Source organism: Chiroxiphia lanceolata, chromosome 1 (assembly GCF_009829145.1).
Source record: "Chiroxiphia lanceolata isolate bChiLan1 chromosome 1, bChiLan1.pri, whole genome shotgun sequence".
Classification (NCBI taxonomy): Eukaryota; Metazoa; Chordata; class Aves; order Passeriformes; family Pipridae; genus Chiroxiphia; species Chiroxiphia lanceolata.
In genome coordinates, this window is record NC_045637.1 from 56,940,954 (window position 1) to 57,013,042 (window position 72,089).

General features: G+C 35.9%; 1 long non-coding RNA gene across 1 annotated transcript; it reads left to right on the forward strand.

Annotated features, from left to right (window-relative positions):
- The first annotated feature begins 11,841 nt into the window (after positions 1-11,841).
- Positions 11,842-31,589, forward strand: LOC116800101. The gene is made up of 3 exons (XR_004361173.1): positions 11,842-11,852; positions 18,179-18,184; positions 31,509-31,589. It is a non-coding gene; the product is annotated as an uncharacterized LOC116800101 (long non-coding RNA).
- The last annotated feature ends 40,500 nt before the right edge of the window (positions 31,590-72,089 follow it).

Genomic DNA, 72,089 nt, shown 5'->3' on the forward strand with positions numbered 1-72,089 from the left:
TATGAAGATGTTAGAAAAAAAATGTGGTAAAGAGATAAAGTATGTGATTACTACTCCTCTGATTGTTTTTATCTTTAAATTGCAACAATAGATTCAAGAAGCATTTGGAAAACAATCTCAGGCACATGACTTGATTCTTAGGGTGTCTTGTAGTGGGCCAGGAGTTGGACTCAAGAATCCCGATGGGTCCCTTACAACTCAGCATGTTCTATGATTCTTTGAAATATATGGAAATCATTAAACACTAAATATTTATCACAAATATAATTAATAAATTATATTATTTATTAACATTGTTCAAAATCTATAACTTAACAAACAGTATTGGTTAATTGTATTATCTGAAAAGTGTGAAAGAAAGTTAAAAATCTTAAATTAAGGAGAGGAAAAAAAAAGAGAGAGAGAGAAAAAAACCAAAATAATTTGTGGTTTGCCCAGCATCAGATCTTAAAGTTTCTTTTTTTTTATGGAGATCAAAAATAAAAAATAAATCTAAACCTTAACAATTGCAGGTCCTATTTGAATAAGTAATACATCAAAAAACATAAATGTTTATTTTATTTTTTAATTTCTCTTTTGAAATTAATGTTGCTTCCCTATGTCTACCTCTTCAGAAAATGAATTCTATGTGTTTTGGAGAAGTGATTTTTAGTTAATCAAAACTTATGTTTACTTTAAGAGTATGATATCGGGATTTGAGGATTTATTTTTGTTAAATTGCTGTAACAATGATAAAAAAGTTGTGTTCAACCTTGATTTTTTTGGCAATGGATAACTCATTATAAAGAAGGCATCAAATCAGTAGAAAGATTGTCATTCCCTGTCACTAAGACTTCTAATTAAAGGTATGATAATTTATTTTTGTCAAAAATATATCTGTATAAGTGAAATGAAGCCATCAGTTTTCAATTAATAGCTAAATGTAGACTTAAATTACTAGTGAACATGAAATGTCAAAAATATGAAAAACCATTCAAAATAATTATTTTTTTCTAATACAAAGACCTACAGAAAAAAAGTATGAATAAGATGATGAATATGATTATAATTATCTTATAGAGTATGATTAGAACAAGAATACAATACAAAATTTTAAGCAGATGACAAAACACTTGTTGGGCTGAAGATAACAATTGAAATGATAAACACTAATGTAAGGTTGAACTGTATTTCTGTGTATCCTTCTAGACTGTGGAGCATAATAACACTTGCTAAAAAATGAGTGCTATATCAAAACACAGACCCTTCTTACCCATCCAACCTGGAACTTACATCATCTCAGCATTAAAAAAAAACAAAATTGAAAGAGATTTTGGTACAGTATCAATCAAAATAGGTGGAGAAATGAACATGTAAATATTTTTATTATTGAAGAAATGCCCTGTAACTGTAGAATGCGCAGCTTGGGTGATTATTCTCTCCTTTTCCAGAGGGACATTATTATTGAAACTTTGGGGTTTTACTACAAATTTAATATTCTTTATGGGTTACCAAGAGACATTTTGCAGTCTGCATTATGTAATACAGATTTTTTTTAGATTTTTTGAAAGTACATGTAAACTGTGTGGTTTCCCCCATTGAAAAGAACTGAACTGTTCATTTTGTCTTCTACATTTCTAAATAAGCAAGTTTGCATACAAGAGTTAGAAATCTCATATCCAATTATGCTAGGACTCTCTTCCATAGAAATATTTCAGCTGTCTCATCTCAATATCCTTCACTTGATTTAATTGCTTATCTAGTCAAAACCTCAAATGATTTTTTTAAAATGTAAATTAAGACTGTATTCTGATTAAAAATACCAGTACAATACATTTTTATTTTGATGCAAACCATGTCAAGAACAAAAAAGGTTTGAAATAATTTTAGCTTCATCATAAAACCCCAACTATATGATCTTTAGAAAGAAATAGTAGTAGTTATTAAAATTTCAACAGTTCCATTCCCTCAGTATCCTACAAAAGACAGAAGCATTATTAGTTTAAAATTTTTGTCCTTCTTTAATGATAAAACCAATATCAGCTTCATATCAAAATCTTAAAAATATAAACTTCACGAAGATCAGAATAAGAAATGCTAACGGGGTAAAATCATCCCAGAAAAATTTCCTATGAAAATACATCTGAAACTAACTCTTAGGATTAATAATTAAAATAAATGAAATTAAAAAAAATAATAATGAAAGCCAGTGTGGTGTGTTTTGTTATGTTAGCTATGTGTTGGAATTCTTGCTTAGACTAAACAAATAATAAATATCAGGAAATCATTGCATTTTGCTTATGAAAGAACCAAAACAATTCAGTCTTGTGTTCAGACTTTTATTTCTTAGTTAGACAAACTAAACATTGTTTAATATGACCATTAGGGAAAAAGAAACAGGAAACAAAAAGCCGGACAACAAGGGATTTCTGTGTCAACAAATATTTGGTATGTCCACCATAGAATAAATCCTGTACACAGGAAATTAGTAGTCCAAAGGACATGTTGCAATTTTAATAGGAGGGAAGAGGACTGAACAAAGAATCAGATTAGTACCCAGAGACATGCCTGTTGGTTTCTAATAAAGTTACATCTTCCCAGGTTGAAGTCAGGGGATAGTAGGTCTGGGGACAAGTTTACAGTATGTGCATGACAATTATCTACTTTCTTTAGTTGTTTTAATTCTGGTGGTAAAATAAATATTTGTGTCTGTTCAGTCATTGTATCTATAGCGTTCACCAGCTTCTTGAGGGAAGTTACATAGGAATTTATCTAATCAATATCTACTGAAAAGCTCTGATTACAGAGCTATTTGAGCCAAAACTCAGCCCAAGAACTTGAAAATACAAATTCTACTTATTGGTAAGTAAATGAGAAGGAGTGACCCTAGAGAGAGCAGTAATAATCCAGAAAGACTAGTGCCTCCTTCTTGGTCAAGTAACCAAGAAGGTTGGTACCTCTGCTTCTGTGGTACTGGGATTACAGGAGTTGATGAAAATCCAAAGTCTTCCCACATTTTACAGGATTTCCCTGATTAAATTAAATAATAATTACACATATTCTAAGATGCTTCAGGTATTGAAATAAGCTTTTACTCAATTATTTTTTGGATCAGAGTTTTGCTAACTAACTAGTTCTTCACTTTCTGCTATCACCAGCAGAACTCATAAGAGCTTCAATGACTTTAGGCTGCAGGCTACGGGGAGTATCATTGGACTTGAAGTAGTTATGGTGGTGAGTCAGCAGAGTGAAAATGCAAATCCAAACAAAACACACTATTCCACCACAAACCAAGGTATTAAAATAGGAAACAAAACTTCCACGTGTCCTAAAGCTCCACAGTTGACCAGTTGCAATTTTACTGTTCATTTGTCTGATGCCGTCATATGGAGAACATAAATAAAGTTTGGCGGAAGTTCAAGTGGCCTTGATGTTAAATTTGTTAAGGCTCTGTAACTTTCTTTGAATACACTACAAAGAGTGATTACACATAATTCAAAATCATAACTGAAGGTATAATAGAATCTCCTCACTTACAGGATGTACTTCAACTGGGCACAGGCTGCATGTATTTTCCAGTGTAGTGAATTATTTTAATTACTTGTGACAAATTAAGATGCAGTCTTTCATTGAGTCAGTTAGCTACAGCAGACTGGTTGAAAATGACAGACAACAAAAAAATGATAACTAAGAAATTAGGCATATGAGAAAGGTTCTTTAAAAAACCCCCTGTAACTACTTTGGGTCACAGCAGCCTTTCTTGTCATTGTAAGCTTTATTAATCAACGTAGACATAGAGAAACATCCTTAATAAATGAAGAGTGTGGAAGCTGCCTGTTCCTCTAGGGCTAATAGTATTGTTGGAAGGTAAAGAAAGAATCAAATCTGTATTTTCTATTTTAAATGAGAGCAGATATAATTTATTTCAACAGTTAAGCACGGTTAGGAGTCACCTTACTGAAATATCAAGTCTGTTTGCTTACTGCTTTTCCCTTGCTCTACCTAAAATTTGTCTGGAAATGCTAATTGAAATCTAGAGGCATTCTGAAATTCTTGTATGTCAAAACATCCTCTATGTTTGTTATGAGGTGACAAGAGGAATTTGGATGCATTGATCCATGAGGTTTTTTCAGACAAGGTGGAGTAAGGTCATAAAAGGAGAGGAGAGGACATGGATCCTGTGCAAGCTGCTTAACATTACCAATCACAACACAAAACAGAAAGAAACAGAGTAGGACTATCTATTTGACCTTCCACTGCTCATTCTCTCCCTATCTCTAGTGATATATACTTAAGTTTTTTTCTATATATGCAATATATCGTCATGGTTTAACCCCAACTGGCAACCAAGTCCCACGCAGCCACCCACTCACTCCCCCACCAGCAGGATTGGGAGAGAATCGGAAGGGTAAAAGCTAGGAAGCTTGTGAGTTAGTGACAGTTTAATAAGGTAAGCAATATCCATGCACACAAGCAAAGCAAAACAAGAGATTAATTCACTGCTTCCTGTGGTCAAGCAAATATCCAGCTACCTCCTGGAAAGCGGGGCCCCATCATGCACAATGGTTGCTTGAGAATACAAATACCATCACTCCAAACATTCTTCCCTTCCTCCTTCTTTCCTTATTCTGTATCCTGGACATGACATCATACAGTATGGAATATCCCTTTGGTCAGTTGAGATCAGTCCTGGTTTTATCTTCTCCCAATTTCCCAATAACCCCAGCCTCTTCACCAGCGTGGCGGTACGAAAAGCTGAAAAAGCCTTGGCTCTGTGTAAGCCCTGCTCAACAATAACACAGACATCTCTATTTCATCCTCACTATTTTCAGCACAAATCCAAAACATAGCCCAACACCGGACACTATGAAGAAAGCCACCTCCATCCCAACCAAAATCATCACATGTATATACAGACACACAATTTCTCTCTAGCATCAGGAAGTTACTAGAAGAAGAATAGTTATCATAGTAACACTTTTAAGAAGCTCAAGTGAATTAGTTTTTTTAAGAGATGTTGAATGAATCAAATGTTCTCTAATGGCATATGTAGAAAATTATAAGTTTAGTTTAACAGACAAAATAATTTTTATGGTTAATACATGAAAACTGATGCTGAAACAATAGTCTCAGTTTTTATTAAAAAGGAACTTAACCACAGAAAGAGCACACCAAAGGCAGTGAACTTCCCTTCATGAGACATGAAGTCTGATCAGCCTGGAGAGAAGACTGTGTGAGAAAGAGGTAAAATATTAAATCCTGCAGCTTGCTTGACTGCAACAAAACCAGAAGGCAGAGCATAATCATTTAGCAGGTCAAATTACAAGCAGGTCTGATTGGTTATGGACCAGACAGAGAAGTCTTGTTTAAATCATTTCAGGGCAATGAGGCAGGTGACACAGTACTCATGGAGCTGCTTAGCCACTACAAAACCTCTTACTGTTAACATTAAATCACTTGCAGTGTGTTTCATGGGAAGGCGGAGAATTGTCCTGCTTCTCAGTGACTTGGAATGCTAATGGATTTTTGGGAACTGATTTCCAGTGCAGGGCTGCTATCAGGTTGCTGAAAAGTTGCTCTGAAATTTAATTTCTTCACAGCTGTAAAAGGGTGAATATGCTGGGCTATATGTACAATATTTATCACATAACAAGCAGATGTGCTGAATCACAGAAGCCTGTTATAAACCACATTATCAGGCCCCTCTGCCCTAACTACCTTTGTCCTCTAATTCTTTTTTACAGAATATGTTCAATCATGGAATACCAGGTTGTAAGGGACCTCCAGGATCATCTGGTCCAACCTTTCTTGGCAAAAGTATGGTCTAGACAAGCTGGCCTTGCACCTTGTCCAGTTGAGTTTTAAAAGTGAAATTTTAAAATATTGAGGAATCTAACACTTTCATGGGGAAATTATTCCAATGGTTGATTGTTCTCATTGTGAAAAAAAATTTTCCTCCTGTGTCCAATTGGAGTCTCCCCAGGAGCAACTTGTACCCATTACATCTTATCTTTTCCCTGTGACTCAATGTAAAAAGGGAGTCTCCATATTCTTTGTCTCCACTCTTCAAATATCGAAACACGGTGATGAGGTCTTCCCTAAGTCTTGTTTGCTCAAGGCTGAACACATTGAGTTGCCTCCGCCTTTCCTCATATATCAGACTTCCCAGTCCTTGCATCATCTTTGTGGCCATTTTCTGGACCCTGTCTAAACTGTTCACATTTTTTTTTTATAGCATGGGCCAAAAATGAACCCGGTATTCCTGGTATGGCCTGAGAAATGCTGAGTAGCGTGCTGTTCTCACATCCTAAATTTCAAAGCAGCAGGAGCAAAATGTACAGGAGACTGTAATCTTGCCGCTGGAAAAGAAGTATACAGAAAGTTCTTCTGTGTTCACCAAATTCCTTATGAACTGTGGAAAACTATCTCAATCCTGTCTACTGGTATTTCAAATATACCCAATTAAAATTTTCTGTTATGATTTCTGTAAAGAAAACTCTCAGACTAACCTTTTCAATGATGCCAAATACACACAAGTCCATCTCTAGATTTTTTTGAATTATAACTATTGATATCTGAATATGGACTGATGCTCCTACTGCTTCTGGTTTAACTAAACGTTAATGATATTAGGGAATAGGATACTAACAACATATTGATGCAGTGCAAGATCTAAAATGTGAAGAGCAGAACTGTCTCAGTGTGGTTGTGTGGTAGGAATTTTTTATACAGTATAGAGACGTGCTAGTCAGGAACAGCATTGTCCCCTGACTTGCAGAAGTAAAGGAACTCTCCAAAGTATTTTTGTCACTGAGTTACCTTTTGCTACACAAATGAATTTAACTCTTATAACTTTCAGCAATTAAATCTTGTACATAAACGTTTTACAAAGAAACAAATTTTCTGAAATTATTGTGGAATGTCGTGAACTATGGTGTAAACAATATGGATGTTTTGATGTATATTTGAATGACTTCAAAAAAAAAAATCTATTACTTGGAAATAATCCAGCATCCTTATCATGTTTTAGAATCTTCATCATATTCTAAAAAATCTGAGGGATAGTTTTTGTTAGCACCTTTATTCAAAACAACCGTTTTGTCACTTGGTATTGCTGTCTTACATTTCAAGCTAAGTAGCAGTCTCCAAACTCAACTGGTCTCAGCTGCCAACTCTGAGAAGATGGCACCGACCATGACTTTCCCAGCAGAGGAAGAGGAGCAAACAGCCAGAAACAATGTATTCAGTCTAGGAATAAATTCAGAATCTTTCTGCTTGGCCAAATGCCCCTAGCTTCTGCCTCAGACCAATGAGGAGATCAAGAGGGTCAAGCATTTTCAGGGATCCAGTTGTGGGAGAGCTAGAAATTTTGCTACTCTGTTTTCTGGCTAAAATCTCGTATCAAGCCTCTTCTTTGATCCTGTGGCTGATTAATACAGAGAGAAAAACAAAACAAAAAAACCCAAACCAAACCAAAAACCCAAAAAATAACCCACCCATACAAACAAGGAGTTATTTTTTTATTTTTATTCTGGATCATTTTATCAAGTCTTTATGAAACACTAATCCAAGACTATTATTTAGAAGGCTGTAGAACCTAGATTACCATTCTGGTGTGCTAGGCATTTTATTAATACTAGAGATAAATAATTAACAGCACAAATATTTCAATCAACAAAAAGAAAACAAGTTCTACATGAAAGATAGAGTTCTCAGTGAGAACTGACTTTCACAAGACCAGATAGTCAGTTTGCTGCTACACCGAATTGTAAACACAGAAATCATAAAGAAAAACCACCGGGAGCAGAAGGTACTTGCCTCAATTTCCAGCCTTTGTATTATGCTAGACTTTTCTCAGCATCAAAGTTCCTTATAATCAGTGACAGTATTTCTCAACTGAAATTTTATCTTGTTTCTTTTAAGTCAGCAGCAAAATTTTCATTCACTTAAGCAAGACAAGTATCAGGCTTGATTGTCCTAATTAAATTAGTTATAAGTACCAGAGTAGCACAATTTGACCTTCACATATAAAGTGAATGCATATGGACTTTCCACAGATAAATTAATTGGAAAAATGATTAAGAGGAAAAATGGAATTACTATACTTACATCACCCCTGCATTATGCTAATACTTAGTATTACAGCAGCGGTAGAAAGCTTACCTATTGTACTTACATCACCCCTGCATTATGCTAATACTTTTTGCTACAGCAACATCAATCTGATGAGGCATTAACATGCTCTATCTCTGAAGTGATGTACAGTAGCACTGATGATATGTTAGTTTAAATCACTGTCAAAGTGATACTGCTGTAATTCTGCTGTGTTGATGATTTGATATAATATATTGCTGGAGAAACACCATGCTGATTACCATGCCAGTGTAATAGATCATTATTTTCCTGTCACTGAGAGGATAGTGTAGAATAATCAGTGGAAAAGGAAGGAAGAAAATCTGACAGAAAGAATCTATAATAAAAGCAAAAATTCTCTAAGTATTCATTAAAATGATATCTGCTTATTTAGACACAGAGGGTTTAAGGAAAACAAGAACATAATTTTGCCATAATCAAGGATAGAAGAATATCAATATAGGTTTCCTAAATTATTATGCAAATAAAATAATAATAAAATAGAGGAAGGGTGTTCAGAAGTAAATGGATCTGAGATAGTCATGCTGGTTTGCATTTTTATTGGTCTACAAAGCAGACTGAAAGGAGAATTAAAAGCACGTAAGCTAGATTAATAGAAAGTAAGGTAGTAAAAGAGTTACCCCCAAAGACACCTGACACATTGGTTCTTTGGGAAATACAGAGAACATGTCTTTTAAATGTCTTCTGTATGCAGGTGGATAGTTAAGGACTGACAAAAGACATTTCTCCTTGACCCATAACCCAGTAAACCTCAAACAATTTCTCTCTCCCTGTGTTCTCAGTAAAGTAAAATAGCAATATGTTGTGATTCTTCAGATGCATATGTAAGCACGTGGGAGGAGGATTAACAAAGGTCTCTGACTGTATTTGGACCAAGGGATTTGGAAACACTTTGAATTCCCCCAGGGGATGTTGACCCAAGAAAACCCTAAAACCTTGGTGTTTCTCCTTCCTACCAGGCATCCAAGGTCTTTATATTCTTTGACAAAGAGAATCTAGAGACCTGAATGACCTTTCTTGAGATGATATACACAGAAGTTTCCAATTCAGGAAAGTAGACCTGCGTGGAGATTCAAACCTTGGGTGTTCTGAAATTCCTGACTTCCCATGTCTATATTTTTGTAAGCAATTATCTGTCATGAATCACTTTCGTAATACCTTTTTGTTATACTTTCACCATCACTATCTGTCTAAAAAGGTTAAGCAAAAGAAGCCCTGTTTTCATATGTTCCTTCCCTGTCTGAACTCTCTATGCATGTTCAATGTGCAAAAATCATTAAAAAATGTATGACATACTGCTGACGCAGTTCTCTAGAGGAAGAGTGTGACTTAAAATTTAATCTGCTTGTTTCTATCCTGTTGTAACGGACAGTATCAAAATAATAAGAATAAAATTAAGAAAGGGAGGTATGATTGCATTTGCTGGTACACCTCATCAGGAACTAGTCATAAGCTCAAGAGCTGCACAAGCTCTAGGAGGCCACAAGGCTGGACTTCAGGGCAAGCTGAATTATGCAAAGGAAATGACTTACAATCCCCATTTGTTATGTTTCTTTTTTAAAATTACATTCAAATATGTCACTCTGCAGAACAAAGTGTTTGAGAGAGAAGAGAGATTTTTCAGTGTTTCCAGGACTATTCCTGATTTAGTGTGTTTGGGTTTCTGCTCCCTGCAACAGTTTTCAATATAGTCTTATGCTTTTACTGAAACCTTTCCTTTACAGCAATATGTCACTATAGAGAATTTAATTTTAAAATATCAGGACAGTCTAAAGCTTTCATTCCTACTGCTACAGTCACTGCCATAGTGACCTGTGACCCCAGTTAAAGATATCTGAGACTTTCTTGTTCCCTTGATAGCCAGAATGGAAGTTGAGAAGAGCATTGTTTGTGATACCTTTTAGCTTCTTAAATATCTGTTTTTCAATCAGAACAAGAAGTATCTCTCTCTTCCATAAGGAAGTTTAGGAAGTTGTATCAGAGTAATTGTGGAACCTAGTGGCACTAGAGATTCAGGATGTGGGGATAGTTCTATTTAGCAAGTAATCATCAATCACCTTCTGCTGTGCTGCTGGAAGTGACATATTCCATGTGAGATGGGAAATTAATGTCTTCATCAGTTTGGTATTACATATCTCCAGGAACTTTCACAGAATTAGCAATGCTAGTTACTGACCAGATTTAGGGTAGTTAATTATGCCTTTCTGATACAAAATTCATTCTCATATTTCATCTATATATTTTTACTTGCTAATCTGCTTAGTGCTGCTGTAGTTGACTGAGTAGTTATTGTGTTCCCATGAAGAAATAACCACCTAAGAGCAGCAGCAAATTGATACTTAATGTAGTTCCACAGAGGTTTTCCTTAAATTCTTTCTACTTCTGAGACTTATCTAAGATAATCTCAAATACAGAGTTCAGCCTAAAGATCATTTTAAAGCCTGAGAGTATTTTGTTTCAAAGACACTTACTGGGTCTTCCATTTCTCCTGCACAGGTCCAATATATTTCCCCATTTATCTAAAAGAACATTGAAATCTATCCATTAGAAAAAAATATGAATAATTGGCACAAGTAACAGGAAAATTTGCCATGTGCTTAGTTTTTTAGGAATGGCTATGAAAAATTGTCTGATAAATATATTATTGTAGAAATCTGCACATATTCCTGAAATATGCCTTCTGCCATTTGAGAAAAAGAATAAGAAAGAAACAGCTGTTTTTTAGTCTCTCCTGCCTAATATGCTGTTGCTGTCACATATCTGACTGCTTGAGTTATTGGTACACATATGTCAGTGGGGATCCCAACCAAAGTCATGGGTTTATTTGATCTCTCCACAATTCCTGCTGCTCACACAGAATGCAGTGACTAGAATAAAGCCTCACAAAAACAGTGTGTTGTGGATTAGCTATAAACATAGCACTGTTGTTACTTGTGTATGACTTTCTTTATAACAAAACTGAGCAGACAGCTTGGCAGTCTAGCAACAGTGCATTAGGTTGCTACACAGAAGATCCATGTGTTGTGTATTCCTTACCCAAACAAAGTTATTAATTCATTCTAAAACTGAAAAGAAATTTATTAGTGGAAAATAATTACTTTATAACTTTTCTCCCCGTGGACACTCTCACACATTCACTGTGGAGTTTTTCCCTAGAGAAATCAATACCTTGGTCTGCTTTTCCACGCAATTCTAATGAAAGAGTGAATGTATTTTCATACCTACTTGAAGTGTAATACCAAGTTTCTGTGTGTACAGTTTGTAGAAGTTCAGTTTACAAAAAAAAATGCTAATAAGAAAATCGTGATACTTATGTCCAAGCGCAAATCTTCCAGATAGATGAGATCTGTGCAAAAAACATGACAAGTGTATAGTGATGCTTCCCAAGTGTGTTCCCCATGATTTGAGGGCCTGTGGGTTACTTTTACACTTTTGTGATTCAGACTCAAAAATATTTCAATGAAATTTTCCTAGTAACTTCCTAGATCTGAAGGGAACAGGGAGAGTGTTTTTAATGAATATTTGTAAGAGATTAAAAAAAAAAAAAAAGAGAAGAAAAAGTCCCACAACATCCCCATCTACCCCCCACAAAACAGCAACCAACCGGCCAACCAAACCAAGCAACACCCAAACCCACACAAAAAACAAACACTCAAAAGTAAATAATGTAAAGGAAAGATGTCAAATCAGAGTAAATCTACATATTCCCCCCCAAAGGAGTGGGGGAAGGGTTATTCTGTAACCAGATGCTTCTGAATCCTTCACAGATTCCATTTTCAGGGAAGACTGTTGTTGTCTACAGCACCATATTTCACAGTAGGGGAAACAGCAAACAGCATTTGATAATTTGCTCCTTCCATAACCCAACAGGCAGAAATAAGGAGTTGCAACAAGTGAATGATCTGAAACAGTGTACCATGAGAAAACTGAGAACTGATTTAGTTCTGTAAAAAAGACATTTCTTTCAGTTATGAACTTAATGAATTTAACTCTTCAGTTATTTTCTTCACGAATGGAATATGAAACAAACTTTAAAGTCTTAGCAAATAGTCTTGACCAGAGCTGATGAGAAGCATTTCCTAGCATTTTACTCCACTGTTTCTATACAAAGAATTGTATGAGTTTCAAAATGCTAATATGCACCTTAATTCATAGCTGAAATTATAGAAAAATGGTTACATTTTCTTTGGACATCACCACTTGGAGGAAATGCATTCGGCACAGGTGATGAGTTTCCTGGTCCAATGTGTTAATTAATGAAATATGTCTGTGAGGCTTCTCTGGCCAAAAGGTCAGCTGAAGACAATGGTTTATCAAGTCTCAAAACTTCTTATGAAGAGTGTTCCCTTTCATGCAAACACCATAGACAAGAAGCTTGCTAAACCACTGCTTTCAGTAGAACAATTTGTCCCTTGTCAAATTAATTTCCAGAACATGCAAATAATTGTAGAGAGGATCAAGTTCCTGGGAACATTTCTCAGCATTGTTTCTATTACTATTATATGTGCACATTGATATATATGCATATTTACCATTCTGGCCTTTGGTCTCTTGAATCTTTATAATGTTTTTTTCATGATGTACGCAAAGAGAAACATTTTCAAAGTCACAGTAGATGTCTATGCATATTTCTGTTTCTGTATTTATTAACTTCTCTAAAGCTAGTTGATCTTAACATCACTGAAAATGACTGCATGAAGAAGTAAACTTTAGAATTATTTAAGCAATTCTTTTTAAACTCAAAAAAATGAGCGAAGAAATTACTTTTACATAGCAAACAACTAATAGCAAACTACTTCTGCTAGATTACTCCAGTCAAGACAGGTTTATGGTACATGCTTTGTGGAATATACCTTGAAAATCATCAAAATTACTTTATGTAATGTTTCTAGTACCTAATGAAAAGCTCTTGACAGAGGGTGAACAAATCTCTTTGGGAAAAAATAAAAAGAGGGAGGAAAAAAGAAAAAGAAAATTAAAAAACTTCAATGAAATAGCAAACCAGCACTGTCAGATTTAAAAATAACTTACACCTAAAGCTTACTTTAATATATTCTGTCTTCCAAATAAAACAGACTCTCATTTTTAGTGAAAGAAGCAGTATTTTTAAATTACCAGTGGATATGACTGGCCTTTTTTTTCCTGAAGCTGGATTTCTGAAGCAGGAATCTATGGGAAGTACGTTATTCAAAGCAATATTCTATTGTTTATGAAAAGAAGGAGCCAAACCTAAATGCTTTCTTCAAGAAAATAAACAAAATTATACCCATGACAAGCAGACATCTAATATGTTTGGGTTTATGCAATAATTTTCTTGCCAAGTTTAATTCCTCCAGGAGACAAAAAAATAATTGCTGCACATCAGCTTTCCAGGGTTGCTCAAACACAAGTATCCCTGCAACACACTACCGTCCAAATTATTTTTCAAATATTTGACAAATTTCTAATAATTAAAAAATCCTAATTAATCAAGGAGAAAGTTTTTTGGATCAGAGTGTGTATAATTTAGAAATGGTAACTTTTAATAAATATGTCCTGTTCCGATTCTTTAAAAACAATTATTTTATTATTTTCAAATCAGTATATGCTAATGTTTGCTTTAATTAAAGTAGCACTATGGCTATTTTTCCAAATATTTGCAACTGCTGCTGCTTTAAATCTGTCTTTCCGTGCAGAGCATTAAGGGCACTTCAAGTTTATTGGATGCACAAGTAGAATAGCCAGGCATTACAGGTTGATTTCAATACATCGTTTTTATCCTTGTGAGAGAAGACATTACTTAAAACAAATGATGCTGACTGTCAATAACATGCCACGGACCTTACATTTGTGTCAATGAATAATAATGTTTGGTGCAGGGTGAATAATCTTCAGTGTTGTTTCTAGTTACTGCAATTACTACGTAAAAAAAAAAAAAAAAGGTCAAGTTACGCTCAATCAAATTTTATGGCTATCCTTTCTTGCTCTGTGGCTGCTGCTCTTCCTCTCCAAGTGTCAGGGTCCTCAGACAGACCTTCCAAAAGTTTGGTCTGCAGGGACATCTAGCGGTGCAAGGATTATAAATCTGACGGCAGGCTGATTTTTCCAGTGCCTGTGACTCCTTCTGGAGGCCCAGAGAGGTGTGACCAAGCAAAGGGATCTGAATTCTTCTCTCTTTCAGGGGCTGTAAGGGAGAACAGGAGACACTTTTACTGTTAGCTGCGATCCTATTTCGCCAAACAACACTTGTTAAGAAGGTAACAGGGCAGAACTTTACTAACTTTTAAACCTGTCATGTTGCTCTAGTTTCTTGTAACAGTGAAAAAGTCAATACATGGCACTGCTGAGACTGCTATCCAGAAGTGGTACTATTTATTCTACTGACAAATTTCTGCTTTTCTTTTCATTATGCTGTATGTCCTTTTCTACACAGGTTCTTATCACAAAAATACCTGAAAATCTTCCCTGAATTGCTTTTAAAAATATGACTTATATTTGTCATGTGTTGTCTGTTCTTTATTTCTTTGGGAGATAAACATTGACTTCGAAATTATCTCCAAGCGAGCGAAGTTTGTTTTTTGAGTCTCTGTTTGAAAGTATGTGTAACTAAACAACTACATTACCTGGAGCATAAAGTAGTGATGCGTTTATCTTTAGTTTGTGAAGGTAGAAGCAGGTGAGGATTTGTTCCTTTGAACTAGGCTTTTAAAATAAAAGGTACTATTTTATTTTATTGTAGTTAATTCTATTATACTGAAAGAACAGTGGACGCCAGTGGCTGCATATTTTCTACATCTGATTGTATCTTACCACAAACAAACTGTACTGACATAAAGTGTCTCTGAGTTAAGTGCTAACCTGTTATTAATGGAATATGGAACATAACCTGGAGGATCTGATTGATTATACTAAACCTTTTCGCTCTAGGGACTAGTAGGAACAAAAAGGAAAAAATAGACATAATATATATTCATGTAAGCATATGAAATATTTGGACTGATTTGAAAAAAATATTCAGTAATAAAATATTTATTATAAGTGTACATACAGAGAGAGTGAGAAAGAGAGAGCATATAACTGTGTTATGACCAGCTCCTTTATGTGTACCAAGGAATTTAGGCTACAGCAAAAGATAAGCAGTTACTGTTAAAGATATGATTTTGAAAGATTATTTATAACATTAACACAGTTTCCTTTTGCCATGCAAACTTTTCTCTAATCATAAAAGCTTTACAATGTTAGAATGTAAAATTACAGGAAACAAAAGAAATGAAAATGGAGATAAACAACTGCACAATCTGCACTGATTTATTATAAATGTACAGAGAATATTTTACTGAATGGAGAAAACCAGAAAAAGAAAATAATATATTTTCAAATTTGATAAACCTTCTTTTTCTTGAAAAAGAAAAATCAAGAGAGAACAAATCATAACTCACTGCTTCTTTTTGCCTTTTTTTTGCCTTTTTTTTTATTTTCCAATTGCAAAAATAAAATCACCATTGTCCATAAAGGTTCTCTTTCCTATTACATAGCAAAAGATTTACAATGAAATTATTTCTGTCACCTCTGATTGTCATATTTTCAAAATGTTGATGTTATCTGAGAAGAGACATCAGAAATTATCTTCAAAATTTTAATCTGAAAAGCAGTCATTATAAATCTACAATTCATAAAATCCATAACCAGCTTCAACTTTCAATAACCCACTTTTTCTGTGACATTCCTACTATTTCCTTCTTGGCTCTGGTTGTGAAAAAAACTGTCACCCTCTAATTTTAATACAGTATTTTATGTTCCAGAGTGCCATCTTTCATATAAACCAGCACTCTTTCTCCTTGACAATTCATGATATACTGGGCATCAAGAGGCAGATGATTTATTCAGATGCAGAAGAAAACTCTGACAGCTGATTATGCTGTCATATTTTCCCCTGTAACTCAACTTATCAAAACATTAGCCAGGACCAAGGCAATATTCACCAGATGCAGTATCTGCAATGAACTAATTCTGGATAATAAACTAGAAAATATTTCAGCAGAATTGAGAAGGATTGTGGAGGCCTGCTCTTTCACACATATCGTGAATAGTCTATATAATCCACATCTACATTTTTAAAACTATCTAAAAAAAGTGGATAACAGCCAAGAGGTCCAAATGAATATGGTATGAATATAAATTATATGATATGAAAATGAAGTCCGAATGAATATGATCAAGAACTTTAACTCAGGTAGTTTAGCAAATTATCCAACTCCACACATTAAGTCATCTACACATATGCAATTGAGCAGAGAGCTCAAACCAGTAACGTCTAAAAAAGATTATCTTCTGATGATTGGAGCTGAGAATCACCACTTACAAACATTTTTGAGAAGAGAGGATAATACAAAACACACTTGATTTTTTTGCTTAAATAACCTTTGTACTTGCACAGTGATCACAGATTTAGCAATCATTTGCAAAACTATGTGATTGAGTAACTGAGATCATATGCAATACTCAGATACTGGTCAGGTGTTAGGTGAAACATAGCTCTGTTTCATGAAAACCAGCAAGTTGCAACCAAGAGTTCGTCCTCCATAGGAGGGGGAAAGCAGTGATTAATTCTAGCTTTTCTATCATATACAAATACTTATGAGATCACTAGGCTCTGAGTGCAACAAGTTCTGCAATGTCCCCCTATCTCATTCTTCTTCCTTCCCTTCCTGGGACTGGCATGCGAGAGGGACGTCAGGGCCACTTCTGTTGCCAGGAAGCAGTGATCTTGGATAAGGTCTGAGATCAACCTCCACGGGTTGTCTCCTACTCCCATGACGGCTGTACTAGAGCCCTTGCCTGAACTATGCTGTGGGGGTGCCCCCTTGGTGACCCTAGCCTTCCCAACTTGCCCTCAGACATCCCTTGGATGGCTCTCCTGGGGCAACTCTGTCTGGAAGTGCTCTGCTCTCTGTGCTAAGGGCTGCAGGACTGTATTCCGTATCAGGACTCTGCAGTATCCCCATGTAAGGTGCATAAATGTGTATGTGCCTGTAGAAGAGAGTAGGAAGGTGACTCAGGAATACTGCTTATAACACTGCTCTCTGTCTGTCTCCTCTGAGCTGTACTGAACAGATCTGACCATTGGGAGGAACTGTGACAGTTTCTATCAGCAGCTGCTGGGGAAAGTGAAAAACTACTCTTTTCTCCTATCTCTGCAGAAGCCCAGGGACAAATGGCTTAAAAGGCATAAATGGAAAAACTGAGAATGGAAATTTTCAATACTTCCACAATTACTGTTTTGAATTTTTTCACAAACTTTTAGCCCTACTAAGGAACAATAATTTTAAATTATTTCCTTCCCATAGAGCAAATCTCTGCACAACTTTACTCTTTACCCGATCTTTCCTGAAAAAACCAAAATGAACCAAATAAACACAAAAAACAGGTAAGCAACAAAGAGTCTCGTCCCAATTTATCTCAATAAGAGTTACCTGGATTTTATCTGGGGGTCAAAAATCAACTTTTAAAAGTAATCCCATTGCTTAGTGAAGTCCATATAACTTACGGATGTCACACAACAGAAAAGTATACCATAATGTATTCATTATACTATTCTGGAATTCAAGCCCAGACCTCTAAACAAGGTTGTCATAGCTCTTTCTGTGCTGCTTGATTAAATGCTTCAGTATGAACTATGAATAATGGGTATTTATTTTTTAAAACTGTCAGTTATGCAAATTAACTTAAGGGTGTGGATAGTGTGGGGGAAGGGTGTCCGAAGACACTCAGCATTAGCCTGATTTTACTCTGACTGAAGTTAGTGAGACTTTTCCAGAGTTTAACAAGAGCATCAGTAAGCTAATATCACTTCCTTTAAAAACTCTTGTCCTTAATACTTGCTTCTAAGCAACTTTGAAAGCCAGAAATGAAAAACCCCTTTAGAAGTGCAAAATCACTGTATTATCATTATATTGAGGCTGATTTATTTTTTTAAAAAAACTGTTTAAAGAAAACCTCTTTTCAAGGAAGTAAAAGAGTTCAGGCTTCCTGAGAAGAATGGTGTAAGTAAAGTCTAATTTAAAAGTCATAGGTTAATATTTCTGGTTTTAGAGAAATGGGCTTATGCACATCATCATTTTGCATGCAGAAAAGAAATTTGTAGTCTGATATGATCTTCTGAACATAAATAGTGCTCTTTTTTTCTTAACCAAGTAATTAATTTACATCAGCAGTAACTATTTTTTCTATGAGAAAATCAACAGTGACACACAAAAAAAAATAGAATAAATGTCATGCTGTAATTTCAGAGGTGATCAAAAAGTTAATATTAATACTTAGTGTTGAAAATACCATTTAGATTTCTGAATATTTTCTGAAGAAAGCACAAGGAAATATTTATCTCATCTGTAATGAGACTTAGAGAAAGAATTTAAAGAAATCTAGAAGGATAGTTGAAGTTCAAAAGAAATTAAACCCAGAGCTTTGAGATACTGCAGGTTAATGTGATTGAGTAATAAAACTCTTCTAAATATAGGAAAAATACTAATTTGAGATGTATTTTCTTGGGTTTTTTCCAAGTCTTAGCTAATGTCCATAACAGTGAGAGTTTTTCCAAGCTAAATTAAAATCTACTGTTAAATTTGTTCTCACTAATATGATAGCCTTAGGGCTGGAGAAAATTGTATCATTCCGGGGGTGTAAAAGGGAACTACTTTAGAATACTAGGGAATGTAATCTTCTCTTAAAACACTTTCATTTGGGCATCTTCAGCTGCATTTGAATCCTGTAAACAGTATTATATACAATTTATGTGAATACATAATTTAATCATGACCTAACAGACCTAATAGATAGCTTAGAGTAGCATGTCACAAACATGAGTATACTCTGCTTTCAATGCAGGCACCCAGTGAGAGTCACTGCAGGCCAAAGAGGTCATGAAGATATAGATGTCTGTAATTCCATAGTATAGGCAGATTGCCTGAGTTGCTGAGTTGTTGTCTTCCAACTCTGATTTCTAGCCAGGATTTAGTAAATGGCAAAATTAGCAATTTTTTCTCTGAAATTCTTGTGTTACTATTACCAATTTAGCAATTCCACTTGTTTCATTATGTAGGGTTTGTTTGGTTGGTTTTTTTCTCTTATCCTGAATGTCTTTAACTTAGGTACTGTCAACATCATCTCTCACTATTTATTCTAGAATTCAGATCATCCACAGTAAGTCACCTACAGATTTCCATAAAGTGGGGAGAATGTCAGAAGAAGGACACGAGCTTTGAAAAACAAGGTCACTTGTTTGAGAATGAGAATCCTAAAAAAGACTGACTGTACAAAAGAGAGACACCACTAGAAGAGGTGGAATAAACAGCTACCATACTTTCTCAGGAAATCTGAGTTCCTTTTCAAGCCAGAATAACGGTCACCATCTGCAGATTATAGGAAGATGTAGAAGTAGATAATGGAAGGGGATTGCATCTTTTTTACAACAGTCATCATTATTACCTGTAAATCTTTGATTAACAGCAGCAGATGAAGTTCTCTGTCATCTCCTGCCTCTCCTTTTCTTCCTTAGTAGCAGGAACCACAGTTGACTTCTTGCCTCCACAGCAATCTTACAAGACACTACAGTTTATTTAAAATATGTTTATCACCTTCCAGCCCTCTTTTGTCACCCACAACTTTTCCAGTTTTTACCATTTACTTTCCATGGTTCCCTCCTAATTATTCTTACCACAAGGGAAATCAGCTGATCTTCCCCCCATCCATAGATGTTTCTTGTGAGTTACATTTTCCCTAATCAGCTTTCGTGAAGCCCAAACACAGAACATAAAAAAGGAGCAATAAGGACTTGTGAATATATTAGCAAATTACAATAACTGATCAGAAGTAAGTAAATAAAATTTTGTTGTGTTGAAAAGTGTTTTTTGCTCACAGTCGCAGGGAAAGTTAGGTTTGATGGAACAAAACCACTCAGCGACACAAAATCTGAGATTTATTTACTAAGTAGGATGGATATAAGAGGTAGATAGCAATTTCTATTCCATCTCATATATGCACCCACATACAGACTGCACAGGATGCCCACATCAGACAAGGCCTCCAGTCCAGCTGTGATCAGCACCATGGTCTCAAGGGAACAGAACCTATGATCTACCTGGGTGAGATGTCCAAGCCCTGGATGGCAAAGTGAGTTCAGCCTTTGGTAGTGATGAACACATCCACGTATATGCTTTGCCTAAGGGGAGCTACTGTTGTCAGTATTTATTGCTTTCTAACCTAAAAATTCTGTTTAAGCCACCAGAGACCTCACCCAAGGCCAATAACTTGACTTTTTCATGTCTTAAGTGTCATGACCCACTGGTAAGGGGCATGATGTTCATTATGAATTCTGGTCAGGTTGAACAAAAGCACTGGACACATGTCAGTGAGCTCCTAAGTTTTATTGTACAGTCGCCTTAACTCTGGCAACCAACCCACTGTTTAGACTCAAAAGGCATTAGCTAAAAAGCACTTAAATTCTTACAATGCGCTTCCAAGAGTGGTGGCCCTTAACAAGCCCTTAATTTTGTACAGTACCCTTCAACAAGTTCTCAGCTCCTACAACAAACTCATCAAAGGTGATGGCTCACAAGCCACAACACACTTCCACAGTTTCCCATTCCCACAACAGACTTCAGTACAGAGCACGGGGTAGAATATGATAGCTGTGTTTGTCCAGGCAAAGCAAGGCGGGAGAGAAATAAAGACAGAAAAGGGAGAGACAGAACCAATATCACCAGTCCTTAGACCCACGTTGGTCCTGCTGCATGGATGGTCTGCAGCTGAGGTTAAGAAACAAAGGAAGTGAAAGAGGAAAAAGAGAAAGGGGGCTGGATCCGCCTACTTTTATAGTTAATCTGGTGCACGCATCTTATGGAAACTAGATTTTTCATGCCAGCCTTTTGAGCCCTCCTCCAGGGATTCAGTTGAGGGCAGAGGAGTCTCAAAGTGGAGCAGGAAGTTGGCTCAGAACAGCATTGCACCATCTTTGCAGGACCCACTCTTCTGACCTCATCTTTTCTGAACTAAGTCAGAATGTTTGAGACAAAACATGCTGATGTCTGGTTCTCTACACTAAGTCAATTACCTGTTGTTAACTAAATCACTAACATCTCCTGGGCCCCTGCCCTAGATATATTATGTGGATGAAAATCTCCTAACCGTTCAGTTGTTCATCTTTTTTTCCTAAACTATTAGAAAAGGGTGGATATAGTCCACCTCTTTAGAGTAAGCCTTCTCCATGATAATCAACTGTGCTCTGTTAGTGATCCCAGTCCAATAATTTTGTGCGATAGAGCTGAGCAGATGTAGCCAAGGTCTTATTTAAATGGTGTTTTCTTATAGGCTTCGCCCTGTGAAATTCTCCCTCTAATTAATGTCATCTCTATTTAGCATGTCTGTAATTCACCTTCTTCCTCTTCACACAATGACATACATCTGGCAACATCATGTCATAGGTGTTGGGTTTTTTTTTTGAGAATAAATTCAAACAATATAGAGTTGAAATATTTTTACGAAAATTTATATTGTTCTGTGAAACACTCTCGCAAAACTTACAGTGAACATGTATCATCACAATTCCAAGTGAAAGACTTTACAAGTGTCTCTGTTTAGTTAGTGTCTATTATAGGAGAAATATGGGAATGAAGGCAGTTTCCAAAGGAAAAAAAAAAAAGTGCAGATAAACACAGTTTCCTCTTTTTCATTTTTTTATTTGTTTTTTTTTGTTTGTTTTCAGAACTTTACTTCAAAAAACAAAAACAAAAATAGCACAACAGATTTTTTTTTCTTTTCAGTATAATTTAACTTCTTTTATGTAGGAATTTTTTTTCTCCTTTTTTAAGCATCAGACCTCTTCCCATGTATTCTTCATTTTGAATTTTTTTCTAGCAGAGATATCCCACATTCCTAAAATTCCTGAAGTGCCTATGCCACATTAATTTTCCAGTTTTGAGATTTAAGAGACCTAGATCTTGTATTGAACTGGTGTGTTTATTTCAGGGAGCCAATACTAACAAATGGAAATTAGTATTTCAAATTGGAAAATCACAGAAATGGCAAGTTGATTTTCAAGGTTATGGCTGTGGTTTTGTTGCAATTTGAATGAATTTCACAAAAACTCCTAAGTACTACTTTCTAATAAGTATAAAAATATAAGTAATTCACACAAGTTTATAAGTTTTCAAGTATTAAAAATTATCTGAGGCATACTGCATTCATACTCCCACAAAGACTATATTTATTTAACTTAGTTCTTCCACTTCCATTCACTCAAGACCACCTGAGAACTCCGACTCTCTCTGCTTTGCAGAGGTTGTACAGATAGAATATTTAAAAATCTCAGTAGTGACTACAAATGGTTTATAGGACTTTGAAATTGATGATCGGAAGCTGAAAATCCTAGATCCAAGCTTGTCAATATTTATTCATACCTTTCATACCATCATTGATGCAATAGAGCACAGTCAAACAGATGCCAAGCTTCTAAGATTCAGCTCATGAAGAAATAGCAAGCAAGTCAGACTTATTCTCATTGGAAATGAAGAAACTTAGTGATGTCCTAATTAAAGAACTGCTGTTTTAAGTATGGTAAATAACACTGATTCAAGTAAGGATTAACAAATGCAAAGAACATAATGACCTAAAAATTGTATTAAAAAACCAATTTTGTAAAAATATTAAAACTTTTCATTTCCTCACATATTGTTGTACTTAGGAAACAAATGAAAGATATATTTTTTTTACATTTATATTCAGAAAAAGTTTAAGAATTAAAATATTTAAAAATGTAGATATGGGTTGGGTTTTTTTTTTTTCACATAAATAATAAAAAGAAAATTGGTAAACTTGGTACTGAAAAGAGTATAAGCTTGTTCTGGTGTTCCTATAACGTTTTGTTGAAGAAAACACTTCAGGATAGGTGCACACCAACCAGATTGACCAGATGACTGTGAAAAGACTCATTGTTCAGAAAGGTATAAAAGGATTTATGACTTAGTAAAGACCTTTCTGTAGAAATGGATTTCAGGTACCTAAAATATGATTAAATTGTTCCTTTCATGTTTTTCCCCATAACTTTGAGAAGCAAATCTTGGGACATCTCTGTCTTGAAAGGTTTAGAATAGTGGCATAAGGAATGAGGGATTTTTCCAGGAGACATTCTGGATATTGTTATGAAATATTTAGATTGAGAAAATATCTCTGTGTGCTTTCAAGAATTCAATGAGATTGCAAATTATTCCAGGTAGTGCTCTTAACATATTAATGAACATACTTATTCAAATTCACTTATTAATCATCAATATTAATGTCCCCAAACTGTAGGGAGGTGACTAGTCTCAGTCACTTCAAAGAGCTGAAAAAAAAATATCAGCGAGGATGTGCAAGTTCAAAATGGTCCTGAAGCAGGAAATTATTTCAAAGTCAACAAAAACTAACCTAGCACACATTCATTTTCTGAGTGAGTTCAACATTAATTTTAGACTGAAATAGCTTTTTCAGCAATAAAAATACTGCAGATTACTTCACCACTGCAACTTGCCATGTACTTCAGTGGCAAACCGAGTGGGTCAATTAAATGTAAGTGCTACACTGAACCTGTCCTTTGAGGGAGCAAAATCTTATTGAAGAGCGATTTCTCCAATACAATGAAAATTTAAAATTGATTTACGGTCTAAACATGTCAGTTCTTATAAATAGAGATGTAACGAGGGTCTATAGAATGTCAGATAAAGGAACAGAGGACCGAATAGGGGAAAGGATAACACTGCAGTATAATGAAGTATAATTGTTCAATCAATAGTTTGCTTTAAAGGTGTAGGTAAGAATTCATTAGACATAGATTAAACAGGTATTGCTTTGTACAGAGAGCAATGAACTGCAAGTTTATGGTGGGAAAACATTTGCTCAGAAAAGAGTTAAAAGGATTAAAAGCTACTAAAATGCACTGAAGCAGATCATGCAAATGAATATCTTTTAACACCAGCTAAATAGTATCCTTTATCTGTTTTCCCTCTGTCTTTCTACCCTAGTTCTGTGTCAGCAAAGGTAGCTGCTAAGGTAGGGTGGTTGCTGCAAGGAGCTTTTAAATTCCAGGTGTTGCTGCAACATGGCAGGTGTCATTCTTTAGGTATGAAGCAGTTGATGATGAGTAAAATCCCTAAAATGAGTAGCATCACATTCAGTCTTAAAGAACTTCACACAAATAGATGTTTGCCTGCAGGATCATTGCCCAGGTATTGATGCAAACGTTTTTAACTGGTTTGAGTAGCCCTCCTCCTGGTTTAAAAGGTTCAGCAATCTAATCAGGGAGCGGCAGCAACGCTGTGTGATTTACAGTACATCTAAAAAAGCAAATACTCAAACAAATAATGGGAAAAGATATGATTACCTCTATAAATACCCCAGGAGTGAGTAGGATAGCAAAATGCCCAGGAGGAGAAAGAAATTTTTCATTTAAAGGACAATGCTGGCACTTGACAATGAGTAAATTTAGACTGGAAATTAGGAGATTTCTAACTATTAGAAAAGTCAGAATATGGAACAAGCTCCCAAAGGGTGTAGCGAAGGAAAAATACCTACTATATTTAAAGACACATCCAAAGAAATTTGTGAAAGTGATTGCAAAATAACAGGAGATTGGGCTAGTTTGCCCAGATCATTTTCAGTCTTATGTCATACTTTAATAAGCATGATGAAGAGAGGAACAACAATTCATATGGTGATACGAATCTCCATTTCTTTCGTTTGGTTGGAAATGGTATTTTAACTATGAAAAATTATACTCACTGAATAAAATTTGTTGCACATAGTTTGAAAATCTGAAGTGAAGAATATTTGATTTCAGGGGCCTATTTCCCAGGCACACCAATCACGTATTTCAGAATAGGATATGTAAATGAATGGAAGCTTATACCTACTCCTCCATCTAGTTAGTATGGTTTAGGGAGGGTATAAAATCACATAGTCCCAAAAGAGCATCCTTTAAGTCCCTTAAGTATATAATATTGCTTAACCTCTTTAGCATCCTGTAAAAAAAATCAGTTGCAAAGCATAATTGGAAATCCTGACACCAATTTAAGTCGCTGCTGGAATAGCCAGAGACTTGAATGGAGTCTTTATTCCACTTGGAGCTTCCCAGGGCAGTTGTTTAGTCGCATATCAAGTTCCTCTACCTGTTGAAGTAAAGATTTGCAAATTGCATTCAACAACTGCATAGTACTGGTCTAAACATACCTGTCTAAAAGTCAAGCCTTCCTTTTTAGTTGATTTATGTTTCAGTAACATGCACCAAACTAAAAAGAACAGAAAGAAAATCATAAGTGCGTATTATTTATAATGTTTGATAAAAATGTAGAACTTGAAGATTGGAAGATAGTGGTAGTCCATCAGTAAATGATGTTACTCCAAAATCAACATCAATAGGAAAGGTACATTCAATGTGATAAATTAAAATCCCACATTAATGAAATTATTATATCGTACTTTGCAGAAAAATGTCAATAAGTGATCTCAAAATAATTTCACTGACAGATAATGCAACAAAAAGCACTGATATTTTAAATGCTCATTGGCATTTCATTTAGAAAGTTTTAAGACATAACAATGAGCCTCATTAGAAGGAGAGTTTATCTGAATCTCTGAGATTACTCCTCAGTGGCAGTAAAACTGTACTTAATTTTCATGTTCTCTGAAATGGATAATGCTGTTATTAATTTTTGTTAGTGAAATCCATACAGGACTGAAAAACATCTGAATCCCATTGTGCTATATACAATACAGACATCTAATTCTGCCTGGACAGTTTGGGACAGAGAAGAAAAAAGAAAAGAGATTTCTTACCTTTCCAATAGACAAGCAGCTAATCACTATCTAAAGACACAAGACTGTTTTCCTATATCTGTATCCATGCAGTCTTTTATGTATTTCACCTTGTTTCTTGAAGTTTGTCTTAAATCCATAAATTCTTATGCTTCCCAAGATAAGAAGGGGATGAAAGGGGATGGAAGGTGGTGGAAGGGGTGATTGTTCTCAAATTACTGCCACATCTCTTTGGTTGAGTATAGCAGTCTAATGGTCTCTTATAACTTTGAAAACCCTTGGATGGTATTTCACATCTGGCAAATAAACTATAATAACTGCACAGAGTTTTTGTGAAAAAAACTCCAAACCAAACCAGGTACGAGAAAGAAGATAGAAATCACCATTCCAGTGGGAAGAGAAACACGATGTTGAGTCACTTAAAGGGAACATTTAGGCTGAGATTTCTTGTTATGAGATGTTATGAAAGAAAAAGTGGTTTTGGAGAAAATAAACATTTCCATTTTTCTGTAAAATAGGATACACATGCTCAACACTCTCAGTCCAGAAACTCTGTTCAGAAACCAAGTATTTCCTCTACTTGACGAATAAGATAACAAGTAAGATATGGAGCTGTACTTTTTTTTTTTCTGTCTGTTCTGATTCTTATGTTTTACTGCATCACAGTTATGTATCAGAAGGAAAAGAGAGCAATATTATCTCAAGCATCCTAGAAAGTGTTGACAAAGATTTCTTCCTGAGGAATGAAAAAACTCTGAATTTTGAGAAGATGGTTAGGATTAAGTCTTTCTCTTTGGTGAATATTTAACCAGCAGATGACTAAGAAAAATTATGTAAAATATAGATCACAATGATAATTTAAACTCACTCAAAGAGTTTTATATTTGTTTCTTGACTGATTTATGTTTGGTTTAACCTAAAATAGTTTAGCTCTTTTTGTGAGAGGTTCTGTCCTGTACCTTACTAGATAAAATTCCTTATAATGTTCAGTTAGAGGAACACTGAGTTTGTCTGTCACCACAGAACTTAAGAGAAGATAAACTTTCTAAGATTCCGAGGATGTGGAATTTGAGATATATTTGAAACTCAGAGTAGGGGAAGTTGAAGTCAGGTAGAAATGGGCTTAACCTAGTTTAAGTAGTGATAAGACAGTGGGAGAGTATGGAAAACTAGGATTTAGACACTTAAATTATTTTATTTTATCACCCATAGCTTTAAACTTGGCATGTGCAAACTCTACTAGATTAGGATTTAGAGTTCTTAAATCTTTTCTACAGTTTTTCTCTTAGGCTAGTCTCTTTTCATGCACTTTCTCAGTGCATAACCAAATAACCTGGGTAGAAGACATGGTCAAACTGAATGTGGTTGGAATATTTTTTTTATCGTAAGGAGTACTAGTTTAAACTCCAGGGAAAGACCAAACCTTTAACTCCCACAGCCTTGGTGACAGCTTCATTTCCAAATTACTGGGTTGTGTTAGATGTCGTCTGTTCTATCGTTACCATTTTACAGTATCTTGACTAGTAGATGTCACTGGAGAAATCTGTTGATCAGATAAAGTAAATATCCAATTCCTCTCATGAGGAACAGGAATGTCCATTTAAAATGTTTGAGACTTTTCCATGGATAAGTAAGCTCTGAGAAGTAGTTACAAGAAATTTTCCTTTGCTCAACAATTGCAACATTATCCTCACTTGTGTTAAAGGATGTCTTAGAATTAATTAAATGGTATCATTGGAAAAATTATACAAGACATGTATTAGTCAATCTGCCAGGTGCTTCTTCCAAACATACGGATGCAATCTCCACCTGTGAAGAATTTCTGAGAACTTATTAATCAAAATAAAGACCAATTGTTTCTCTAATTAGGTTATTTTGTGGATATGTAAAAATAAATTACAACAATTTAACAACTAAAGAAAAGAATCATTTTTGTTTTGACATTCCACGTTACTAGGAGAAACATCTGTGTATCTGATTTGCTGTAATGAGCAATTAATCGCTAAAACATAAATAATCTAATTAAAGAAAAATATGATCATAAGGATAGTATTTGGCTTCCAAATTACGTTAGTCATTCTTTAAAGCTTTTTCTCCTTCAATTCTGATTAAAAGGTGTACTACATTGCTGCTAAGCTATAATCAGTCTAGCATTTTTAGTTTTTAATAACAGTTTGTGTATTCAATTCACTTTGTGGTGATGATCCCAGCATGGTTTTATGATTTGTATCACATTCCAAATGAGAAATGATCTTATTTACATGAGTAATTTCTCAGCAATTCCCCTTAATTTTAAGATGAATGTGTTTTCATTTTTTCCAAGTATGTAAAAACAAACAAATAAATAACACCCCTGGAATCTCTCAGCGCTCCTAAGACCTTTTACAAATGTGTAACCCACAACCCAACACCACCCTGTCAACTACACCATGGCACTAAGTGCCACATCCAGTCTCTTCTTACATATCTCCAAGGACAGTACACCAACACCTCCCTGGGCAGCCCATTCTAATGTCTGATCATATTATCTGTAAAGAATTTCTTTCTAATGTCTAACATAAACCTCCCCTGGCACAGCTTAACATTGTGTCCGCTTGTCCTACTGCTGGTTGCCTGGGAGAAGAGACCAAACCCTACCTTGCTCTAACGTCCTGTCAGGTAGTTGTAGAGAGTGATGAGGTCTCTCCTGAGCCTCCTCCAGGCTAAACAACCCCAGCTCCCTCAGCCTCTCCTCATAGGGCCTGTGCTCCAGTCACTTCACCAGTCTCATTGCCCTTCTTTGAACACTCTCCAGTGCCTCAGTGTCCTTCCTAAACTGAGGGGCCCAGAAATGGACACAGGACTCCAGGTGTGGCCTCACCAGTGCTGAGTACAGGGGAAGAATCATTGCCCTGGTCCTGCCGGTCAAGGATACCACTGACCTTCTTGGCCACTTGGGGACACTACTGGCTCGTGTTCAGCTTCCTGTTGATTAGAACCCCCAGGTCCCTCTCTGCTTGGTCGTTCTCCAGCCACTCTGACCCAACCTGTAGTGCTGCTTGGGGTTGTTGTGGCCAAAATGCAGGACCTGGCACTAGGCCTTGGTAAACATCATACCATTGGATTCAGCCCATTTATCTAGCCTGTCCAGGTCCCTCTGCAGAGCCCTCCTACCCTTCAGCGTATTGACAATCCCCCCCAAATTGGTATTATCTGCAAATTTGCTGATGGTGGACTCAATCCCCTCACTCAGATCATCAATAAAGATACTAAACAGGACTGGGCCCAACACTGATCCCTGCGGGACACCACTAGTAACCGGCCATCAACTGGACAAAACACCCTTCCTCACCACTCTCTGGACCTGGCCATCCAGTCAGTTCTTAACCCAGCACAGAGTGACCCTGTCCAAGCCATGGGCTGCCAGCTTTCCCAGAAGAATGCTGTGGAAGACGGTGTCAAAAGCTTAGCTGAAGTCCTTCCCCTCATCCATCAAGTGGGTCACCTGGTCATAAAAGGAGATCAGATTGGTCGGGCAGGACCTGTCCCTCCTAAACCTGTGCTAGCTGGGTCTCATCCCCTGTCTGTACTGTAGGTGCCATGTGATCGCACTTAGGATGATCTGCTCCATAACCTTGCTGGGCACCAAGGTCACACTGATAGGCCTGTAGTGTTCCAGGTCTTCCTTCTGGTCCTTCTTGTGGATGGGTGTCACATTCGCCAGCTTCCAATCATCTGGGACCTCCCCAGTGAGGCAGGACTGGTGATAAATGATATAGAACGGCTTGGCGAGCTCTTACTTCATCTCCCTCATCACCCTAGGATGGATCCCATCTGGTCCCATAGACTTGTGAGGATCCAAGTGATTCAACAGGTCACTAACTTCTTCCTCCTGGATAATGGGGGGTTATTTGGCTCCTCGTCACTGTCTACAAGCCCAGGAAGCCGGTTGTCCTGAGGACACTTCATGATTTGCCTGCTCTTTTTTCCAGAGGTGATAGACTCTCTTTTTTTTTTTCCTAATCTCCTGCAAAATCTCTCTGTTCAGCCAGACCAGTCATCTTCCCCACCAACTTGCCTTTCGGCACACAAGGACGGCCTGGTCCTGCACCTTTGTATTGGGTCTGGCTGAGCTGGAGTTCTTTTCCCCACAGTAGCCCTCACAGTGCTGTGCTTTGCACTAGCAGCTAGAAGGGTGTTGATAACACACCAGTGTTTTGGATACTGCTGAGCACAGCACCAACAGTGTAACATTCCTTCCTTAGTTGAGGGCAAGATCCTGGGAGGGGAGCCAAGTAGGCCAGATGACCCAAACTGACCAAAGGGATATTCCATATCATGTGATGTCAGCTCAGATATAAAAGTTAAGGTACAGAGTAGGAGGGGGGGCATTCATTGTCTCCAATAGCTGCCTGCTGAGAAACTGTCAGGTGTACTGAAGCCCTGCTTCTCAGGAGTGGACTATCACTGCTGCTCATGGGAAGTAGAGAATAAAACCTGCTATCTTTGCTTCTGTGCACACAAGCTTCACTTTGCTTTTTTGCTTTAAATAAACTGTCTTATCTCAACCCACAAGTTGTCTTCTTTTTGTTTTCTTTCCACCTTGTTCTTTCACCTGTCCCTCTGGAAAGGGGAGTGATAGAGTGGCTGAGTGGGCACCTGGCATCCAGCCAAAGTCAACCCACCACAACCTTCAAGATTTCTTTCTTGAAGTATGTCCATCATTCCTGGACCCCTTTGTTTTTAAGGGCTGTTTCCCAAAGTACTCTCCAAACCAGCCTCCTGAATAGGCCAAAGTCTGCCCTCTGGAAGTCCAGGGTAGAAATTTTGTTGACACCCTTCCTTACTTCACCAACTATTGAAAACTCTATCAATAATTTTGTGGTTTCTGTGCCCCAGACAGCCTCCAACCACCACATCTCCCACCAGCTCTTCTCTGTTTGTAAACAGCAGGTCTAATGGGACCCCAGCCCTGGTAGGTTCATATATCATCTGCAACAGGAAATTATCCTTCATACACTCTCCTAGACTACCTCTTCTCTTCTTTGTTGAGTTCTCAGCAAACATGTAGCAAGTTAAAGTCATCCACAAGAACAAGGGCTGATGATTTTGAAACCTCTGCCATCTACTTGTAGAATAGTTCATCACCTTCTTCACCCTGGTTAGGTGGCCTATAACAGACCCCCACCAGGATGTCAGCCTTGTTGACCTTCCCCCTGATTCTGACTCATAAGCACTCAACCTTATCATCACTGACCTCATGTTCTAGAGAGTGAAGAGACTCTAACATACAGAGCCACCCCTCCACTTCTCCTACCTCTTCTGAAGATCTTGTAGCCGTCCATGGCAGCATTCCAGTCATGCAAGTCATCCCACCACATTTCCATGATGGTGACTATGTCATAGCTTTCCTGTTGCAGGATGGCTTCCAGTTCATCTTGCTTGTTTCTCAAACTGTGTGCATTATTGAACATGTACTTCACCTGGGCTGCTGATATCACTCCTAATCCTGGCTGTTCACCCTTAAGCTCTTTTCTGAAGAGTTTGGTTTCAACCCCTTCCCTGTTCAAACCTAGTTTAAGGGGGGTACTTTTGAATTAGATGATCAATGGAGCATAGAGGTGTGAGAAAGAAATCATACTAGGATGTGAAACCAGTTAGAGTATGTTAACTTCATGGCACAAGCTAATTGTAAGGTCCATTGTGCTTTTTAGCAAATCAGCTTGATATCATGTATTACCAGAGCTGAGTTCTTCCTTGGTTTTGCTACATAATGCAAGATAGATACATCTACCCTTGAAACACAATGGTAGAGGTCATACATAAGGGTGAGAAAGATGATGATGGGAGGAAGATCATGTAGGCGGGGGTCACTCGCCCCTTACCCTACAAGTAGGGCATGCGCAGACTGTTGCCATGAGGTAATGATTAGGCGGCGTTCGGCTGCCATTCAGGCATCACCTTATACTGCGTACTGACCCTACGTAGTGCAATGTGGAGCTGATAAAAATGGGGTGTTGGGACTGCTGAGCTGAGTGATACTCATCCTGCCACTGACACTGTGTTGCTCCTCGGGGACGCCCACTAAGCCTGGGTACTGACCAGTTGCTGCAGATCCTGACAGCCCTGGCCTGTCTGTGTGGGTAAGCAGAGTTTGTTGATAGGAAGTAACCGAGAAAGAAAATCTTTAATATCCTTTAGTGTTCCTTTAATACCCTTTTAGTAGTATCCATAATATTTTCCCTTTAATTTCCCCTGCTACTAACCAATATTGTGTTAATAGTTATCCATAGAATTGTGTTAAGATCCTTTTGGTATCTCATTTAACTCCCTTTTTACTAACTAATATTATACCGTATTGAATGCGGTTCTTAGTATTTGTTTTAATGCCACCCAATAAGGCAGTTATATTGTATCCTTTTTAGTTTTGATTCTCTTTGCTAAGTTTATTATTACTAGTATTCTCATTGTAATAAAGATATTTTGTGTGTTTGAATGTTTGTGGCACTTGTCTTTATTCCGGGCATGTATCCCAAAGAACTGTTACACCTAGTTTAAAGCCCGCTTGATCAGCCCTGCCAACTTATATGCTAGGATTCTTTTTTCAAATTAATTGTCTTTAACTCTGTGGGAGAATTGTTAAGCACTAGCAGGGATTTTCAAAACTTGATTGGACACAGTCGCAGGTAACCTGCTTCTGCTTTGAATCAGATCTATAACAGGATTACTTCAAGACCTCCCACCCAAACTGAATCTTTCCATGAGTTTATGAAAACAGTAATTAATGATATTATTTAGTGGCACCATTGTAAATTGAATTATACAGGGAAGCAATTTTCACAATTTAGTCAAACAGAAACACATTAATAAGCATTTTAAAATACCTATGTTTAAAATTTTTATTGCATATGTCACATTTGTGCATCTGTGTTTTTGTGTATATATATATATGCATGTATACATATTTACATATATTCACACATGTATGCATACGCATCCTATTATGTTAAAACATCCCTTTTTATACATCAGACTTTGAGGTTTGATGTGCTGACATTTTTGAAGGATTTTTTATATTCATATTTTATTTCCAGCTTATTCTATTTAAATTTCAATGTGTTTTAATTAATGTAGATTTCATAATAATAGTAAAAAAAAGGAAAGATTGCTACAGTGAGGATTGAAACTAGAGCTGCTCCGTAAATGAATAGCTCTGAATAAGAACAATAGATAACTTATAAAAAAAAAATAATGTTATTTCCTTTAGATAAACACTTAGTGGACTGAATTTCTTTTTTTATGCTTTTGACTTCTCAGTTATTCAGATATAATTATCAGGAAATTTCTGGTTCTCATAATGCCAGTGTAAATTGAAAATAAATCTATGATATACACTAAGTTACAGCTGTTGGTGTATTTATTCAAAACCAAATATGACTTATTTATATAGCTAATTATGGAGAAAATAATGATAGTTTTGCAATGAATTTCATCTTATCACCATCTGTTACATGTTTCAGAGCAGGTTTTTAATCCAGAAGGTGGTTTTACTTAGAGTGATGATAACTCAATCTATATCTTTACTACAGGACATATTCATTGCATTACAACCTTAACAGAGTAGAATATCATATAATGTCCAATTCTTCATTCTTGCTTGCATGAAATTCATACTGACTTTGGTTCTTTAAAACAAAAATACCTCTGGAAACCACACCCAGCACATATCACATAACAGTCTTGAATGACAATCTGCTACTAAGAATTGTCATATGAAATATTTCCTAAAGGATGATATTGAACTACAGAAATAGGTGTTTTTACATAAATTAAGGTGCTTAATGAGTGTCCCAATTCTCAGCTGCTTTAAGGTCTCAAAAGTTAAAAAAAAAAAAAAAGTATTTTGCATTCTTCCTTGCAGCCTGTGGTACTGTTTCAGATGACTGTCATGTTTACGGATGAAATCATACTTGTCTCTGCCAAACTATCTGGTTCAGCAAGTAATGTTCAATTTAACCCAACTGTTGTCTGCAGGACAACACTTTCATTTTTTTCTCTCTTCTTTCTACCTCTTTTCAGAAGACACTATTCAGGAAACCGCAATGCACACATATGCTTTTAATCTTAGCGTAACACACACATATTTCAGTTTGTACTACCGAAAAGTTTAATGATTTAAGAAAAAATACTGCTTATATGCTTAGTGTTTTACTTCCTTTCCTTCTCATACCAGGAATTAAAAACCCAAACTTATAAAAATGTTAAAATATTGAAGAACTATGTTTAGAAATCTGATCCAAAAAAAGCATAAACTGTAACTTTTTGGATTGGTACATACAAATAAGTTTACAATTTTTATTTGAAACTGTGAAGGTTTCAAATTTGTTGTCTCAGAATTTCTTTAAAAAAATGCTAAAATTTTCATGTAATGATAAAAAGTAAGTATTAGAAAAATTAAATAATAATCAAAACCCATCTTAAAAGATCAGGCTGCTTGGGGCTACATAGCTGGGAAGAGAGACAGAGGAAGAGCCCAAGTTGAAGAGAAGTCAGACTTTTGAGCACCCCTACAGGAGAGACAATTAAGTGACTTACAAAGGTTGTGCTTGCTCTTTGGGATAGCTGCAGAGGGGAAGTATGCAGCACTCTCCTGTGTAATTTTACTATAACTTCTTACATAGCTTTTCCAGGGTCAGATCTGATCTCAGACTGGAACTTTGCCTGCTTCAAGCTGATGAACATACTGCACTTCTCAGAAAGTGAACCTGTGGTGCTCTATTTTGTTCTAGAGGCAATTTCCAGTTCAAGGTCTTTTTGGAGGGCACAGGGGAATCTCTTAGGAATGTAGATTATTTTAGACATTAGAGATAATTATATTTTGCCTGACTTGTGAAACCATTTGCTAGAAAAAGTGCTAAGACACTCTTAATTTAAAAGTAGAAGAGATAATCCTACTTGAGACTGATAAGGCCTGAAGTCTTTATCAGCTATATTGCTGGTAGAGAGCTCTGGGATGGAAAGGATTAGCTCACCTGCTTCATTTCAAGCAACCTAAGCTTGTAAAAGAGCCCTCTAGAGAATCTGCTCACATAACTGTGTGCTGGACTTGTGTCAGTTGTGTCACATCTGTCAGGCACCTGCAGTTTAAGTCCAGGTAGGGTAGCTAGCATCAAATGCATGTTGTGTGGATTATATTTCATCATGTTCTACTCTGAGCATCTGCCCAGTGATTCAGGTACATTGATTCTTCATTCCAGAGATGCTGCTTTTTTTTCTAATTTGAGATAAAATTTAAGAAAATACATTGACTCCTGTGCATATGTTAGTATAAATAAGGAGGACTCGCTTCCTCTCTCTCACATATCTAGATATGCATGCGAATGTAAGATGAATTATTGGATTTAACACTTAAAATATTAATGTTAGATTAAGTTTCAAATGAAATTAGACTATGAGGCCTGAGGACTCTAGGATAATAATAAATAAATCTGTGTCACAAGCCTAAGGTCTGCTCCATCCAATTTCTTATTCCTATCTCTAAACAATACATAGATCTTCTCATAGAACCTTTATATCCATATCTTTTTAATTTTTTGCTGTGTTCATTCCAGCACCTGTAATAAATAATAAATCCTATTGCTGCTATTCACTGAGGCTTTTTTGCACCAAGACCCTCTGTAGGGACCTTGCTCTGTTTCTGATTCTTTCATGAATCTCAAAAAAAAAAAGATAAAATCAAAACTCCATACAAAAGAAAGTATGAAATGGGATCAAACTCGTGCATTATTTGCCTATTGTTACTTGCCTTTCAGTGCCTGAATCACTCAAGCATTGTTACTATAGAGGGCATATCCTCTTCAGGAGTTTTCAAGTGAAAGTATAAGCTATTTGTGAGGGACTTTGTAGGAAGCACATTCCCAATATGCTCTAAAAAATTCTCCTCACTCCCATCATGCTTCACCTCATTGCCATCTGAGCAGGCTTCAGCGTTAGTTAGCTGAGGTGTTTTCTCTGTGCATTCTAGGGAAATAATTTATCCACATGACCCAAAGAAAATATCCAAGCACCATACATACAACTTAAGTGACTATAATTAGTTTTGATTGAGTTTATTCAAAGATTTATTTTGGTTTTTTTATTATTTCTTATAACTATGCAATTTGTTGCGCTTAAGTAGAAAAATAAGGCACTTAATGAGCATCAGGAGTGGAATGCAGTTTGCAATTTTGTAGGCAGTCATGTAATACACACTAAATTAAGTAGGGTTCACTTTCTGTATCCCTGTTGAACTAGAATGTACTACATGAGAAAAGCGAGAATAGTATTAAGGATTTAAGCATATAGACTATCAAGTAGATATAAACAGCTGAATACTCTTAATGAACAGACCAGAGCCTGTGCTTAAGAGGAAGGCAGAAGTTCCCAGAAATTTCTTTTTCTCTGACCAGACAGAGATCCTTTTTCTACCCCAAACCTTAGACCTTTCTGAATTACAAATGTGAGAGAGACAAATCAGGCACCTCGGAGGTTCTCCAGGTTATTAGAGACACCTGAATAACCCCATTGACCATCCCCTGCTTGGACTGTGGGGTTTGAGAGAAAGGCTTTCCCCTAATATTGTATAATTTCTACTTATAGTACTTTATTATCCTGCTACATATAAGCTCAAAAAACCCCAAAACAACAACAACAACAATAACAACCACCCAAAAACCCCCAAAACATCAAATGCCTATTTGAAAAAAAAAACCACAATAACTTATATTCACAAATACTTGGGTTTTTTTAGACACAAAAAGAGAAACTTGTATTTTGGAAATGGGGTGGACCTCAATCTGTTCATAACCTGATGACAAATTGTCAGGTTTTTTCCCATTAATAGAAAATAAATCATTCACTCAGCTACTTGAATAATAAAAAGTACCCCAGAACTCTACACTTGGAGTGGTAAAACCAGTTAAATAATATAAATCAGTTGTTTATATAAATGTAAATAAATTGATATAAGTAAATTGATAGATTAATCTAACACTATTTTTTTCTATGATTCACATATCGTTCTCAGGGTGTTATTTACTATTGAAAGTAATGGACCTTTCTTATAACTGTAAGAGCAACACAGTCAGTGTTGTTTAAAATTGGGAAGGAAAATCTAGGGAAAGAAACAAATTTTTTTTTTTTTAAATACAGAAAATAGGCCTTCCACATGAAGTTCATTACACTTTGTTTTTTCATGTATGGTCAGGCTGCTTCCAATGAAAGCTCTCTATGATTCTGAGTATTTTGATCTTTTTAAGAATTTTGCTCAATTCTTTGTTTCTTCTCTCTTCTCTACCATTCCATTTGATTCAGAAAAATTTGAGAAAAAAAAGTTATCAACCATACAGGTACTGCTTTCCATTATTAGCTCACAAACCTTTTTAGGAGATGTATCTTAATTAAGGTTTTCTGGTCTGCTGATTAGTTCCATAATAAGCTAAATCAATATTACTGTGCTATACCCAATTCCAAGAAATAGATTAATAAATATGAAGGAAAGGAGCATCACACAACCAGAGCTCAACAGTCAAATTCCTGCCTCATCAGGTGAAGACTGTATACACACCTATACAATAACCATGAGTAGTCCAAAATAATTTCATATTTTCCACAGATGATATTCAACTTTCACGATTTCTAAACTTTCCAATATTATATATATATATATAATTTTATGTTCTAAAAGCTCTCTTTCTATCATAAAATGAAAATCAGGAATTACACAAAGGGTTATGTTTTCGCTTTGGAAACTTAATCAGTATGTTATACAGAAGGAGGACTTATGAGAAAAATTCATGCACTGGTCTTCTGTCAAGACACTTAGATAAATAAAAAATTAATTTAGACATTTATCAAACAAATGAAACTCCAAGTATTGTTTTTGCACTGCTCTGAAGAGCATCAACTGAGAAATTGTATAACATAATAAAACTGTCAAAAATAAAAGCATTCCGTTGTAACTCATCTAGAGTACTCTGTTTTTTAAGGATAATTATTCCTAAGAATAAAAAGAAAAATAGAAAAAATAGTCAAAGATATATTATTCATGAGATCTGGAAAAAAGATTGAAGAAAATAGAAAACAATCACAGGACTGCAAAAATTCATGGAATCAAAACTTGTCTAATAAAAGATATATAGAAAAATAAATCAATTTAAACTTGATTATAATTTAGCATACATACATACTTAGTGTTAAACCGCTTGCATATGGAAAAATCTGTTTCTTGTAAACATGAATCCCCTCCTGCTTCATAACACATTTTCTACTTATCTGGTGAGGCAAGTACCAGTTTCTCCTTAAGTTTGATTTACTCCTTAGGCTTCAATCTCTTTGAGACTCTTTTCGATTTTAAAGCACGAACAGAGTATGATGAGGTAATTTAGCAAAAAAAAAAAAGTCATCAGTTGTAACACTTGCACAAGACACTGTTATAAAAGTAAATTGTTCCAAAAATATTGAGAAGAGTTTGCATTTACACAGTAAGACTGAACGATATGATTTTGCATGTGAGCAAATATCATCCCAACCCCACAGCACTAAAGTCCACACTCCCCAGTTAAATATGTGGAACCCATCATCATCTCACAAGTCGTGTTCCTGAAGGGAAACTTTTGTGTAGTACAAATTTTCATTGTTTAATTTAATGGTAATTGTTTTCTGAGTTTCAGTCTTTTTGGTTTTGGTTGGTTTTTGTTAGCTTTTATTATCTTAAGGAGTATACACAAAACAGATTTGTGGACCCTATCACTTTCCCCAGCCTCTAACCGTATCTTCAGTAAAGCTGGCAGTCCTCTGGAAATTGACATCACTACTATCAAAAATTACAAAACTGAGGCCAGTTCTTCACTTAACTCATGTAGGTGAAGAAGAGAGAGAGGAGGAGAAAAGGAGTTGCAGGTTCTTTTCTTAGGATTTTACTTCATTTACTTTGATTATATTTTATCTTATTTTCTTCTCCCACACATAGGGGTGTTACAGCTATGTCCTTTGGCACAGAATCACAGAATTGCAGAGAATGGCAAGAAAATTGATGAAGGGTCTGGAACATAAGGCCTATGAGGAAAGACTGAGGGAGGTGGGGTTGTTCTGTCTGGAGAAAAGGAGATTCAAGAACTAAGATAAGAGTTTTGGGAACATATGTTTCATTGAAATTCCTAGACAAACTCAAAAGAACCACTGAAAATTAAAGTTACAGTTGTAGGGAGAAGTTTTTCAAAAGTTCAGGTGGCATATAGTTTTTAAAGTCAGGCTTGAAAAGGTATTTAGCTAGAAAGAGACACAAATTACTTCCAAGAGAATTATCAAAAGCACTAAGACTCATAAAGAAGTTGTATGCTTGACATTTTTTAGACCTTCACTAAGTGCTTTTGTGCAGCTTTGATGCCTAGATATTAGTGGACTGACTAAAAAAAATTAAAAAATCCCAAACTTTTATCTTGGATTAGCTCAACTAAGAAATTGCAATGTCAGACGATCTCATTTTTATAACTCGAAAATTTACAGTCTAGATTTTCCTGTCATATATGTGTATACATCAGTGATTATATACATAAAAATTCTGCACTTAGCATATAGTATTGAATGCCTTTCAGTGGCTTATTTCTTTTAAAGTCAAAGAGGAACGTTTTCAGTCTTGACAACATGTTTTATGTTTAAGAACATGTGCTATAAACACATAATGACTTTATTTTCTCCCTCAGTTGCCTTTAGTACAACATTCTTCAACAGAAATTTTAATTGAGCAGGTTACCAAAGCTTATGATAGGTCTGTATGCTTGTCTGAAAATGCTTTCATTTATTTTCATAAGGATTGTGTAATACATCTTCTACAGTATAACTGGAAGGTGACATTTCATTTTTTTTCACAGAATGAGAAAAGTGAATTATTAAAGGACCTAAAAGCTTGAGTGCTGAAATCCAATATTTATGTGGATATTTAAAAATATTAACAGTTCAATTAGCAATGCTTTTGTCATCTCCTATATTAACAAAAATATTCACCAAAATGTGCTGTGGTTCCTTCTCCAAACAGTAATATATCTTATTAATGTGATGCATGTTGTAATAAATTTTTTTCCATCTGTTCAAAACTTCAACAAGGAAAACTTTCAACAGGAAAATAATAAAATTGTGCCCTTCAAGGTCATTTCTCTGAAGGGGAAAACGAAATCTGCTGTAAGATTCTCCTTACTCCACAAGATGGAGCTCAATCCCTGTACTACAGTTCTGCAGCACTTTGAGAGACAGCTTTTGTCCTTTTGATATTATCTTGTATGAATAAGCAACAGTCAGGAACAAATAGTTTGATGTCATAGTTTTGTATTTATGGATGACAGAAATATCTGCAGGAAACAATGCTTGGATTCTACCATGATGTATTCACAACCAGTACATATGTTATAAACTTAAAGATCAAATGCTATTTTATAGGAGTAACAAGATGATATTAACTAGATGACATTTAGATCCATAATCCAGCACTTATTCACTAGAACAGCACAATGATTTGCCATACAGGGATTTTTATGCTGGGTTAGCAAAGAGACTGCATCTTTGACACAAAAAGGAACTTGACTGATAACATAAAATGAAGTCCAGAATCTGAATTACATTCTTAAAACATGAATCATCTAGTTTTCCTCTATTTATCATGTTTCATTAAGAGTAAAACCAAGGGTTGCCAGATTATTCTGCAATAATTCTAGGACCGAGCAGTGTAGGTGACTGCAAAAGCTCAGCTTTCCTCTGTGTGGGCAGCACACACAATCAGTGTGCTCTTCACAGCAATACCTGAGAATCACAGAATCACAATTTGGCTGGAAAGGAGCTCTGGAATTCATCTAGTCTATCCACTGCAGTGAATCAGGTCAGGGACAATTTCATAAAGTTCTGGTTGTTTTTAATAATGTGTCCAGCTTTCAAAAAGGTGATGACAATCTGTAATCCTTACTGTTCAGTTAAAAATATGTGCTTTGTACATCCAGTATTTGAATGTAATTTTTAGTGGAAACCTCATTCTTTCAGCTACAGAGTAGAGTGTTGGCACACTGCGAAGTACTCAGCACATGTGCAGTATGTGGAAGTAGATCAAACTGAGATGGAAAGCTTTTAAATTTCATGAAAAAGACTCATCCAAAAGCCTATCCAATGATGTATGCTGCTTTGGTACCTCTTCTATGCAAAGAATAGCACAGGCAAGGAGATTTTTGACCTTGACAATTATGTCAGAACAGCTTTGGAATCCAGAAATCTCATTCAGCTGATATACAACTAAGGTAACCTCATTCAACATTGCAACTCATTTTTCAATAGTTTGATATACCTTAAGAGAACTTTCATGAATTCTCAGTTGTTGGATTACCATTTACCTTTGCTTCTGTGAGCACACTGGGTGAAATCTAGAATAATCTAGTTTCAGAAGCACAAAAAATAATAAACTATGTCCTTTTTGTTTTCCATTAAAGCTTTTGTTGGCTCACAGTTGTTGCAATAATGTCTACCTATTCCACAGCAATTTTTTACGCCTCTCACCCAGCTCTTGTCCACATCCATGTTCAGGATAAATGAAAAAAAGTGAACTTCTCACACTGTATTATTATACCCATGGCCTTTATATTTCTACAGACTCAAGATACTTACCTTTTTTCTAGTTTTCTTTGTTATTCTCCTCCCTTTCAAATACGCACAAATCCAGATTCCCACATTCATGGTTTTACAACCGGCTCTCTGATATTATATACCTTTACTATTGCCATCCTGCATGCCTACTATTCCCATCCCACTTATCTATCCTTCTCAGAACTTTCACCACTTTTGTGCTGTTTTGTAATTTCTATGCCCATTTCTGCTGTTATCCCTTTCCTTTCTCTAAAACATTTCGTCCATCCCTAGAATAAAATATAATAACATGAAACAAAAATACAGCCATTCACAAGGCTTTGTCATGGTTTGAGATAGCCCCAAAATCCAATTCCCTAGCTTCATTCCCCCTCCCACATCTCAACCCAATGTGAGATGGGTTTTTCCAGACAAGACACAACCAGACTCGGAATGAGGGAAAGGGAATATATTACAATGACTGTACAAATAAATATTATAACACATTATACACATGATCACAACTATCTCTACCATGACATATAGTATTTACAATGGATCAGATCTCTTCTCCTCTCCAAATAAAAGTCCAGGAGGGAAAGAAGGACAGATCCCTTCCAGTCTCTCAGGGCAGCAGCTTCTTCAGAGTAGCAGTCTATCTCTCTCTCATGCATGCAGCTGTTGCTGGATCTCTACCAGCACTCATGAGGGAGGTATCCAAGCTCCCTTGGCCCCTTGACGCAGGCAAAGGGGTCTTCCGTGGGCTTCGTTCACCCCAGACAAGGTCGTTCCACCACGGTCATATCACGAGACACAGGGGGTCTTTGTGACGGTCTGGTATCTCCAGGAGACTCAAGCTCCTTGCAGGGGCTCTGTGCCCTGCCATCAGGTTGCGAGCTTCTTTGTAGCCTGCAGCAAGGGAGGGCCCCCAAGGCCAACCTCCCACACCGTCCTGGCTCAGCTCTCAGGACAACTGAGCTTCTCAACTCCTCTCTCTCTCCAGTGCTGCATGTCCAAAACTCTTCTCCTTAATAGGAGTCCATCTCCCTCTTTTTCTCAGAGGGATCAAAGGAGTTTGGGGGGGGGGGTCTGGTATCAGTTCTTACCCCCAGAACTCTGTAACTCTGCTGCTGGCTCTATTTTCCTCGGCTCTTCTTCCAAGAGTCTTCTCTGCGGTGCTGCATGTTGTTCCTGCTGCTCCTCCGGTTCAGGTCTTATCTATCCTGGCTCTCTGCCAGTCTCTGGATGCTGCGTCTCTGCTTTCTGGTCTGTCTCCGCTGCCCAGTTTGGAGAAAACATCTCCTGGTTTAACTACAGACACTTAGTCCAGTCTAACACCGTTCCAAGTCTTTGCAGTCCCCCCCAGCCAGGGGCTGGGAGGCCCCAGAGGCCCCGAGGGGCTCAGAGCCCCTTCCTCATGGCTCTACAACATGGCTACTTCTTCTAACAACCAAAACTACAACTTGTCTCTTCTGGTGCTTGTGATATGTTTACATTTTTTGCAGGAGTGCCCATTGGACAGAACTTCAAAACTTCCAGGGGTTTCCACCCCTTGGGGGTTACCACTTTTCTTAGCCTCTGGGGGGAAAACAAGATCCAAACCACTACATACTAACACTCATTCTTCTAATTTATGTAGACCTGGATCATTTTATCAGATCTTCTTGTATTTGCACCTACCCACTGTAGACCAGATGAGGCTGTTGGTGTTAAGACACTCCTCTCACCATTTCCTGCAAACCTTCTCAATTCTCCTTTCATTTTCAGCACTTGAAGGAAGCCTGCTCTCTTCTTTAGAGCTGCTACCATATCCTATCACTGCCAATCATCTCACTACATTTCAGCTTTTATCTCTAATTCCAGCTTCAATCTCTCTCTGCTTCCTTCGGTATTCTGCACTTTTCCTTGGCTTCTTTGTTAAATGATCCATTTCATCACGTTCGATTCCTTTGCCCTAATACTTTACTTCAGCTCTCTGACTTGCTAAAATGTTCATCCTTTACATTTCATGCTTTCATTAAGCTTCTCTCTCTTTTTCTGTCTGACTTCTCTCTTGCTGCATTTTCCTCATTCTAGCCACCAGCTAGTCTCTCTCATCACTCATCATGGGGCTTCACCATCTTCCCTTGTGACATTGTAAGCAGTTCCTTTTGACAGCACTAATATGTGCCTTATGATTACATCCTGTTGGAGTTTCCTCTTTTTATTTCCTGGGATGGTACTGGTGAGCACTTTTTGAATATACCAGATCATTTATGTTCTTCAAAATAGTCCCCTTCTTTCAGTCTCAAAGTTCAGAAATGAGTGGGTTCACTTGGAATGCATGAAACATTTTTTTCAGTTTCTCCTTTTGATGCGGATTTTTTTGTAGATCATTCTCATCCCATTGTGTTAGCTGGTAGATTCTGGAAAGAGTGATATTTTCAATGCAAATGAGGATTTTTCAGGCAATTGTTTACAGCTTCTGGCCTTGATGTATGCACTATATAATGGTGAAAAGACTACTAGATCAAAGCAATAAAGTTTCCTTCATACTCAGGTGAGTATCCCACTTTCTGGATTACACAGCATTTCCCCCTCCTTTCCTGACTTTCTCACATCCACAGTGGTTTATTTAATTTCCCGATGCTAAGTGAAACAACCTTGAAATGTAGATGGAGACATCATCTTTAATAAAACCAGCACACCGTAGAGAGCCTTTCTCTATGTTACATCATAAAATACCCAATGAGATAATTAGAAATTTCCCATAGAAAGTGGTAAATCTGTGTACACAATAACTCAAGAGAGAAAAGAAACAAATGAAGGAGGACTCTGGATTATGGGATAAAAGGGATTCCTGAGCTGAGTAGTACTGTCCTTAGATTCTTAATTCTCAGTGAATGTTATAGAGTGAACTAAAATCAGTTCAGCTAATTGCACTAGGTGGATGCCATAAAGTGAAGAAGTCAAATGCTTTGGGGGAAATCTGAGGGTTCACTTTTGGGATCATGAACTTTGTCTGAACAGAGAAGTTCTTCAATAGACATAGTTGAGAGTGGTGTCCGATTGAGTCCATGTGCACTCATTGAGAGAAAAAACTGTATTACAAACACTGAAAAATGAGAAAAAGGATCCATCCTCTTATAGAGAGAACTGGAATAGACTCTGAGTCATTGAGTTAGCCAGGGTTCAAAATGCTACTGCTGTTTCATTTCACATGCCTAAATATAATTTGATAGTGTTCGGAAGACACGAATTGTCACATAACTGGCATATTTAGTTGATATGGGAATCCATGCGCAAAAAAGAGGGAGATAGATATTAGTATTTCAAAATAGTTTAAATATCCTTATTATAAATAGATATCTATGTTTGAGAGTGGAAGGAAAATATGTTTATTCAATGGAACAAGTTGGAAGAAAAATTATTCAAAAAAGTAGTGAATTAGCCCCACAGTTGCCCACATAGTATTGTTTAACTTAACTGCCACAAAACTCTGATAATGTACGTGGTATGACTGTACACTGTTATCTGGATTAGTCACTTGTCTTAGAATTACAAGAAAAATAATTTATAGTTTAAAATAACAGCAGTGAAAAATCATTTTAATTTTTTTTTAATTATTTCTTTCTCTTGAGTTCACTGTCTTTTTGTGCTTCTTTCCTTAAAGTCCAGAAGCATCAGAAAATGGAAAAAAGAGGTTTGAAATAGCTGATTTGTAATTCTTTATTAAATACAGATTGAATTTTAACATGACTAGATAGAAACAGAAGGATTCTCAATTCTACAACAAAGTTTTTAGTCACGAGTGGAATTAGTCATCTGTTAGATGGAAGATGTAACCTTTGGCTGGAGGCAACTCAGTAGCAGATAGGTTCACATCTCATGTTCCTGAGAACCTCTGTCAAACTGACTTGTCTTAATTCCATTTCTTATTCACCAAAACAAACTAACTAACCAAACAAAAGATGTTTTTGACAAGGACATATTATCTATTGTTCAAGCTACACAGTGCAGCTTTAAGTTCCCCTAGTGTTGAGCATAGGACAGCGTTAGATGCAGCCTACAGTCTTCTCTCATAGTCAGATTTTGTTGCAAAAAGTATAGATCATATCTGTTACTCCATATATGCAAAACACTAACTTTATGAGAAGTTGCTGAAAAGAGTGGGGGAAGGCACAGGAGATGAAGAGGGGCACAGTCCTTACTGCAGGGACCTCAGCTTTGCTCTGACACAGAGTGATACCCCATTATTCATAGGTTTTAACAGCATGACAGCTCCTCAGTAATTTGCTGCCAAAAAGGCACTGTCTCAGAATTAATTTGATTAACAAGTACGTACTAAGATCCTACTAGAGCTGAACTGATCCAAAACGGTAGAGATAGTTGCTTTACTCATTAGATTCATAATGCCTCAAGATGTGCCCCTCAATACAGTTTTATACTTCTCATCAAGCCTCCAATTGCTTTTGTTATAACTGTATGAATAAAAATGAGCAGAAACTACAATAAATGACCTTTCTTTTGGTCATTGTTTTTAATGACTTTATGTGCTTGAAAAATTTCAAAATCATTCACTGTTGAACTTAAACGACAGAAGAGTAAAGGGTAGGAGGAGGAAAAAAAAGAAAACACTACCTCTTCTTCCCTTTTGATGTAAATGGGACTTTTTGTTCCAAACTTACGAAAGTCATGACAGTCAAGATGATAATTAGAAATTTTAATTGACTATTCTGAAATTAAAATAAGGTGAAAGACCCCTAGTAAAATGTGCCACTGACTTCAAGAACACAGTAGGGAATTAGAAAGGTGTAGAAGCCTTCGGGGGATTTATATATTTATATTCTCAATATGGTAATAACAGACACTTCTGGACATACTGATAATTCTATATTATTTAGCAACTCTTGATGTCATTTTTCCTTTCATGTCTCAGTTACCTGTGTGATGGCTGAAAATTATTAAGCACAAAACAATCTTTTTTTTTCTTTTCCTTCTTGTTCTTTTTTTGTCAGGCAGAACCAAAGAGTCATCAAAATTTCATCCCAGTCCTATTAAATAACACAAAAACGGTGATTGCTGTACTTATTAATAAAGGACAATGGTGTTAGGAATGTAGAACTGGTATTGCCTAGTAATTAAAAAATTTCTGCGGTTTCAAAGATTTCTACTTCAAAGATTTTTTGCACTTTCAACAACTTACCTAAAAATTAAATGAAAGAAGTATAAATCTAGATACTGTCAGGTCAAAGTTAGGCTGTTCAGAAACTCTGACATTAGATTGTACCATAGCTGATGCAGTGCTTAGAATAGTGCTTAGAATAAATAGTGCTTAGAATAAATTCTTGTCTCCACAAGGAAATATGAAAAGGTTTTTCACCCTAGCTTATCTTTTAGTTCTCAGACAGCTAAACAGCTGAAAACACACGGCCTCCTCTACTGTGTGTTTTCAACAGCAAGGTCACTTTTTTCTGCTGTGAATTTCTTCTTCTTGTGTAGGATGTATTCACATTTACATAAGACAAGCACAGAGCAGTATTAATTTCCAAAATAAGTCCTAAGATATCACTCAGTAAGTCTGACTGCTAACACTGACTTAGAGGATTATTGACTATTTTCTCTATTCCTTGCTGCTGTCTTTCCTGTTGTTTATTTTTGTCAGTGAATTTTGCCACAGATGAAACACTCTATGAGTGAGATGAAGAAAGATAAATGGAAATGTGCATACATGAATGAATAAATAAAGAAAAATTTAAATTTGACTGTTTACATAAACATATAACAAATCTTGATGTTCTTGTGAGTGAAACAGGAAATTCCTTCTTGGTTTTATGCTAAGTTTAGAGAACATAGATTGTTTTATTCTCAAGAGTTCATCATATGTGAATGATTTTTGTTTTCTTCCTTTATTTTTAATGTAGGTTTTCTGTGGGACAAGGACAGCAGGTTGGATGGAAGATGGAAGGTAAATTGGAATCTTATAAATAATGAACAAAGAATAGTTTTTGCAAAATGTTATGATATTTAAATTCTATAGATTTAATTATTTTAATAGAAGTCAAATCCACAAACACCTTTGGAAATCTGTCCCAGAAATACTACACAGTATAAGCAAGTATATCTCAGAAAAATTAACTAAGAGATTTTCCTGATTAAATTCTCAGTTAATCTTAAACTTAGTATTTGTACCAGATAATGTTTTAATGAACCTACATTTTATAATAAAAACGGGAAACATAAGGGGGAAGAAAAATGTGTTAAAGAAAAAAAATATTAACTTGCAAACTCACTATTAAGTTTGATTTAAGGCATGACCTGTTTCCCAAGTTTGCTTTCCACCCACTAGCTCCTCAGGCAGCACACAGACATCAGGCAGTCAGGGTGGATACATCAGTCAACCTGTGCAGCTGGCGTGGCAAAAGATGGGATGTGCACCAGTTAGTGCTAGTCCCAGGTTTAGCAAGAAGAAACTCGGAGCTGCATCATACCTTTTTTTTGTTAAATGCCAATATATCTTCAGATCATATTAGAAAAGAAGGGATCTCATCCATAACCACATCCATCTATCTTAAATACTTTTTCATTGGCGATGAGTTCTTTGGTGTATTATTGTTATTCTACTTATAAAATGTATATTTTATTCTTATTAGGACTTCTTTATGTTACTTTTCTTCCCCCTTTTTTGTGTGATTTCCTTCACAGCTCTTTCTCCTTTCTGTAAGCTACTGTAGAAGGTTCTTTTCCTCATCCTTTCCCTTTTCTACCTCTCAGACTCTTTTCACTTTATCTTTTGTTACATTTTCATGTATTTTTACTGTCAGGTTCTTTTTCTATTTTTTTGTCTCCAATTTATTCACGGTTTCTGCTCCTTGGCAGCTGCTTAGAGCCAAGGATGTGTCAAACATCTGTTTTTATTACTTACATATATTGTCCTATACTCTCTCTGCCTCCATATAATTTGAAGTCTCTATTCCCCATCTCCTTTTTCTGTACACTAATTGATTAATTCTGTGATTATTTGATATTTTAGGAACACAGATACTTCCGAGATCCCTTCCCAACAATTTAGGAAGAAAATAAGTGCAACTGGGAAACTGGTGCTCAATGGACATAGATACTACTCTTACTCTAAAGGTTCCTATAAGATAGGGGGTACAGGCAGTTCATGAGGAAGAATATGGAAATCACATAGAATTCTGAAAATATGTAATGGAGTCTGAAAGAAATTGCAAGAACTAGTGGAATTTACCCTCTTTTAGAGTCAGAGAGACAACTTGATCTGACAGCTATGTTAACTCTTGCATCACTTTTTAGTTTCCTTAACTCTTGCATCATTTCTTAGTTTCCTATTATAGAACTTTATTTATAAGTTCCTTACCTGGAGCACTACTTGCTCAGTGAAGAAATATCAATAAAGTATTTAGTTTTTTCTTGATTTTAAAATGAGGAGATGTGCAGCTCCATGTTCTTCCTCCTCACCGTTATTTATGTCTATGTATACATACATTTGTTCTTTATTTGTAATGTAAATGGTTTGCTGCAGTACAAATTCAGACATATAATTGTGCAACACTTCATTAAGAATTCACAGTTTTGGGAATTAATGCATTAATCAACTTTCTTGTCAATTTATCTCAAGTAATTTATCATTTATGATGCAAGACATAAGTAATAATGCCTCACTCAGCACATTTCAATAACTATTAAAAAAAGTATAATACACTTTAGTTGTATTCCTAACACTGAACTATTGTAGGTTAGACAGGAGAGTCCATAAAGATAATGGCATTAGTGTCAGGAAACAAAAGGTTCTGATACAGTTCCAAGTAATTTTAATTTCAGAATGGTTCAGATTAGATTACAGAGTGATGAAAACTACTATTTCAAAAAAAGTAGGCTTATACAGAGAAGGTAACAGTAGCCATCTGACAGAAACTACTTTCCTACATTCCTTCATTTGCCACAAAAGAATAGATTCTTGGCAGCTACTTGCAAGTCATTTAATGCCAAAGGACTATTTAAAAGAATAAATCTACTTCATATTTTAACAAAAAGTTAAAAATTAAAATGATCAATATGCTAATGTTTTACTAGTATTTTCAGTTCATAAGGGCAAAATGTTGCAGATAAAAGATGGAATAATTGCATTGTGATCACTGCTGTACTTCCAATACTTCATTTTTAATATTTTATGCTTAAATAAAACCCCTCACTCTTTCCCCCGTTAAATTTCTTTGAATGCATGTGCTTTGGAAGGAAGAAGAAAAGTATGTTTTTCAACAGCAAACCTCCTTTGGAGCTGCAACTAGATCCATATACCTTTAATTGGGATGATCATTATTAGAGATGTTTGCATTGAGGCATTGAGAAAAGTATTTATGAAAAAGGTAATGAATCTTTGACTTAGGCCTTATCTGCTGGCATGGCTGTGACCTTTAGATGGGTTTTAAAGTCTGTGCATATATTACCAGTACATAGTCTTTGATCTTATTACATGAGTGGCTTTTGAGATAGATCAAAGAGATAGCATCATAAGAAGTAACCAAGGTTGTGCCTTAAGCCCACACCAAATGCATCTAAACTATCTCTGATGTGCTTACTGGATGGATAAAGAGGATTCAAAACTAGAGCAGCATTATTGGTTTGATTTTCAAACTTATGAGGGAATCAGTTACTGGAGGAGACTCTCAGAAGTCTGAACATAGGGCTCAGGGATCTATGCAAGCTTTACAGCAAAATTCTAGGTAAACGAGTGCACAAGTTCAGAAATAGGTCATTATTATTGTTTATTTCCATGGCTGGATTTTATCCAACAAGGCTGCTGCAGGAATCTGCACTTCTGAAGTAAGTAATCATCAACATATCACCACAACATCAGTAATGGAAATACCAGAATGTGTTACTCACTGGTGTAAGCAAATACTGGAAATTACACAACATTTACAGGATGCCAAAATCAGAACAGTTCCCCATCTCAGAAAGACAATAAATAATTTTTTGTCTTCCAATGTCTTTTTGAGCTTCCAGTAAAACTCCTGATTTAACTTTAGCATGTTTGTTTCATCTTACTTCACTTACTTAACATCCTTCTTATGTCTTAGCATCTTTCATTCTTCTGAAAAGTACTCATCATTTTGAATTTTTTTTTTCACTAAGATCAGTTGAGAAACGAATAAGCATATTAACATAAAACAGGGAACACAATGTACTCAAATTTTATTTCAGCCTTCTATTTTCCAGTAATAATTTCCTAAGGAATTGCCCTTTCGTGCAACAATATAACCTAAGTTTTTAACCTCAGAACAAGATTGATACAAATATTTATATATTAAGCACTAAGTTTATCTTGCAACATAGATAAACCATTTAAATCCTTTTTCCTGGGCAAGTGCAATGAGGGCTGGTGTGCAAACCAAAACAAAAGCAGAAAGCAACAGTAAAATGAAATCTTTTTTGATATTAAAGAAGTAATTATTTTTCCCTAGTTTTAAAATGTATCTCACAATTATTTGTTTCTCTGTGTAAACAGTTCAGTCTTTTAAATAAAAACACAATTTCCTCCTTTGAGAATCTTTCTCCCCTTTAATCAGTGTTTTATATGATTTTTAACACTTTAATTTCCACTGTACCATGTTGTCATTATTGCTTTTTGGGAAAACGCTTGATCTTCACAGGAACATGCTGTGGTTTGAAAATAATGACCTTGGATTAAATAAAGAAAGCAGAGCCATATCCAAAAGCATGTAGAACAATGATGCTTTCATCTCCAGGCAATGTCACATTAGTGGCTCTGTGCTCAGCAGGAATTGAAGGCTTATCCAACATATTTGCTTTGAAAATTTCGCAGATAACATTAATTTGGAAAACTGATAATAACTATGCAGTAAGGCCATAGCAGAATTATAACAAATGGCATAAGTAAGTGAATAAACATATTTTTAAAACTAAATAGTCCTGTTTTTCTGTTCTCACTAAGTTATATGTTTGGACTGTATGCATCTGCTTTGGTCAGTAATTTATACTGACTTCTAATTCAGACATTTTTATTTATTCCATGGAGTAAAAGCTTCTGAATTGTTTTGTTCTTCTGAGAAACTGTTGTTATGTATCTTCTCAGTTGGAATCATTGCTAAATCACTGTTCCTTCCTTCAAAAATCATCTTTCCATTAACTCCAATATACATTAAGATATTCAGGATTAGTTTTCTGTAAACATCAGGGATATTTATTATACTGACAAAATGTAACGGAAATTAAATGTCACTGCAACTTCTACATGGATGTGAAAAGTATTGCTTATTTTAATGTAACAAACACAGCTCAGAAGGAAAAATGTAATTCTGGTGACCATAAAGAGAAAAAAAATATATATCTGAGGAAACTGTGATCTTTTAATGCGAGTTACAGGATCAGTCTGAGAGTCTGAACTTGGTTGAGTGGCATATGGGTTGGGAATGTTTATTATAATTACTGTCCAGTGGGAATGAACAGTTCCCTTTCAGATATCTGACAAAGTTATTATGTCACTCCTTGTACCCTTGTTGTTTATTTGGCATTTGACAAGGCATATCACACAATAGGAAGAGTCTTGTACTACATTGTTTAAAGCCTTTTCTAGACCTAGGGATAAAAGAGCTTTTAAATAAATTTTAAAAATATCTTTGGTATAGTTTTCAAGAAACCACTGAATTATTATTTTTTCATCTTCTCTTCCCGGAGGTGTATCCTCTAATATTTCTGTAACAACATTTGTTGATAAGAGCCGTGTATGATGGGAATGAGTCAGAGAAGGGACCTCACTCATAATATCTTCCAGTACTGTATTTCCCTTGCAAATGTTGAAGATCAAAAAATGGAGGATTGGTCTGAGACAGTAAGACACAACTTTTATTGTGATGTACTTCTGCACAGTTGCTGCTTATATTTCCCTCTACTTACCATTCTTTCTATCTTGTCTGAAATTGTTCCAGTAAGTTACAGAATAAATTTCAGAAAAGCTTTTATTCCTTCCATCATAATGTTTCAAAAATGAAGTTTTCTATACTGAGCCAATATAGGATGACACTATGTTTGAGAAGCACAGTAAGTCTTTCTAAATTGGCAGAAATATATGAAGAGTCATTCAAGAAAGAACTAAAAACGCAGAAAGGTATTTGCAATCTAGCCTTACAGCAAAAATCAGGAGCAAACAAATTCTTGTAAATTTAAATACTGTAGACTTAAGGTTTTTGTTGTGTGGAGTGTTTTTTCTGTTGCTTTTTTTTTTTAGTGCAGTTTTTTCCCTGTAAGTAAAAATTTTTACCTCTGGGGGTATGAATCTTCTTTTCCACAAAATTTTAGGCAATTATGACCACACTGTTCAATAGTTCTCTGTGGTTATGTAGTAACTAGATTAATGAATGTGTTTTCACAAAGATCAGATTATATTAAATCCTAACACTGCCTCAGTATTAAACACTGTCTGCACAATTTTTAAAGAAAACAATCAGATTAAGAAAAAAATTAGAAATACAAGTTGCAGTTCAGTAACTGAACAAAATTTATCAGCAAACCTTAAACTTATACACTGAACTACAAAGTTTTAAAAGGAATTTTCCGATAACCTGCAAATAGTTAATTCCCAAATTATTGTCTTGAAATAAGCAGTGAGGGACATTCAGTTCCAGCTTCATACATTAATGAGCACCTTGAAAAGAGTATTCATGTAATCTAAACTTAGATACCTATCTTAGATACTGTAGGGAAATAAGCTTCTTTAAAAATCAGCTTACTTTTTTATTTGTCTGAGGCAGAAAGATTGGAAGAGTTACAGTATTTTGCACTTTAATTTATTTTCTTACAATTAAAACTTCACTTAAGAAGTTTCCGCTAGAAGGGTTTTCACCTGGCAATTAGTGAGAGATTGAGAGAGTGTTCTTATAAATTTTCAAAGGGTCTTTGAAGACATTACTTATATCTATTTTTGTATATGTGTGCGTTGGCCTTGGCAGCATGCCAGGTGCCCACCATGCTACTCTATCGGTCCCCCTCCATGAAAAGGGCAAAAGGAAAAAATATCATTAAAAGCTTGTGCATAAACATAGGCACAGGCAGATGACTTGCCAGTTATCATCAAGGACAAAACAGACTTGACTTAGGGAAACTAATTCATTTTATTGTAAGTAACTGTAACAGAGTAGGATAGTGAGAAATTAAATTAAAACACCTTCTTCCCACCCCTCCCTTCTTTCCAGGTTTAACTTACCTCCTGACTCTTCTAAGCACTGGGGGATAGTGAATGGAGCTTACAGTCAATTCCTAACAGTGTGTCTATGACTCTCCATCCTCCTCATACGCTGGCTGCAGTCCTTCAAGAACTGTTCCAGAATGCCTCCTTTCCACGGGGTACAATCCTTCAGGAACAGACTGGTCCAATGTAGGATCCTGCAGAGACTGCAGGTGGATATCTGCTCCACCTTGGACCTCTATGGACTGCACAGGGACAGCTGCCTCGCCATGGTCTACATCCCATGCTGCAAGGGAATCTCCACACCTCCTCCCTCTCCTTCTTCACTGACCTTGGTGTCTGTAGGGCTACTTCTCTCACATATAATCACTCCTCTCTTCCAGCTGTTTTTGTACAGTGTTTTCTACCTTATCTTAAACATGGTGTCACAGAGATGCTACCAATTTTGCTGAGAGACTCACCTTTGGCTAGCAGTGCATCCTTCTAGGAGCCAGTTGGAACTGACTGTGCTCAACATGGGGGCAACTTCTGACATGTTCTCTCAGAAGTCATACCTGCCACCCCCAGCGTTATCAAACTCTTACCATATAAACCCAATAAAATACTTAAAGAGTATTTTTCTTATGTTTTAAGCTATTTTTTCTAAACTGTTTATAATACAAAGTAATTATTTTTTCTGTTTTTACTTTATATTGACTTGATTAGTAAAAAAAGGCTAAAAATATTTTTATGTTATAATAGTTGCCACTTACATCTGAATGACAAAGATATAATAATTTTTGGGAAAATATTTGTTTTAGGTTTAATTTTGGAAAAAAAAGTGCAAATATAGTTGAAATAGAAAGTGTGGGAAGTAAATGTTCAGTTAAATGTCAAACCTAACTAATCACATACTCAGGAAAACTGAAATAGATACACTGTGAACTTGCTAATTCTTAACTTTGACTACAAATTGTCAGTACTCAGAGGAAAGAGAAATATGAGAGAACAAAAAATTTTGTCTCCAGTCTAGAAGTTAAACAATGAAAGCATAATGGAGAAAGAATGGTAAACTGAACCCGTAGTAAATAAACAGGGAAAAGCAAAAGCAAGACGGTCTATACTAAGATGGGGGAGATGCTAAAAATAGGGAAAAGAATCATACACTTTTCTGTAAAACATTGGCCACTCTTGCAATCACGAATCATCTAACTATAATATACTACAGTGTGAAGATCCCTATAGAATACTTTGAGAAACAAGAAAGGCAAATTTTAGTACGTTGTCTCTCATTTTTTTTGTAAAGGTACATATCAGCTTTCCAATTACATGCATCTGAATTCCAAGTGGAAATTCTTTATTGCTACTGCTTAACAAAAATGTGCTTCTGTAGCAAATCTTTATACTAACAGCCATTAATCCAGTAATATTTCATATTTTGAAAGGATTACAATACATTGGAGGATCAGAATTAAGAGAGGATTTCTCATTTAATGATCTGATTCTGGATAATTCATAAAGGGAAAACTCTTATGCTTCTATTCTGATTTAATGATTTTTTTAACATTCAGACAATACTTTTCCATGGTTTGAAATAAAAACTAGATCAGGTCCTCATATCCCTGCCCTACTTCACTTCCTAATAAAATCTTTGTTCTTGTTGATATAAAGAAAAGCATGTAAAATTTTTTGCTGCCTGATACATGGCAAATAGCTGCAAGGAATATAAAATCAGTGCCTGTTACTTGTAAAACAAAGCCTAAGAAATAAAACAACAGGCAAATATTATACCCACCATAAAAAAAAATATGAGACCACAAAGAAGCCTAGGCTAACTTAATCCATTATGTACCAAGAGCCCTATGAAAAATTATCCACTTTCTTGACAGCTGAAAGCTATTGCTTTTGGAACTAATTATACCAGATCACCATAATAGCAGGCAGTATAACACACAGAGAGACTGTATGAAAAACCCTTATTTTAAATCTACTGTTTCAATGCCAATTTTCTAAGGTTCACATTCTAGTCTTATTCTTTTATTTTTTGTGACTTTTGCAAGAGCAGTTCAAGAGTTGAATTTATGCTCCTTGGGTACATCTGAAATTCCATACAAGCAATGCCAAAACCCTTACACAAACAGCAGAACAGGACGCATTAACCTGTTCTTGCACAAACATGAATAGAATCTGCATCTGAAAAAGTAACTGATGGGATGACTGATGGAAGAGTCCCTCTCAAACTGGTCTTCCAGCAGAGGCTGGTGGTGAAATTTAGAGTCACATAAAGCAGCTAGACCTTTCATGGACCTACGAGTCAGTCGGGTTGCATTCGCACTTATTGTCATTCGTCTCAGCACATTTTTGCTTTCATAAAACGTGAAGCAGCAGTTAAGATTAAACTCTGATGTGATTTAGAGGAAAAAATGTTCCCCTGGAGATTTTTGTTCATTAGCATCTTTTTTTTTTTTTTGCATCCATATTTCTGTCTCCTAGGATGCTCAATATCTTTCAGACATCCCCAGAAACAAATAATTTTGATGTGAAGAACCTACTGTTAATATGATACTGCCAATTATTTTAGCTGTGAAGATGAGAGAATTTCACAGAAATATATAGTGCCATAAATACTAGTGTAGATTGCAAATATCAACAAGTATCAAAAAAATGTGATTTATTACGTTTAAAACCATCTCAGCACTTTTACCCAGGAAATAAGCTAGGAGATGCATGCTAAGAACTTATTTAGGCAGATGATTTTTAAAGCAAGGTACACACTATGCTGCCAAAATGACCGGCATCAGCAATCTTACTCTTTTCTTGGCCTAAGTTGGAATGCTTTTAAAGCCATAATAATTAAACCAGACTATCCTTAGATGTATAAGCATTTACTTTAAATTCACTCTCCGATTTACAGGAAAAAAAACTCCTTCAAGTATGGAAACTTACAGTTCATTAACTACAGTTTCAAGAGGCCCTGTGAGACCATGCCAGACACCAGGCCAAGTGGTCCAGAAGTGTTGTTCTTAAGAAGCACATGAACAACTTTTAGAAGTATAAGGAATCTTTTTACATTAATTTTATAAAAGTTGTTTCTCAGCCTCTAAGTTACCCAGAACACAAAATTAAAAAATGTGTTTCCATTGTACCTTTATATAATCAGAAGATTTAATTTTATTCCTTTGTTTTGAGTTGACCTTGCCTGGCATGCCTCATGATAAAATTGAAACACTTCATCTTCGTTTAGCATATAAGCATCACCCTTTTCTCAGAAAACAAAAAGATCAAGTGCCTTAATACTAGCTATGTTAGCTATATGAGAAACAAAAATCAAATTTAGCTACAAAGAAATAATAGTTGCTGTCTCAAAGAAATGTTTGTTTCTTTCTATTATTCATTTCTTTGCCTCGCCGTCTCATTCTTACCTACAATTTAAAGGAGAAAGTTTAAAAATAGACTAAAAGTTAAGTGACCTCTGATGAGCAAGTCTATTTTTCTTCCAAATTAAGATCTCCCCCTTTTTCGCTTTTAGAGAAGAAATCACTCACAATGGCTAAGGCAGTTTGACTAACAGGTTAATAAATATTTGGATCACACCAGAAGCTTATCTGGATCTTGCAATAAGATTCTAGTTTAAGGAAGATGAAGTCAGGAAATTGAACTTGTAAAATGGAACACTCATGCAGAACAGAAAGATGACACAGCTACTGACAGATCATATGTTCTCTTTTCTTTTTCTTCCTTTCTTTCTTTCTTTCTTCTTTACTTCCTTCCTTCTTCCTTCCCCTTCCCTCCCCTTCCCTCCCCTCCCCTCTCCTCCCCTCCCCTCCCCTCCCCCCTTTTCCTCTTTTTCCTGAAGCCTCCACAGTCTAATGTATTTATAAGTTATTTATGATCAGAGTTTGCAGGTCAAGCATTTTTTAATCTAAAGATCAATAAAAAGAGCCAAAGGATTTCATAATTCTGCAAAATAACGCAAAGCAATATCTGTAGTAAACTCCTAGTAAACGCATAATATTTTAATTTAAAAAAAACCCACAACAGATGGTTTCAACAAATTGATGTAATTTCCTATTAATAAAGATGTAATGGGTGTAGAAGCTATGACTCTAAAAGGTCCTTATATCCTGATTACTAGAATGGTATGAAAAAACATATAGCTTTATTCTATGGTTTTAGTTAAGTGTTTGCTCCTGCTCATTTCAGACAGTATACAGGGCTATAACTAAACTGATCTTTAGTCCAGTTCAGCACAGCCATGACAATATTGTTATGCCACTCATGATCTTCATCATACCCTATATGACTAAATCATAAAAGAAAATAATAACAAAATCTAGAATGCTTTCACTAAGAAGCTTGTCTTGTAGAAGAATGATGCATGACTAAAGCAAAAGCTACCTCAGGAAAAGTACGTGGGACTGGTAAAAGGTTTGTTTGTCTAAGTAGGAAATGGAGACATTTTAACAAAGCTTAGTCCATAGGACAGTGAAACTAGACCTGGGTAACTGACAGCACCACTATCAGTGATGGATCCACAAGGACCTCGTGGAGTAAGAACATTATTACAAAGATTTATAAACCTACACTCCCTAAGGAAATATAGTATCTTCACAGGCAGATCATTTATACTTTGAAGATATAGAAAGCAACAGGATTTGGCGTCTTCCTGACTTTTGACTGCGTTCTTGTGTTTGGGCAGCATATCACCTGGCCAAGGTGAAGATTTCAAACATAGGTCGCAAATGTGCTATGTGTGACATGTACAATTCTATTCGCAAATATAAAACCTTTTGTGCATGAATAAACTGTTTGGCCATGTGATTTCTATTGAAGATTTTCCAAGTAACCTTAGATGTATTCTTAGATGCACAACTGCAGAGTGACAGGGAGAGTTTGTCAGTGCATCTGAATTCAGTCTGCTGCTGAAAGGTCCTGTTTACCATGTACACACACCTATCTTTTCCCTTGCAAGCATGAACCCACAGGATGAGTTGACTGATACACTCATTTGATAGAAAATTAATCCCCTTTTCCCTCCCACATGCTGAGAAGTGTAGTTTCTGTCACTGATGAACTGAATCACCTCATCCCTCAGGGAAACAGCATAATGATGGATTATACATAGGAAGAGGAGGAAAAAAGACTGGGTAACATCTCAAAGTTATAGCAGATGAGGTATGAAAGGAAAATGTACCTTGATAAACATCTGAAGAAATACTTGGTGAACTTACAGTTGAATATTTTGTGATTTTTTTTCAATAACTTCTAAATTAGTATCTGCTTGGTATTTCTATGTTTTTTCACATTCATTTGGAATGGAGATATATCTAGATGATATAAAAAACAAACATCATTTGCTGCCTAAGGATAAGTAGTGAAACCACATTTGTCTTTTCCTGCTTTTACAATTAGAATCACTTTGCTTATTTACACGTCTTTCAGACTGAGTATTACAGTAAATTCACAGAAAGACCTTTACATATCCAGTCTGCAACAGGCAGTAACTGGCAACAAACACCCTGTGGTATCCACCCTCACTGTTAAAAATGTGTGTGCATCAGTGGTTCCAGATTCTTTGCTACTAGTAGATGGTAAATGCTACATGATGTAAGAAGTTACAGTTCTTTCTTGAAACACAGTAAATGCCAGGAAAAATCCAAAAATCCAAAACAATATATTAATAGTGGATTTTATAATTTAGGAAAATGAACCATTTATCAAGTTCATCTATGACCAGATTTTCTTCAAAATAAGTTTCTGAATCAAATATAATTTAATCTTTTATCAAAAAGATTTATATATCAAACATATATTAAATGTTAATAAAATATCATTTATCCTTCCAGGAATAAAAGTCATCAAAAAATAGTCAGTTCCAAAAGTTACTGACATAATTCTAATCTGAGACATACATATATGCACATTGATTTAAAACAAAACACAAAATTAGAAAGGATTGTGCCCTCCAAAAAAAAAGGTTAATCTGCATTATTCCTTGAAGTGTTAAATGTTAGTAAGACTTAATATAGATATATTTTTAGACCAAGGAAAAGGGAAAATTTTTCCACAAAAATAAGGAGAACTGTTGTGGGGAAAGTAAATTTCTTTCCCTGTGAAGCCACAGAAGATTCTGGTTTATAATTTTTCATCAAAATATAATGGTCTGAAATTGTGACAGATGCTGAATTAATAAGGAAATGTCAATACCATAAAACAGCACGTTCTTGTGCTACATGTCCACAGACACAGTTAATTAGTAAAATATATTAAAAAAAAGTCATATGTTCTATAGTGATATATGAGATTAGGCACTTCAGTCCATATCACCCTGATTTATTTCAAGATTAGTGTATTCACTAATACACCTGTATTAGTGGTGTGTGTCAAATAGTGTGTTTTATGGCATCAAGATTTTCTACTAACATATATCTGTAGCAGACTCTGTGGTAACAAATCAGACATTATTTTTTCCCACATATTTAGGTTTAAGCATCTTTACATAGGAAGATAAGGTTATAAAGACCTACAAACTTAACTTTGCTGAATAGATTTTTAAATGTATTGAGCATTTGTAGAATGCTGCAGCATCTCTATAACTCATTCCAATAAATCATAATGAGTGCATCATTACCTTTTTTTATTATTTTTTCTGCTTAAGTTTTAACTACCTTTATCAGAGTGTTCTGTACAAAACCAAAGGCTGATGATATGCCACCTCTTTATTTGCTAGCACTTCACAGAAGAAACTTAGAAACCTCATTTTATTTTGATGAGTATTCTTTTTAACTTGTGCCTCCTTCAGTTAGCCTTTGACAGTTTCTTTTAAAGAAGTTAAAAAAAATTCAGATAGAAACCAAAAGGGATTTTTAAAGAAGTCCCCTTCTTTCATCTCTCTCTCTTCTGGTTTTCAATAATATTAGGTGTACAGACACCACTTAAAGCAAAATACCTTTATTAAAAGTGTTTACATGCATTTAACTTGTGAAATATCCCATTTTCCTCAAGAAGTAGTGAATAATTTAAATAAACTAAAGGTTTAGCATTCTCATCCTAAATTAATAAGCCAAAGAGTCCAGTGCACATTTAAATTAAGATTCTAAAGACCAGCAGTTAAACTAACACATAAATTAAGATTCTTACAAATTACTAGATATGTATTTTGATACATTAAAAAAGCCAACTGTAAATAAGAGCAAAGTTCATTTATTACCAGGAAAGGAGAAAAAAACTCTACAGAAAGCATGAATTTGCAAGTGTTGTAAATGACAATATCAATATACACTTTATATCTTTTAAGCAGTTTCTCCATTTATACTACAGTTTTCCACTGAAAATACTATTCCCTAAGTTAAAATCAGGGTCCCTTGTTTCTAGGCTGGAGCTTTCATTTATGCTTCTGGAAGGGCATTGCCTCTGTGAATACCAAAGCTTCTTGGATGAATAAAGTGATCTAGCTGGAATAGCCATCAGTACTATGCAGTGGTTTAAAGCGGTAGGGGTTTTCTAAGGATCAGGAAATTATTATTTTCCTCAAATAAATACAGAATTCCTTAGTCAGGGAGGCTAGAGGAACAGGCCAAGTTGCCTGATGTCATGCTGTCAACATCAGATCATCTAATACCATTACATACCTTTTCTTATTTTTTATGACATACCAGGGAACAGCCTAGGAGGTAAGAAATGTAACCTTGGAGATTCTGTAAAGAAGAAGAAAGAGCTGAAAGTTGAAACTCACACATCATACACATATGCTGCACCACCTGCTCTTTTGTGTAAAAACTGGAGTAGCAAAAGCACTGACATTTCTGGGAAATTAGATTTTTTGGTTTCCTTATAAATGCTCAGTATAAGAAGTGGAACATGATGTGCCAAAGCAAATATTTGCTTTTGTCTTCATGTCCCTCACTTTCATATGTCACTATAAAACCTGAATATGGATTTGATTCTTTAAAAGATAAGTTCGGCTTTTGTTATCAGAGTCTTGAATGCACCAAGAGGCTCTGCAGCCCTCAGCCTTGTCCTCTCTGCACTATGCTGTGGGTATTCCCATGCTTTGCCCCCTTATCCTGCTGATTCTTACCTTGCTGATATGACTTCTAGGCTTGTACTTGGACCTGCTTTGTCATTGTCGATTTACATGGGCACCAGGGGGTTGTTGCCCAAGCTTGTCTCCTCTCATTAAAGACACCAATACTCACCCTTACTAGTGAGGACATAAGTCCTCCATGCCTTGGTCTCATCATTGGCTCTTCTTACATTTTAATTCATGAAGCAGCCCAACCTTCCTGTTTCCTGGCTTATGTTTGTTGTCTTTTTCTTTCTGTTTAGGTTTATTTATTTACAATTATTATTCAGTAGAGAGCTGCTCAGCTGAAGCTAAAAGGTCAATTTATGGAGATTGGGTTCTTGTTATTCCCAATTCAGCAACTTAGCAAAAACTTATTAGACACTTACTGAATAAAATATTACTCAGTGGGGTGTTGGTCTGCGTTTAGCCTCTTATTAAAAGATCAGCATTAGAAGAGGATGGAAGGACTTGCTATTTTTCCAAGGAAAACCAAAACTCAGAGACATTTGAATTGTTCAAGACTTTTGGTAAAATCTCCAAAGTCTGGTAGAAGTGTAAAAATACACAGTGTGTGAAAAAAACCCACATAGTGTAGCTTAGGAATGAATATGCTTCCTTGTGAAGACTTTTCTATTTTAGGGTGGAAATGACTTTTGTCACAATATCTGAGATGCCACAAAAATAAAAAATGGTTTTTACTCTCAAAGTGCAAGTGTTCCATTGAAGATAAGATAGTTTAAGTTTACTGTAAAATAGGCATGAGTTGCACCAAGTCTAATATTTTGCCCTAAATATTCTCTGAGAAGGAATAATGACAAACCAAAATGTTGGTTGCTCAAAAGCAGTTGCCCTCCTAATCAGTGGTGTTAATGATGTGCGGGGGTTTCTCTAAGCATTAGTACAGAGAGACGCAAAGAAAAATTTTAAGTTTTAGTAATAAGTTTTTTTCCAGTTTTTATTTTAAATAAATGTATTTAGGAGGATTGTGATTTTAGCATTGAGCTTCTGGATGAAGCAGAGGATTTTTGCCTCTTGCTTCTCTTTTGTGCCAGTAATTTGAGAAGGAAGCAGTTCAAAATAACTCTTCCAGCAAACTGGCCCTGATCACTGACTGAGTATTCTGCTTACCTACACTGTAAAGCTCTCTAACATATGAAAAAGATTTCTGATTTTAAAAGCAAGGAATTCTTTAAGGGTTAAATGTTTGTAAGCTGAACAGGTCTTTAATACTTTTGGAGGAACAGGATATCCACATGATATGTTTTCATGAAGATACACAAGACAAGCAAAATAAATGAGGTTGATGGGACACTAACAACATCCTGCTCAGAGAATTCATGTTAGCTAACATATTTTCCAAATCCAAAGCATATGCCATGTAGCCACTTTAAGACTTAAATTACAGAGTTATTCCCAGCCACAATTAATTTGCTCAACTCCTTGGCTAACGTGCCATTAAAGCTCTGACTGAATTTCACACTTTGGGTTATGCATCACAAAGAAATGCAGATTCAGGGTTAGGCACTGGGTGGTGTTGAAGAGCTAGTTAGTAGGAAAGTGTATTTTTGCAGATCTTGAATTGACTAATATTCACCTTTTATTGCAGACAGTGTAGCAGGATTCATTCTTCGTAATAATTCATCTAGAATTAATCAGGTACATTGATTTAGTTTTCCTATTTGTAAATACATACTGAGATGAAGTTTTGGGTTGTACTTCTTTCTCCTGTGTTTGGAAATACAAATATATTCCTGCAAGTGAAACAGCCTTTTCATATTGCTTTATCACTGAAGTGTTTCTATAATCTGACCTTGTAAAATTTGAAATAAACATTTTTCCAAAGTAGTGTAGTTAATCTTAACGTGTGTTTGGCACAGATTTGGAAGGATTCTGGTTTTGTTTTTTTTTTCTTAATGTATTTTAATTAACACGAGTGGAAGTAAACATGAGAGGAAAAGAAATCGTGTTATTGCATCATCATATCAAAGTATTTTAAATATGGTAAATATACAGCTAGCTTCCCAAATATTAAATATACTGTCATGGTTTGAGATAGCCCAAATTCCAATTCCCTAGCTCCATCCCCCCTCCCACATCTCAACCCAATGTGAGATGGGTTTTTTTTCCAGACAAAACACAACCAGACTCAGAATGGGGAAAGGGAATATATTACAATGACTATACAAATAAATACTACAATACATTATACACACGACTACAACTATCTCTACCATGACATAAGTATTTACAATGGATCAGATCTCTTCTCCCCTCCAAATAAAAGTCCAGGAGGGAAAGAAGGACAGATCCCTTCCAGTCTCTCAGGGCAGCAGCTTCTTCAGAGTAGCAGTCACTAAGCAGCAGCATCTTCTAAGGCAGCAGGCTCTCTCTGTCTCTTCTGTTTCTTGTAGCAGCTGATAGCTGGATCTCTGCCAGCACACACGAGGGGGTATCCCCCTCGGCCACTCGTCTCTCCAAACGAGTGGTCTTCCGTGGGCTTCGTCACCCCAGACAAGGTCGTATCACCACGTCATATCACGAAGCACAGGGGGTCTTCGTGACGGTCTGGTATCTCAGGAGATTCAAGCTCCTTGCAGGGCCTCTGTGCCCTGTCTCAGGCTGCGAGCTTCTTTGTAGCTTGCAGCAAGGGAGGGCCTCAAGGCCAACCTCCCACACTCCGTCCTGGCTGAGCTCTCAGGACGTCCGAGCTTCTCAGCTCCTCTCTGCAGTGCATGTTGCACTTCAAGGCTCTTTCAAGTAAGAGTCTATCAACTTCCTCCTTCCAGGAGGTCTCAAAGGAGTTTTGGGGGGTCTGGTATCAGTTCTTACCCCCAAGAACTCTGTAGAACTCAGCTGCTGACTCTCCTTCCCTCAGGTCTCCTTCCAGGAGTCCCTTCTCTGGTGCTGCATGTCTTTGTTGCTTCTTCGGTTCAGTTCTGGCTGCTGCTTTCTCCGGCCACTGCCACGGCCACTGCCCACGATGGAGAAAACATCTCCCAGCATAACTACAGGCACCTAGCCCAGCATTATGCTGTTCCAGGTCCCCACAGGCTCCAACTGGGGCTGGGGGCCAAAGCCCCCCTGTGGGGCTCAGAGCCCCTTCCTCGTGGCTCACAACATGGCCACCTTCTTCTAACCACCTCAAACTACAACTCTTCTCTTCCGGTCTGGTTGTGATATGTTTACATTTTTTGCAGGAGCGCTCATTGGACAGAAATTCAAAACTTCCAGGGGTTTCCACCCCTTGGGGTCTACCACTTTTCTTATCCTCTGGGGGAAAACAAAGTCCAAACCACTACATATACACATCAAGTAACAATAAAATATAAAAAAATCTATTCAATTCTGGGTTATTAAAACCACTCTGTTAAGAAGTTGAACAGATGCTGCAAATAATAAATGATCTCACTAAATTAATGACAATATTCTGCTTTAAAAGAATACAGTATTCAACTACCGAATTTGTACATATTTACTCTCCATCTTCAGTTTTAACTAAATGAGTTTGAAAATTATGTGCAGCTACACTAACAATAAACAGCTATTATGTATTCACAAAAGAAATAAAAGAATACTTATCTATCTGCTAGATTTCCAGGGCAATAGCATTTTCTTTGTTTGCCTGAGGGTTAAATTGCCTTCAGGGTCTTCTCTTAATTTTAATTTTATTTCTAGGGGTAGGTGTTCTTCAGTGTATTGCTTTCAAAAATTTTGCAATTTAATTTCCACTAGTAAGATTTCCCAAAATGTATCAAGTTTTCTATGACCTAGAAATCTGTCACAAAAAAAGTTATTACAGAATCAACCTCTCCCTAGATATCAAGAAGCCACATTTTCAGCTACAACAAGCTTCTGTCTCTTGGTATGGCAAGTGCTATCTAGTTCCCAAACACAAAGAATAGAATGTATTGAAAGGATTAAAAAACTATATGATGCTTTTGAATATGATACTTTGAATATCTCACAACTTTTTAGAGATATGTTAGTTTTCATTGAAAGAATTGGAGTGAATATTATGTGAACTAGTCACTTATCCATAATTTATATCTACATCATACTGAAGACAATGCTAAAATTATTACTTCTGCACTTGCTTTGCATCACAGACACTATTGCTATAGTCACCTTCACTGGGAGAACTGAGACTTGGCCCAAGGAAAGGACTTTTAACATAAAACGGACCATAGAGCTGTGTAAAACTGCAGCAGTAGCACTCTGTGCATTCATATCGTGTTAAGACAAGCCCATGGATTGCATCAGAGTTATCAGAGTACTGCCACAGACGCTGAACTAAAAATGCAAGCCAAGTAGAAGAAAGTCCAGAAGAGTCAGAAGCAGTGTAATGAAAACAAAAGTGGTGAACACTGTAATCAGTAAATAGAGAAATAAACATCCCTGTCTTACCAAGCAACAAAACATATCTGGGAAAGAAGAAAAATATGAGTTCTGAAAAATACTTATTCCATTTGATGTATTTACAGTTTTTTAATTCTCTCCACTGCCTAATAACATGCTTGTTAATATGCAGAGTATAAACTATGGTTCTTTGTGGTAATTGTTTAATCAATCAAAAGAATTCTCATTTATACTCATACTCTTGTGGTCTAAGGAGGTCATTTTAATATTCTGCAAATACCTTTAAGCAACCTCCAGGGAAAAATTAAGTAAAAAGTGATATAAGCGAGTATTTTTCTATAGCCATATGTAATGTTTATAGTCTGCTGTTAAATACCGTAGGTTGATTTTATTGAGCCTTTCGAGCATAATGAGTATAAATCTGACATATACCACCATATGGTTTCTGTGTATGGATGAGCTGCAAACCATAATTTGCCTCTTAGTTGTGTGTTTATCTGTGTGATCAAAGTTAACTCATTTGCACAGAGTATCTGCCTATCTACACATGTACATGACTAGAAGCATAACCCCTTTTGTGCTTAACTACTGGTTATGCAGAACGAAGTCTATTCATAATATATGGATAGCACAATGGACAAGAAATACTTGTGTCAAGAAAGCTGTAAGCACACTGTGCTATAGTACAGATATTTTTTTCTTGGTCTTTAATGCTGACAACTACCAGAAAACATAATATTCTTCTAATTGGACAATTATGATGAAATTGCACCCTACTATCACTACTATATATAGCACGTTTAAGTCAGTGGGCTAAAGTGGGTTTGCTTTTCCTTAATTAAACCTTTTGCTTTGATTTTATTCATTGCGTCTGCTAAAAAGCTCCCTAATATATAAGTAAAATTTTAAACAAGAATCACACAAAACTTGCAACCACAAAAATCAGAACCAATAGTATTTGTGATCTAGGAATGCATAACTCATAATGCATAACTATGACATAAGGTCTGGCTGTTTTGGTAAGTCACATTGAGATTCATATGCATGCACACTGAAAAAGTATCTCTTTTTGTTTCATCTTATTTAGAGCACAGTTTGACAGCTATTGTAAACAAGTAAGCACTCCTTTCCCCTTTTACCAATAAAGGACGTACTGACATTCAGCACAGCAAAAACCGAGATAGTTTCATTACAAGTTTCTGTTTCATAACAATCAAAGTACACAATCTTATTTTGTTATCTCCTTGGATAATACTTTTGCATTCTCTCTTCATACAAAAATGCCGTAAAAATCACTTTGGTCAAGATAAAAATGCCAGATCTTAAAATGGTAAGCGGATAACACTTCTCTTAAGTCTTTCAAGCAATACTGACTGGAAATATCATTTAACACTTATCAGTAGTACTCAAATGTATTAGAATATAAACAGAACTACAGAAGAGAAGTTTCATGTGATAAACTAGTTTGATTGTCTAAATGTTTATGCTTGTTGAAGTTGTTGATCAATTGATACAGTGTCTTCATATGTCATTAAGCTTTCACATGGTATTGGTGAAATGAGAAATAGTTTGATTTTTAGCAGAGCAGTTAGTATGTGAAATGTTCTATATAATATCTTTTCAGTAAAAAAGTACAGAACAGCAAATGGAGGACAGTATAATGGGGTCAGTAATTATCTGTGTGTATATATATCTATATACACATATTTATATACATATATGGGCTTAACAGTGATGAAAATCCAACTGTGGGAAGTGCTTTTTTCTTGGAAATATTTGAAGTTAGGTAACAGTAAGTTTAAAAAAAATCTGCTTTTTTGCTGCATATATTTTTTAATGATGTGGTATGAGGTGAATTTCCAACAAAGGTAGAAAAATTATGACCTTGAGTAATGTTCTGTTTAACTCTGCCGTTTCAAATATTTTATGTCAAATACAAACTTTGAAAGAATTTTTTTTCCTTTAAGACATGAAACCATTGGAGTCCTTTCAAGGCTAAAAGTAAAGAAACGTGCACCAAAACTACATTGGAAATGTACTTTAAAGTATGAACACTACTGTCCTCTAAAAAAAGATGACGAAAGAGTCTGTACTAAAATCCAAACTCGACATTACTCAGCTGGAGCTAATGAAGTTGTGCCAAATGGACAGCCTTGTGTTTCCATAAGGCTGTTCTGAAATTATACACCTGCTTCAAATGCATAAATTATAGGGAAATAGTCAATAGGGGAAAAATGGAGACACATTCACCATTGCCACCTCTTCCCTGACATCTGTGGGGAATTAGGCTCATGTCTTTTAAGATTATTTTAAAAATATTTAAAAAGCAGATTGCAGAACTGTAGATTGTGGGTCATTTGAGTGGCAGCCAGGACAAACTTGAGGGCACGAATAATTGAGTATTCTCTTTTGTGAACCTGAACTTTCCCCACCATTTGACTTTGTTCGATTTAAAGACAGACTCCACTGTCAGTGTGCTGTTGTCCCATTTTGTTCAAAGTCTCCATCTAGCAAAGATTTAAGACCACTTATTTTACCTGCACATCCCATTCATTTGCAATGTTTCATTCATCTACTTAGTGAACAAGCATAGACTGGCAATTGATGTTTTCCAGAACACTTAAAGCTAATACTTAAGGACAGTTTTAAGGGTAATTTAAAGGTGTAGTATTGGATGGTGCTTTTAGGTACATATTGTCTGTTTTGATGTCACTACTAATTTCACCAAATTTACTTTTGGTCGCTCATTTGCAATTGGTTTTAATCCTTATTGGTTTGTTTCCTATGTGTTGTATTTTTTAATCTCACAACATAGATATCATTGATGGGATAGAGCAATAAAATTAAATACAACAATGTAGGTCTATATCAATATCTTAGGAAACAAAACTGTAAATCTAATAGCTGACTTGTTCTTGATGGCTAAGTAAATCATGCGCAGTTCTAAAATCAAATTTCATGGCTGATAGATTTCTAACAATTGCTTGGGCAGAGCAACGTGCAAGTGATTAACATTGGTGATAGTTTTGAGCAGCCCGTATTATATTTTCCCGAACAAAGTTGGAGTAATATACAAACAGAGAAAAGTATAGATCTAGGCTGCCAGCCTTTCACATCAACTGATAAAATCAGTTCTTTTCTGAGAAAAAGTTAATGAAATGTGATGCAATAACTGATGTATAAGTCAGTCAGTCTGCAGAGCACCTGGAACATAGCCTTAGGGGACACGTGCCACTCTCATAGTGACAAAACACTTGCATAAAGGCCCTTAGTCATGGTCAAAAACACATCACAGGATCACATACTTTCCTTTCTAAATATATCTCTGTACTGAAGACTTAGTCTATTGGAGCAATTTCACTGAAATCCCTTTCTGCAGGAAAAAGAAAAAAAAGCAAGAACAAAGCAATTCTTCACTTGCTGTATCGTGGGAGTCCAGGCTTAGAGACTGTTGTCTCCTACGGCCAGTGCACAGAGGAGTTGGGCTACTCTATTATGAGGGAAAGAGCTGTCCTAGCAAGATCATTAAGACAAATTTGGCCCATATACGAATTTGAAATTCTTTGTTCTGATTCTCCCACATAAGTATGGAATTAGGGTTAAAGCAGACTGACTATCCACAGTGGCTGCCACGTAAAGAAACTTTATTCTGCTCAGAATGCAAAACTAAATTCACAGTATCTTTCTGCCAGGTAAAAGCTGATACTATTCAGTAACTGACGTGTGATGAAATCTCAACAGAAGAGCAGAGACTGTATGGCATTATTCACTCTCTGAAGAAAACAGGATTTTAATAAAAGCAGAGGCAAGCCTATGTAGCTGTACTTCAGCGGTTATGGTAAAACACTGGCCAACAAGAGGCCTTCTGTGCTTTTTTCAGGTTTAGTTTTGATTCATTTTCTATGGATAAACACACTTACCTGCTTTCAGTCATATGCTTAAATTACAGCAGCAAGCTACCAGGAACAGGGAAAACCCTTGTAGAATGTAGCAAGTTGGTTTACTGGAAATCAACAGAGCAAATAGAAAAGAACTCATTTTCAGCTGTTTCAGGGAATCAATTTGTCTACATCTAATAACTGAGAATCACATATTTTTTTTCTAATTTACTAATAAGTACAAGTAAGTGTCGCAGGTTAGTCAAAAATTCAGAGAGTGAATAGACTATCAGTCCAAGATAACACACCCTGCAGCACTCAGATAGAGAAAAACATCTCTGCATAGTAGCCATATTAGCTCTCAGGAGCCTCTAGGGACGTAGGGAAGGTATGACTACTCACAACGTGCACTCCCTCACTTATTTTTGTTTTGAACAATCCTAGTCCACAGAAAATATTAAACAAACAGACTGCTATCTATTTTTTGCTCACTGAACTCCTCTTCAGAAAAAATGAGAAAATGCGAAGGAATTTGAGAAGGATCATTTTTCTTATACTAGTGTTCTTGGGGGTTCGGGATTGTTGGGGTGTTGGAAAATCTGAGAGTCTCTAGATGTAAAATACAACATAATACTAATCAGCCAGTAGAAAACTTGCTAAATACTTCACTTTGATTAATAACCATAGAGTAAGTTAACTGTACTTTTATTGCCTGAGTTTTTTGTAAGCACAAATATTAAGTTCACCTTAGCAAGAACTATACTTTTGTAATCACATTTTAGTCAGAAACACGCATCTTTTAAATGTACATGTGCAAGAGAGGGGAATGCATAACAAGCATTGCACTATCCTCTAAATATGTCAGATTCTGGGAGCTGATCATTTTAGTGTTTGATGATTTCCTTTCACAAGAGACAAAGTCTATATCTAACAAGTCCCTTGCACTTGATGATTTCATTTGGGATAATTGTAACAGTGTCACATGCTTCAGAGATGTGCCTGACATCTACTGCCACCTTTGTATTATGTGTCTCTCTCTCATCCAGTTTCAGGCATTGTTACATCCCAACGCTGGATGTGGCAGTGGTGCAACTTTTTATTTCTGTAACCAATTAATCTGCCATCCCTTTTTTTTTTTTGCCTTCAGGTCATCTGATTCCCTATGAGCATGTAGCATCTATCCTTGTCGGACAGGATTGTTTACAGATGGGTCACTAACCATCAGAACCCATCACTTCCTCTCCTTTCAGGTCTTTTTCAAAACTAATTTCTCTCAGAATTATTATAAATACCCAGAACCATAGAGCTTTAGATTTTTTAATTTAGTTTCTCATTTTAATGGTTTTCTTGTTTGTTTGTTTGGTTTGGGTTTTTTTTGTTTTGTTTTTCTTTTTTTTTTAATTTGTTTTTGGTTGGTTGGGTTTAGTTTTTGGGGAGTTTTTGTGTTTTTTGGTTTTGTTTTGTTTTGGGAGGTTTGTTTTGGTTTGGGTTTTTTGGTTGTTTTTGTTGTTGCTTTTTTTGGTTTTTTTTGTGAGACTGTTGTTGTTGTTGTTGATTTTTTTTAGTTTGTTTGGGTTTTTTAACATACCTTAAATGTACCATGCAACAAAGGAAAAAATAGTCTAAATAAAATCCATGCATAAATCTTGTTCACTGAAACTCATCTCCATCTTTTTAATTGCATATATTGAGACATCTACAGTAAGCAGGGCTTACTTCATTATTCTTCTAAAGAAGGACACAGAATTACAATGACACATCAACTCTGTATAAGGGGCCAGTGTTCATACACCTTGCACTATACTTCACACAATAGGGAAAGACACAGTGTACCAGTTAAGAAGGCATAGAAATTGAAAATAAAAGCAATCACTTTATTGTTCTTTCTTAATAATTACCAGGATCAGTCTATATTATGAGAGATGTCCTACTGTGCAAGAAGAACATAAGTTTCATCTGAAGGGGAAAAAAAGTAAACTTATGAAAAAATTCATTCAAATTTTAAATTCACTGAGGAAAAAACCCAAAA